The sequence below is a fragment of the Pongo abelii genome, chromosome 18, assembly GCF_028885655.2.
Source record: "Pongo abelii isolate AG06213 chromosome 18, NHGRI_mPonAbe1-v2.0_pri, whole genome shotgun sequence".
NCBI classification, from domain to species: domain Eukaryota; kingdom Metazoa; phylum Chordata; class Mammalia; order Primates; family Hominidae; genus Pongo; species Pongo abelii.
The window spans coordinates 35,589,979-35,662,067 of NC_072003.2; the positions used below are offsets into that span (position 1 = coordinate 35,589,979).

General features: G+C 39.7%; 1 long non-coding RNA gene and 2 pseudogenes across 1 annotated transcript; all 3 read right to left on the reverse strand.

The window, feature by feature from the left end:
- Nucleotides 1-7,562: 7,562 nt before the first annotated feature.
- LOC134760388 (uncharacterized) lies at nucleotides 7,563-11,194 on the reverse strand. The gene is made up of 3 exons (XR_010137754.1): nucleotides 11,095-11,194; nucleotides 10,533-10,687; nucleotides 7,563-7,817 (listed from the first exon to the last, which is right to left on the reverse strand). It is a non-coding gene; the product is annotated as an uncharacterized LOC134760388 (long non-coding RNA).
- Nucleotides 11,195-27,052: 15,858 nt separating this feature from the next.
- On the reverse strand, nucleotides 27,053-55,374 carry LOC100455105 (cyclin-Y-like protein 1B; annotated as a pseudogene).
- Nucleotides 55,375-69,484: 14,110 nt separating this feature from the next.
- The window catches only part of LOC100455473 (protein FRG2-like), a 3,830-nt pseudogene continuing 1,225 nt past the window's right edge, over nucleotides 69,485-72,089 (reverse strand).

Sequence of the window (72,089 nt, forward strand, 5' to 3'; positions counted from 1 at the left end):
TGGCAATGACAAATTGACATATTTTCAATCATATTAGATGATATTAAAACCATTATAACGTTTACCGTTTTGTTGCATAATAAAGGATCATAATTTTAAATAACTTCATTAAAAATTTGACAAATTAGGCATATAGATAAATGGGCAGCATGTTGACCAGTAAACACAGGATACACATTATTTTCAAAGACCAAACAAAATCATTTTATTTTTATTTATTTATTTATTTATTTTTAGTGGGGGGAGTAGCTTTATTGGCTGGGGATATACTGGGTTCCTCTCCCTGGGAGGTGGAGTCCTCCCCTGGTCACCGGCGGCAGTGATCCAGGAGGCGCCATGCAATTCAGTGCTGGGGTCAGTTGGGGACCGGGCCTTGGAAAAGGCTAACTGTGCAGGGAAGCAGTAGCTGCGGCGTCCTCACCGCCCTCTCCGCCCTGCTGCACTGGGTCTCCTGGTGCTCGGAGCCTGCGTCTCTATAGGGCAATGACCCATCAGGCTCGGAACCTTCGCAGAACCTAGTTTGATGCAGGCCAGACATCTCCGCTTCCTTCCCTTGGAATGGACTTCGCACTCCTGTTTCTTCCAGTCCTTCCTCCTGCCGCTTGTCTGCCTGAGCTTAAATTCCAGTTTCAAAATGTTCCAGCTGGGAAGAGCGTATCCACGTCGCTGTCCACACGATTCTCCTGGAAGGCCCCCTGCCCCGGGCGGGTGGATTCCTCCAGGGCCACCTGCAGGCCCCGCCTGCGCTGGGCTCCGGGAGCTCTGCCCCGCCCACGCTCCCGCGCCCACCCACAGGGCCAGCAGGATCCGCAGCTATCGCTTGCTTCCACTGTGGGTCACCCCGGCCCTGCGAAGCGCGTGTGCGCCCCTCAGCTCTCCGAGCCCTCCGGGAGCTGCCCCCTCCCCTGCCCTTCACCTGGGTGGCTATGCCGGCAGAACTTTGGGCAGACATCAAAGAACTGGGAAATGTCTCTTTCTCCAAATTCACTTTGGTGTCTCCACTCCCTCCCATCCTGCCTTCACTGTTCCCTGGGGACCGCAGTTTTAGCAAAGTTCTCGGCCCCGGGAGGGAAGACGTCCTGTTTCCCGCTCCCACCCTTCAACCCTTTTCTGGCCCATTGTCTCTCCCCACTGGGTCTCCCACACGACACCTTATCCTCCCTACTGTCCCCGGAGCCCTTCTCTTATTCTTCCGCTCAGCCTCTTCCCTGACTGTTTCTCCTTCCCCATCCTGAATCTGCCAGCTCCCACAGAGTGCTCCCCCCATCCCGGGGCCCAGGCAAAACCCACACAATCATTTTAAATAGGAACATTTGAATTCCACTGAATTCATGAAAGCAGAAACCCATCTGGTTATATTTTAAAGGATTATGAATTGATAATAGCAACTTTCAATTTAAAGTTTAACCAGGGTAAAGAATACCCACCATTTTAACAACAACAACAATGAAACCCTGTTATAGCTAACAAACTAGATCAGTAAAGTTGCAGGATACAATATTAACATGAAAATCAGTTTCAGTTTTACACAGTAACAACAAAATACCTGAAAAAGCAATAAAGAAAACAATTCCATTTACAATATTATGAAATAGAATGGAATACTTAATTCATTAAATAGAATGAGTTTAACCAAGAAAAGTAAAGATCTGCATACCGGGCCAGGCGCGGTGGCTCACGCCTGTAATCCCAGCACTTTGGGACGCCGAGGCGGGTGGATCATGAGGTCAGGAGTTCGAGACCAGCCTGACCAACATGGGGAAACCCCATCTCTACTAAAAATACAAAAATTAGCCGGTGGTGGTGGTCTCTGTCCTGTAATCCTAGCCACTCAGGAGGCTGAGGCAGGAGAATCGCTTGAACCTGGGAGGCAGAGGTTGCAGTGAGCTGAAATTGGGCCACTGCACTCCAGCCTGGGTGACAGACCTAGACATCGTCTCAAAAAAAAAAAAAAAAAAATTCTGCATACTGAACACTATAAAATGTTGATGAAAGAAATAGAAGAATACAAAATGGGAACTATATCTTGTGCTCATGGATTCTAAAAATTAATATTGTTAAAATATCTATACTGGACAAAGTCATCTACAAAGTTAAAGAAATTTCTATCAAAATTTTAATGCCTTTAAAATAAATGTAGGATAAACAATTCTAAAATTAGTATGGAGCCATGAAAGACTCCAAATAGCCAAATACTGTGAAGAACAAAAAGGCTGAAAGCCTGAAACTTCCTGATTTCAAACTATATTACAAAGCTATAGTCATTTAAATAGTGTAGAGCCTACTTAAGAACCAATGAAACAGAATAGAGGACCCAGAAATAAACTCACACATGTACAGTCAACTGATCCTACAGAATTAGGAAAAGATAGACATCAAGAAATGCTGTAGAAAAAACTAGGTATGCACACACAAAAAGTGAACCCTTTTCTTGTATCATCACAAAAATGAGTTTAAAATAAAGACAAACATAATAACTGAAATCATGAATCCTCTTAAAACAAATTAGGGAAAAAGCTCTTTGACACTGGTTGTGACAATGATGTTTTGGATTCTACACAAAGAACACAAGCAACAAAAGCAAAAATTAAAAAAATGGTACTATATCAAAGTAAGAAGTTTCTGAATGATAAAAGAAAGAATCAACAAAATATAAAGACAATATATGGGATGGGAGAAAATATTTGTAAACCTTATGTAGGATAATATGTTACTATTCAAAATATATATAATGCTAATCAATATCCAAAAAAACACCTACAGCACAACAAAACAAAAACTAATTCCCTGATTAATTGGGTAAAATATCCATTTTTCCAAAGACATACAAATGGCCAGCAGGTATATAAAAAGTTTCTCAACATCACTAATTATCAGAATAATTAAAATCAAAATCAAAATGAGAAATTACCTTATCATGGTGCTGGGATAGCTCTTATCAAGGTGTCAAAAGAACAAAGTATTAGGGTGCACAGAAAGGAGAATATTTGCACACAGTTGCTGAGCATGTCCATTGGTGCAGCCTTCATAAAACAAACAAACAAACAAAAAACAGTCTGGAGTTTCCTTAACATTTTTAAAGTAGAAGTACCATTAACCCCAATTTGGAGTATATAGCCAATGGAAATAAAATAAGTATAGCAAAGGGCATCTGCACTCCTCTGATACAAATAAATGGATAAACTGTAAGAGAGAGATAATTTCAGCTTTAATAAGGAAAGGAATGCTTTCATTTACAACAATATTGATGAACCTTGAAGACCTAAATGAGATAAGCAAAATACAGAAAGACAAATATTGCATGATCTCATTTGTATGTAGAATTTTTCTTTCTTACAAAAAAGAAAGAAACAGAGAGAAGAAGGTAGTTAGGATGGGCTAGGAAATGGGGAAAGGCAGAATGATAACCATTGAAGGGTGCAAGCCTTCAGTTATATAATGAAAAACTGCTGGGGACCTAATGTGCAGAATGGTGACTATAGTTAATAATAACTCTACATTAGTTAAAATTTGTTACTAAAGTAGACCTCAGGTGCTTTCACCACACACACACTGAAATGTATAAAGTAACTATGTGAGGTGTTAGATATGTTAACCAGCTTCATTGAGATAATTTAAAGATGTATACACATCTCAAAGCACTCTATTGTACATCCTAAATAGATACACTTTTCAATGTGTAAATCATAGCTCAACAAATGTGGAAAAAAATTAAGAGTAATCCGCAGGTCACATCTAGCCACAGGTAAACTTTATTTAAAACTCTCTTGGCCACTGTTTCTGGCTCAACCCCGGAATGACCAGAGCACTTCTGGCCCCTTGACTTTGATGCTCTTCCCGCTGTTCCTGTACCCATGGATGGCCAGGCACGGTGGCTCACGCCTGTAATCCCAGCACTTTGGGAGGCCAAGGTGGGCAGATCACCTGAGGTCAGGAGTTGAAGACTAGCCAGGCAAACATGGCGAAACCCTGTCTCTACTAAAATTACAAAAATTAGCCAGGCCTGGTGGCATGCGCCTGTAATCCCAGCTACCCAAGAGGCTGAGACAGGAGAATTGCTTGAACCCAGGAAGCAGAGATTACAGTGAGCCGATATCGAACCACTGCATTCCAGCCTGGGTGACAGAGCGAGATTCTGTCTCAAAAAAATAAAAAATAAAAAAAAAATAAAAGCCAAAGGTTTAAAACACTTAATCAAAATAGGATCACAGATCACCATGAAGTAATAGTCATTCACTTAGCCAAAGTGATAATTTAAAAAAAAAATTTAAAACAAAGTCCTTTTTTTTTTATAGAAAAGATTAAGTTTTCTAGTCAAAAGACCTGAGTAAGAAAGCATGAGCCATATTATATGTCCTCTCTACTTTCTCATTATTTAAATTTATTCAAAAGGTGAGCAAAAATATTATACTGTGTTTATTCATACTACATAAAATTTTTGTTGAAGAGAAAATCAAATTTTACTTTTTTATTAATGTATTATCAATATTAAAGCTAATTTTAATAAAATCTTATAAAAAATCTATCTGTCATTTTTGACCACACTAGTTTTCCATAATTATTTTAAAATCTCTTTTAATTACATTTTATAATTGTATTTTAGTTTTATCTACGTTCATTTTGTTCTTTCAATCTGAAACAACCTTTAAGTAATTTCAAACTGGACAAAAATATTATAAAAACACATTTTATGCCTTTATAACTTTATTCATCAAAAATATATCTTGCTTTTATCTTTTTTTTTCTTTTTTTTCAGACGAAGTCTCGCTCTGTTGCCCAGGCTGGAGTGAACTGGCACAATCCCTGCTCTCTGCGACCTCCACCTCCAGGGTTCAAGCAATTCTCATGCTTCAGCCTCCCTCCTGAGTAGCTGGGATTACAGGAGCCCGACACTACACCCGGCTAATTTTTGTATTTTTAGTAGAGACAGGGTTTCACCATGTTGGCCAGGCTGGTCTTGAAGTCCTGACCTCAAGAGATCTGCCTGCCTCAGCCTCCCAAAGTGCTGGGATGACAGGGGTGAGCCACCGCACACGGCATTTTTTTTTTTTTTTATCTACTCTTTATGCAGACTTATTCTTCTTACATTTAGTGGTTTTAATTATATTTAGGAATTACATTAACTATTAATTATCCAAATTTTTAGTGAAATGTCTAGGAAGTAATTTTGAACTTTTATGTGTCAGTATTTGCAGATAAAAAAATTTATATTATTTAAAAACATTTTTTCCCTTTTTCTTTTTCTTTTTTTTTTTTAAAAATGGAATTTTGCTCTTATTGCCTAGGCTGGAGTGCAATGGCGCCATCTCAGCTCACCGCAACCTCCGCCTCCTGGGTTCAAGCGATTCTCCTGCCTCAGCCTCCCGATTAGCTGTGATTACATGCATGTGCCACCATGCCCGGCTACTAAAATTCTATATTTTAGATGAATCTGGATGAATTCAACTTAAAAAACAATTCTACATATAAATGAAGTCATGCAGTATTTGCCTTTCTGTGTTTGGCTTATTTCACTTAGAATAATGTCCTCCAGATTAATCCCTGTTGTCATAAATGGCAAGATTTTCTCCATTTCTACAGCTGAATATTATTCTACTATGTAGAGAATATGTGTGTAGATACATACGTACATACATATATATATACACCTATATATATACACACACACACATATACACAACACAATGTCTTTATTCATTTATTGATGGACACTAAGGTTGTTTTTGTATCTCAGCCAAGATGAATAATGCTGCACTAAACATGGGAGTGCAGGTATCTCTTTGAGATACTGATTTCCTTTCCTCTGAATACGTAACCAGATGTGGGACTGCAGGGTCACATAGTAGTTCTAGTTTCAGCTTTTTGAGGAACCTCCATATCTTTTTCCATAACAGCTATACTAATTTATATTCTCACCAATAATACACAGGGTTCCCGTTTCTCTACATCCTTGCCAACACTTGATTTTCTGTCTTTTTGACAACAGTTATTCTGACAGATGTGAGGTAATATCTCATAGTGGTTTTGATTTGCATTTTCCTGATAAATGATGTTGAACATCTGTTCATATACCAGTTGGCCACCTGTATGCCTTCTTTGGAAAAATGTCTATTCAGATCCTTTGCTCATTTTTAAATCAAGTTATTCATTTTCTTGTTATTGAGTTGCATTCCACATATGTTTTGGATATTGACCACTTTTCAGATGTATAGTTTGCAGATATTCTCCCCCATTCCATTGGCTGTCTCTTCACTCTGCTGATTGTTTCCTTTGTTGTTCAGAAGCTTCTTAGTTTAATAGAGTCCCACTTGATTATTTTTGCTTTGGTTGCCTAGGTTTTTGGTTTCATATCCAAAAAATTACTGACCAATGACAAGGAGGTTTTTCCCTATGTTTTCTTCTAGCAGCTTTATGGTTTCAGGTCTTTAATCCATTTTGAGTTCATTATTATATATGGTATAAGATGAGAGTCCAAGTCCATTCTTTTGCATGTGGATATCCAACTTTCCCAATACTATTTATTGAAGAGACCATCCTTTTCCCCATTGTGTATTCTTGGTATCCTTATCAAATATTAGTTTATTGCACGTTTGGGTTTATTTCTAGACTCTCTATTCTGTTCCATTGGTCTATGTGTCTGTTTTTATGCCAGTACCGTATTTCCATACTGTTTTAATTACTATGGCTTTGTAACGTAGGCTGGCTGCTAGTTTTATTGTTATATTCACAAATTCCTATCCATAAATGCGGGTAAAGAGTGAAAGATAAGCTGGCCTAATAAAAATTGGCCAAAAGCTTCTGTTTCATGCTGGTAGGTCTACTGAATGCATCTTTTTTTCTTTATTATGAGAAAATTAAGTCCCTACTGAGGCTGGGTGCAATGGCTCACATCTACAATCCTAGCACTTTAGGAGGCTGAGGCAGGAGGATCACTTGAGGCCACAAGTTCGATTCCAGCTGGTCAACACGGCAAGACCCTGTCTCTAATAAAAATACAAAAATTAGCTGGGTGTGGTGGTGCACACCTGTAATCCCAACTACTTAGGAGGCTGACACACAAGAATCGCTTGAACCCAGGAGGTGGAGGTTGCAGTGAGCCAAGACTGAGCCACTGCACTCCAGCCTGGGCGAGAGAATGAGACCCTATCTCAAAACAAACAAACAAACAAAATTAAGTTACTGAAGTTGTTCCTTGACATAAACCTGACTGTCCAACTTTCAGGTACATGAGCTTGAGGTATTTTCTTCAAAACTACACCATGAAGACTCAAGCCATGATTCTGGCTTGAGGAAGAAAAAAGCTCATAAAAAGTTGCCCACAACTCATGATATTTTTCAATTACATGCCTTTAGAGAGAAATGACTGCAATGCTAGGCCCTCTCCTTAGGTTTTAAAGCTAACCTGAATTAGAACTTAGGAAAGAGTTTCCGCATACATTCACACTGCTTTAATCTTGCATTTTTAAGTGCTTTTTATGTGATCCCTCAGTTAGTATGTGATCCACCAACGTCACCATTAGGAACACTTAGCACAGGATAAGTAACAAATAGAGAGTTGCTGAAAATGGGATTTTATTATACCACTGTCTGTTTTCGTATGTTTGAAATGTTTTATAATATAAAACAAACACACACACACTCTCAGAGTGAGGAAAAAGGAAAAAAAGTACCTAAATACTTAAAAGTAAACTCACCACTTTAGAATTCTCTTTGTATTGAAAAGCCAGCTGGTAAGCTGCAAATACCGAAGGCGGCAGTGTGAATCGAATCCACAGATTTCCACCAGCTCCAAAATGTTTTCATGCTGTGTTCAAAATCTGACCCAAAAGCAGTAAAGAAAAAAAAAATTTCCAAACTATGATTAATCATTTGTGAAATAAATGTGGGCTTTAATCATCATTGCTAACATTTTGTGAATATATACAATGTACCATATTTTCGGGTAGGCAATTTACGTATTTCTTATCTCCTCAAGTTGTCACAACAACCCAGAAACAGATAGAATCCCATTTCACAAACGGGGAAGCCTGAGTTTCAGAGATATTGTATAACCTTCCTAAGGTAGCGAGTTAGAAGCAAATATATATTTAAATATATTTTCATACACACATGTGCAAAGTATGTTGCATTGATAAAGAATGTAGGCTCTGGCCAGGTGTGGTGACTCACATCTGTAATCCCAGCACTTTGGGAGGCCGAAGGTGGACAGATCAGTTGAGGTCAGCAGTTTCAGACCAGCCTGGCCAACATAGGGAAACCCTGTCTCTACTAAAAATACAAAAATTAGCTGTGCGTGGTGGTGCACACCTCTAATCTCAGCTACTCAGGAGCCTGAGGCAGGAGAATTTCTTGAACCCAGGAGATGGAGGCTGCAGTAAGCTGGGATCATGCCACTGCACTCCAGCCTGGGTGACAGAGCAAGATTCCATCTGAAAAAAAAAGAAAAAAAGAAAAAGGAAAAGAAAAGAAAGGAAAGGAAAAGAAAAGAAAGAAAAAGAAAAGAAAAGAAGGCTGTGAAGATAGACTCACAGACTCACATTTAAAAGTAGATGCTAATACTTACTACATGTGTGGCCTTGGGCAAATTATTTACCTTCTCTTAGCCAGAAGTTTCTGTAAACTCCTTGGGTTGTTGAGAAGATCAAGTGACACATGTGAAGTCTCACCACTACTTAGCACAAGGCATACAACTATATGCATATTACTAGTACATCATACCTCCTCATTCAAAAAAATATTAAGACCGTTTAAATCAAAGAAAATGCTAATAAACTTTAAAAGAGCCACTTGTGAAATATTCCATGAATTCTGTGTTTTTCTTGGATGTTTTTCTAAAATGGCACAATGTATAGCAAATTCAGAAAACTTACAAGAAAAACACAGAGTTCATAAAAAATTTTTAATACGTGTGACACAATGACATCCAGGTTTTGTGAAATTCTCTCAGGTTTTGTGAAATTCTCTGATGTGGTAGATGAATAAGAGAATGCATTTCCCCTAGGGGCAGTCAGAGCTAATGACCCTATCAGTAAACATCTCTATACATGGGAATAACCAATCAGCTGCATGCAGAAGGCTTACTTTCTTTTCTTTCTTTCTTTCTTTTTTTTTTTTTTTTTTTGAGACAGAGTTTCACTCTTGTTGCCCAGGCTGGAGTGCAATGGTGTGATATCCACTCACTGCAACCTCCACCTCCCAGGTTCAAGTGATTCTCCTGCCTCAGTCTCCTGAGAAGCTGGGATTAAAGGCGCCCACTACCATGCCTGGCTAATTTTTTGCATTTTTAGTAGAGATGGGGTTTCACCATGTTGGCCACGCTGGTCTCAAACTCCTGATCTCCGGTGATCCACCCACCTTGGCCTCCCAAAGTGCTGGGATTATAGGCGTGAGCCACCACACCTGCCCAAAATGCATACTTTGTAACTACTACATTTGGTATGCAATAGAAAATGAAAACACACAGACACACACAATCTCACACAGAAACATAAGGGAATCATTTAAAATAATCAGACAGTCACTCTGTACAGATCACATAGCTCACAGAGTACAATACCACAGTCCTGGAATGTTTGTCACTAAGCCAAGACAAAGACCATCACACTACCAACAGAAGTCAGCCTCTTATTTCATACTGATTATGAAGAAGCACAGGAATGTCAACTACAATGAAGAAGGTCAACAGAAGGAGATGAGACAGGACATTCTCAAGCAAATGTCTTTTTCATCATAGCAGCCTAACAGCTTAATGCATCCAAGAATAGTTAAACTACTTTGCCCAAACAATAATTAAGCAGCCAACCGTGCTAACCCTTCACTAAAATAAATTATCTAGTGTCAGTCACTGATACCCCTACTCAGGCAACACGTTTTATCCATTTCACAAAGATTCCTGTGGACTAATAATAAAGAGAGAACCTCATGTGATTGTTCTTTATCAGAAAAAAAAAGTTAAGAAAAAGGCAAAATGAATTTTTTAAATCTTTCATCAAAAAACAAAAACTTGCATTTTCAATGTGACAAATGTAACTTATACTTGCAAATTTGGAAAAGTAAAATTAAACATAAGAATTGTATTTCGTGTAAAGTTTATTATAAGCAATACACAGTTCAGAAAAAAAATGAACATGGAATAATTATGGGCACTCAAGTAAAAGAAGATCGACTTTTTTGTAATTTCAGATAGCCTTCAAAAGAAATCAGAGCAACTGAATTGTTACTGACATGCTTCAGAAGTTTACAAACAATTATGTGTTTACATATAAAGTAAGAGCCCATGGATGTCATGAATCTTTTTTTTTTTTTTTTTTTTTTTTTTTTTGAGATGGAGTCTCGCTCTGTTGCCCAGGCTGGAGTGCAGTGGCACAATCTCGGCTCACTGCAACCTCCACCTCCCGGGTTCAAGTGAATCTTTAATTCAGTTGCCCTTCAAAACCATCTAAGATCAGAAGGTGAATTAAACCATTTTAAGCACTTCAACATGTGATTTCACTAGGAGCTGATACAGGGTTATAGTAAGAGTAAACTCATACCAAGTACTGCTGGTCAGGGTCCTCAGAGCGCAGCAGATGAATGAAGGGCCCACATGGCTCTGCTCATCAGCAAAGTCTCCTGGATCAGGGTCTTCTACAGGTTGATCTGGCTTATCTTGAATCAACGTGGATACCAAATTCATTATGGAATCCACCTGTATCATGTGAGGCACAAGAAACCCAATGACGTGAAACCATTGGCATATAAAGCCACTGTCAAAAGCGTTTCCAGTTATAAAATTACAATACAGTATCAACAAGATATTCCTTTTTTTTTGGTTAGAAAGTCGATACACATGTACGTCATACACACACAAACAGAAAAAAGTCTGGAAAGATATGCAAAAAATGTTAATTAACAGTGGTTATTATCTATCTGGTGGAATTATAAATGTTTTATAATTCTTTATACATCTCCAATTTTCTAATTTATATAATGAATGAGTTACTTGTAAATTTTCTTTAGTATTGAATTACCCTCCCCTCCCATCTCAGGTATCTAAGTCCAAAGTCTAAAATTGTGACACTGTTTCCCTAAAATAGCATGTAGGTATTCTCTTACCTGGTCTTGAGAGACAATTTCTGTGTTATAATTCAGAACATTACTAAGCACATAACAACTCATGCACTTTCTGGACTCATAGTCAAAGTACTCAAAGAGTAGGTGAAAATGTTTTAATTTCAAGACTGTTAAAATATTTTTGTAAGTGTCAACTGATATTTTCAAAAGTCTGGTCAGTTCCTTTGAAACTGCACTACTGGTAGCAATACTACAAAAAGAAAAACAGAAGTCTTAATGAAGAAAATTAACTTTCCATATACACAAATAGCACTTATTTCATAAGAATTTGAAATTTTTCATTACATATTAGAGTAAATGGGTCAAGTGAATCATACCACCAGAAGACTAAAACGACCTCCTTTCTTTCTTTCTTTCTTTTTTTTTTTTTTTTTGAGACAGAATCTCGCTCTGTCGCCCAGGCTGAGTGCAATGGCGCATCTCCGCTCACTGCAAGCTACGTCTTCCGGGTTCACGCCATTCTCCTGCCTCAGCCTCCCACGTAGCTGGGACTACAGGCGCCCGCCACCACGTCCAGCTAATTTTTTGTATTTTTTTAGTAGACACGGGGTTTCACCGTGTTACCCAGGATGTTCTCGATCTCCTGACCTCATGATCCACCCTCCTCGGCCTCTTAAAGTGCTGGGATTACAGGCATGAGCCACCGTGCCTGGCCAACAACCTCCTTTCAAGAGAATAAAAATGCTTATCTAAACACAAACATATATTCATCTATTATTTTTCTGTTGATCCAAAACTAGACACAGTTTCCAACTCATGAACAGATGGTATAGCTGGAGTTAAGATGACTGTCTAGAATTTGATGACATTTCTTAAGGGAAGTATTTTAAGCGGTAGTTTGGTTCCGAGGGGGCAGCCGACAAGTATTGTATATTCACGATGAAAACAAGTAGGGAAAAGATCCATGCAAAATCAGTAATTCGACACAATAGAAAAATATATAAACTGTTCTTTCTGCGTCAGATGTTGGTGATTAAGGAAAAGCAGGCTGACTGACTTTTAGGTAGTCATTAGTAAAAGCATTCTGTAGATATTGAGGCATATTGGGACATTTATTACAACCTCTTTAGAGATTGTTATTTCTAATTATTTTATCTATTTTTACTTTAAAATTCACTTGGGTGGCAATACATAGAAACGTCATTTAGTTTTTTAATTTAAATTTTTTAATTTTTAATTTTATTTTTTATTAGAGATGGGGTCTTGCTATGTTGCCCAGGCTGTTCTCAAACTGCTGGGCTCAAGTGATTCTCCCAACTCAGCCTCCTGAATAGCTGGGATTACAGGTGCAAGCCACCACACCTGGCACATCATTTAATTTTCTCTCACACTTATTCTATATCTGGACTTGTTTTCGGTTCACACACACACGAAACCAAAAATGAACAAAAGAAAAAGGGTAATGCAAAGGGGGGAAAAAAGAAGAAATTTTCTTGATGCGCGTAAACCACTGGAAGGGAGATAGAAAGGAGGAAGATTACATGAGGTAAAATTCTGAAGAATATGGGCGGGGGAGGCGGGCCTGGCTTAACCCAAATCCGGAGCAATGGGGAATGGGGCAGGAAGGGAACTGCTGGGGAAGGTGACAGGATCAGAACTGCCCACAGTGGCCACTAGAGGACGCCATAGGTCTGGGACAGAACAGCTGAGGCGGCTTCAAGTTGGAAACAGTACTGTTGATACGTTCTTTGAAGGTATCCAAATCAAAGCTCAAAATAGAAACGATATTTAAACCAATTTAATTCTGCACCTTAAATATACATACGCCTCTCATTTGTCACCATGTACTCATTCGCAGGAAAACACCTCTTATGGAAATAAATACTGTCTGACAAAGTTTCCTTACCAGTTTAAGAACAAGCAACTCATACAAACAAACTCATTTCATACTCAATACAGCAAGCTTGTCCAACCTGCAGCCCAGGATGGCTTTGAATGCGGCCCAACACAAATCTGTAAACTTTCTTAAAAGATTATAAGTTTTTTGCGATTTTTTAAAGCTCACCAGCTATTGTTAGTGTTAGTGCATTTTATGTGTGGCCCAAGAAAATGCTTCTTCCAATGTGGCCCGGGGAAGCCAAAAGATTGGATGCCCCTGATACACAGAAAGGGATCTAAATTGGAGAGACTGGTCCCTGAAGACTGCCTGTGGTCCATAGGTACCACAATTTCATTAATATACACAACCAAGTAATTGGTCACCACTTTCTGCCCCTAGTAGTGCTAACCATGACAATCTTAATGCATGATTAAAACAAGACAAATGCCAGCAGTTCAAAAAACAATTGAGAAAGAAAAGCAAATCTAGGACAAAAATGTCTTTATGAGGATTTTTACAAAAATGTAACTTACTGCTCAAGGTTGAGCTTATTGAATATCTCTGCTGTTGTTTCTAGAAGTTTATCAACATAGTCCACATGATCAGGGTAACATTTCATGGCGAGATTAATGAGAGAGACTTGTAAAGATACAACAACAACAGACATACACCCAAAAAAAAGCTGCTCTAATGAAAGGACTAAGCAACTTAGAAAGAAAGACAGAAAACTTTTAGATAATAAGAACTCTATTCCAGGTAAACACCACAGAATAAAACAGCAGCCCAAATCTCACCCATGCCAGCAAAGGTCAAGAGAAAAACCTAAACTTTCGCTCCCTCAGATTAACACCAACTCTTTATTAGCAAAGAAAATACACTTTTTTACATCAAAAAACAGTAGCACTTGGTATACAAATAAAAGATGAAAATATCTGAATCTTGCCATATTAGGCCAGTAAGAAAATTGCAATGTTTAACAAAAACTCGGTTTTCAATGGCCCATTAGTAACAGAATAATTAAACAACCATAAAAATTAAGCCTATATACATATTGGAAATACATTTCAATTTACACATAACATTAAACAAACTTGGATGAAAAAAATTACTTATTGGCTAAAAAACTCTGCTACCTATTAAAATTATGTATTATTGCTTAAAGAGTACCTGCAGAATTCTCACTTTCATAATTCTTTGCAGAAGAAGTGGAAATCCATAGTCCAGAGACCCTTTTTAAAAATGAGCCAGTGATAACCACAATCTATTTATAACTCATATAAGATTTCACTCATTTTATAAATTTTCCCGAGCATTATAATTAGGCGGCATCATGCTTTCCATATTACTTACATCTACAGAATTTTTCCAGCAAAAGTTTTCATAGGACTTTTAAAGTAGTTCTTAAAATTTAGAACTGCATGTATTTTCCAAACTACCAGGATTTCAATCCAGTGTGTATTTTTATATTTATGAGGTCAGTCCATGGTGTATGCCTTGTGTCCTTGAATTAATATGTGAGAAATGAAGAGAGTCCTGTATTTGGCACATTCACAAAGTTATTCTCCAGAACAGGTAATTTTATGCCACCAAATACAAATGGAAAAAACTAAAGGCCTTACCACATTTTGTACATTTATAAAGCTTTCCTTCAGTGTGAGTACTTTCAAATTTTCAAAAAGAATGAAAAATGCCAGGAGGCTTTATTACATTTCTTACAGTCTTAGGGTTTTCCCCTAGTTTGGTTCATTTCTTGTCATAGAAGAAAACTGGGAAAATCAAATACTTTGCCACATTACTCACATTTATAGAGTTTCTCTCCAGTAAGTGATCTTTCATGTTTTTGACAGAAACTGTAATGACTAAAACCTTTATCACATTTTTTTACATTCATAAGACTTTTGTCCAGTTTGAGTTTTTTAATGTCTTTGAAGAAAATAAGAACATCTGAAGCCTTTACTGCAATCCTTACATACTTATGTTTTCTGTGCAGTATGAATTTATTTACGTTTATGAAGAGAACTGGAAATAGTGAATGCTTTCTCACATTTCTTACATGCATAGAGTTTCTCACCAGCATGAGTTATTTCATGATAAAGAAAGTTACTAGAATAACTGCAGGCTTTCCCACCTTCTTTACATTTATAGGATTTCTCTCCGGTATGAGTTATTTCATGGTCACGAAGGTGGCAGAACTGACTGAAGGCTTTACCACACTCCTTACATTCACAGGGTTTCTCGCCAGTGTGAGTTCTTTCATGTATGTGACAGGACGTGGAAAAACTGGAGGTTTCATTACATTGTTTACATTTCTAGGGTTTTTCTCCAGTGTGCCTTCCTTGATGTATTTGAAATGAACTGGGGAAATCAGAGACATTTCCACAAACTGTAAAACTATATTGTTCATTTCCAGTGTGCATTCCTATGTCTCTTCAAACTCTTGTGAGAGAAATGAAGGTTTTCGACACTGTTTACATTCATATGGTTTTTCTCCATATTCCTGACACTCATATGTTCCAGAGTGAGACATGATGTGCCTATGAAGTGGGGAATGGCATTTGAAGAATTTTCCACACACTGCATTCACATGTTTTTACTCCAATGACAACTGTCTTGCTCAGATGAAGATTTCGAATCTGGTTAAAGGTTTCTCCACATTGCCTTCCTGCCTTACTTTCATTCAGTGTCTCTACCATATAACTTCTGCAAAAAATGACAAGCTCATCATTAACAGTTGGTTTACTATAATTTTATTAACAGGTTTTGAACTTACCTTGGTTGCTATGGCTATTACGAAAAGTAGAGGTTTTGTACCTTGACAAAAGTAGAGGTTTTGTGTTTAAAAGTGAATGGATTGATTACCCATCCACATAGCTCCTTCTCCCGTAGCAATGATCAAAACATATTTGCAGTTTCTTAGTACTTGTTATAGGTTGGAAATTTGTCTCCTCCAAATCTCATGTTGAAATTTGATCTCCAGTGTTGGAGGTAAAACCTGGTGGGAGGTGCTTGGCTCGTGGTGGTAGATCCCTAATTAATGGTGCCCTTGCAGTAATGAATGACTTCTCACTCTATTCATTGCTGTTAAATGTGATTGCTAAAATGTCTGACATCTTCTTTTCCTCTCTCTTGCTTCTTCTCTCACCATGTGACGTGTCAGCTCTCCTTTCCTTTCCACCATGATTGGAAATTTCCTGAGGCTCTCACCAGAAGCAGATGCTAGTGCCACGATTTTTGTACAGCCTGCAGAACTATAAGTCAAATAAACCTCTTTTTGTTAGAAATTACCGAGCCTCAGGTATTCCTTTATAGCAATGCAAATGAAATAACAAAGCACTGTTTCCAAGTAAACTATTTTGCAAACAGTGAATATCTACATTACATTAGAGTATATAGGTTTGGTTAAAAACTTTCTAAATATAAATAAATTTGAAGTCATGCTCATTTAATTTGTTTGCTTGTTTTAGAAATATTATGACATGCTAAGACTGCCCCAAAGAATATTACCTCCTCTTAAGTGGAAATTATCTTAGATTTCTCCAAGATTTTCTGTACTAGTCTTCAATGCTCTGATTTTCCTATTTGTTTCCTAAAATGTAGACCCCAAAAACGGTACAAATTATTAGACATTATTTTTAAAAATTAGATTATAAGTGCTATGATGTAGATTTAGTTTTTACTCAACAAAATGTATGTTGAAATTTGATCAACAATATGGCAATGTTGGGAGGTGTTTGGGTTATGGGCACAGATCCCTCATTAATAGATTAATAGCCACCATTGGGAGTACATAATTTACTGCTCCTGCAAGACTGTATTAGTTACCAGAGAGTTGGTTATAAAAAAAAACAAGTTTGGCTCCCTAGACTCATTCTCACTCTCTCACTATGTGATTTCTTTGCATGTGCCCACTTCCCATCTCCTTTCTCTCATGACCTGAAGTAGCATCAGGCCCTTACCAGCTGAATCTACCCAATCTTGGACTTTCCAACCATGAGCTAATACAACATTCTACTCTTTGTAAGTTACCGAGTGCCATGTATTTTGTTATAGAAACAGAAAACAGAATTAAACACAAGTTTCATCTTACACTGTGGCCATGCCAGATTATTCACCAAAATATTACCTTTCCGCATTCTAAATCATGGAACAACATTGAAAACCATGAAACACTTATCCTCTAATTGACAAAGTAAAGAAATCTTGTTATTTTTACCTATGGAAGTCAGGTTCCTGAAGATTTCCTGCATCACACCTCTACAGAGCACCTTCTGGGAAGAAGGACGCAAATTCTACTTCTCCTAAGTGAAGTTGACAGCCACATCCTCAGATGCAACTTAGTCCTAAAACATCCCACGTTTATGTAGACAATTGGTGAGAATGATTGCACTGAAAATCTATAGTCAGTTCACAAGACATTCACCTGATTCTGTGCTGCCCAAACATTTATTCCAGGATTTAGTAGACAGAACTGTTATTCTCTGTCCACAAATACTTCCTCCCACACAGCAGTCCTGATGCTAAAATTGAACTATCCAGCAGGCAAAGGCAGAGTAGCCTTTTGGTTGTTGGGCCCAGGGAGTAAGATGTGCTACTAGGTCACTTCTACTTTCTCCTTGTTCAGTGTATTGCTAGTACCTGTCATAACAATGTCCTACTACATGATGTGCATATAAAAGTTAATTTTAGCCATCCTAAGACAAATTATCCTTAGAAAGGCCTGCTCATAATGTTTCACCTTTGCTGGTATCAAAGAACTTAGATTTGGGGAGGGATCCCAACAACCTATGTGATAGGAGTAGCTCAGTGTGGCTAAAAAGTTTATCTAAATAATATGGCATTGCTGAACTCCTGTATTGCTTCTGAAAGTCTATTATTTTAATTCATTATCACAGCACTGCCTAGGGGATCATCCTCCAAAAAATACCCTGAGCCCTGAGTATTCATTAATGAACTTCCCTCGTAGACAATATTTCACAAGTATATTGTCACAACTTGTTCATTGGGAAAGTGTGTCCCTCCCCTGTGGTTACATGAAGAGAAAACATTTGATAGCTTGTAAAATGTATACTCCAGAACAAATTTAATTGAGAAATAAATAAGACTAAAAATATTTAAGAATTACAACAGAAAAAGTTTAGAAATTCTATTAGCAACTGTCAAAGCAGAATGAGTAAGTGGAAACGTAGCACATGTTCTTAAAAATAACCCATATCCCCTGGATGTCACCTCTTACAAATGAAGTCCTAAAATTCAGAAATCCCCAAAACGGGCTTTTTAGTAGTTAACAAAAACTACTTTTCAAAATGTATAAAAATAATAAATGTCTAATACAATTTCAAAGTCTTCTGAACAAAAATGTAATAGCTTGCCAAATATCCATAAAGTATTCTCAAATATAATATGTAAAACAGTGTAGTATTAGCAGAGATGTAAACAAATAGGCCATGAGAAAGAAAAAAAAAATCTTTAATGAGCTGGAGTTTATATGAAAAGTTGACTAATGACAGAGGAAACACTATAAAATAGTGTAGAAAATCTCAAGCACTTTAAAATGTGAATCAAATTTAATTGGTATTTAATCGGTAAAATGCATTCATTCCTCTCTATTCTATGGATAATAATCAATTGATTGTATATTCAAATGTGCAAAATACAACTGGCAAACTTGCAGAAGACAAAGAATAGGCAGTTTTTGATGTAAGGAAAAGAGACAACAAGAAACCAACGAGTTCAAATATATTAAAATTAGAGAATTAAAAGACAAAAAACTGACACACAAATCTGCAATACATACAATATTAAAAAAATTAATGTGCACAGTAAAAATAAATGAATAAATAATTTACCATATATGAAAGAGGATTCATCTCCTTGGCAATAGAATACTCAAATAAAATATAATATAGATAATATTTAACATTTATTACAAAGGGAAAGATTAGTCAGCTAGAGAATTCTAAGTGTTGATGACCACACCTAACAAATAATTATGCATGAATAAAGGAAGAGCCTGTGGATACCCTCTATTGCTATTTATTGTGATTTGGAATTTACCACAATCTGCAGTCTAGTAATTTTTCTATACTGTCCAGAAAATTGATTGTGCATTTACATTAGGAGACTGAAGAAAATGATAGGAGTAATATTTCTTTCCAAGAGCAAACAGTTGACTTGAAAAAGCCCACTGAAGTGGACAAGTGGATAGCACATAGCCTTAGACACTAGTGTGTGTAAAACAAATTGAGGCAAGGAAACCACTGATAAACATTTTCATTTTAATCCATTAATATTCATAGCATAAATAATACATGTTTAAGGTGGTGAATTTGATGGTTGCCCTGATTTGATCATTACACAATGTATGCATGTGTGGAAATTTTACATTGTACACCATAAATATGTAAATTACTATTTGTCAATCAAAAATAAAATAAAACTGAAAAAAGACACCAAAATAATAAAAATAATAGAATTATATACTGGGACAAAAATAAATAAATTAAACCTGATTGAATGTTGGAACCTCCAGCTACCACTTTTTCTTCCCTCACCCTCTACATTTCACATACTTTGACTATCCTTAGGAAGTACAGTTGCCTTTCCTTGGAATCATTAGTAAAGATTAAGGAGACGCTTGCCTTGGCTGCTTAAGCATGTATGTTATAACACCCAGAGAATAATGAAAACACTGTTCAAATTTATGGTGTGAAGGAAAATAAATAAACTGAATTATTTTTAATTAACTCAGTGTTGAAGCCCTATTTCTTCTGTCTCCCATATGTGAGGTAAAAATTATGAGGAATTTATTAGTATTAAAAGTATCATTTAAGGAGGAAGAAAATAGAGATCTCTGTGCACTTGAATGATAACTCACACATATTTCAGGCTTAGAATGTAAGGAGATGGAGGTGGAATAATGTCTTTATTTTAGGCAGGAGCCTCTGAGAATAAATGCAATGGGTTAATAAGGCAAGAGAGCCTCTGGATGCTACTTTCTTTTCCCTTGCCTCAGAATGGGCTGTGACTCATCACTCAGGGCTTCTTCCGTCACATGCCCTCTCTCTTTGCAATTGATGTCACAAAGTTCTGCTGACACTCTCTGTGACAGAGCTGTTTGGAACTCACCTTGTGTCCCCATCCTGAGCTGCTAGCTCCCATCTCTCCACTCGGTGAGCAGCTCCTATGGCCGATCCCCAAGTGCAGGGTACTCTGGGCTACTCTCTTCCCTGACAGCCCCAGACAGAGGAGACAGAGATCTTGGGGTGAGACTCGAGCTTCTTCCAGAGTGAGTCTGTCCCACAAGGGCTACACCCCAGCCTAGAAGACATGCCCAAAATGCCTGTCACCAAATGTTCAAAGACCCTGTGAGGTACATCTTCTAGACTGAAGTGAAGCCGTTTTAGCCCAGTCTTTCTTCTTGAAGGTATTTACCATAGTTTATGACACATAATAGTGTTCAATAAGTAGCATGTTTTCTCTTTTCCTGCCAGGGAGTCACAAAAAAAGAGCTACAGGGAGAAAGTGTAAAAGAGAGAGGAAAAAGTGTATTACTGAAGTGAGGGTCAGGAATGTTTGTGCATGAGGCTGATTTGAGCGAAGATCTGAAAAGGAGATTATGGATTGTTCTGGATTAGTTACACCATTTCACCATGATAGCATCTTCTATAATCTCTATCAAAAATGACTGCTTTGCTTGAAAGTCTTTCCCCCAGAAGGTACTGGTGTGTTACCTTTCTCAGCTTAAAAAAACTAAGCCATACAATAAATTAAATATTGTATGTATTGTTTATGAGCTTAAAAAAATTAGGCCAGGGATGATGGCCCATACTTGTAATCATTTTGAGAGGTGAAGGCAGGTGGATCTCTTGGCCTCAGGAATTCAAGACCAGCCTGGGCAAGATAGCAATACCCCATCTCTAAAAAAAAAAACAAAACAAAACAAAAATTAGTGAGGTGCGGTGCCATGGCTCTGTAGTCCCAACTACTTAGGAGGCTGAAGTGGGAAGATCGCTTGAGCCAGGGAGATTGAGGCTGCAGTGAGCTGAGATCCAACCACTGCACTCCAACCTGGGTGACAGAGTAAGACCCTGTCTCAAAAAAAAAAATACATTTCTGGGGTTTTGTTTTGTGTCTTTGTGTTGTTTAAGTAACTGGTATTTTCAAGCTAAAAATTAAAAGTATTATGGAAAAACTAATAATGTATTCATAGGGAAAGAATAAGGTCATATAATTTATTTGTTATAAGATGTAAATGTTATGTTCTAGAAACTTTTTCTCTGATTTGTAAAATTTTCCCTCTCAAGAAAGTTTTTCTTTATGTCTTATAATTGAAAGACACCCTGAATTACTTAAAGCGTGATAGTTCTGTTGTTGAAGTGAGGATAATGATGCATACAACCTGACTTTTGTGGCATCGTCTTACCCTACTTTTCATAACAGAGATACCAAGGGTTGGCCTTAAGAAACTGGGGTTATTTTTGCATTGTGATTTCAGAGATGCTGAAAATACTGATTTTCTGATACCCAAAATTACACGAAAAATTTAAGAGACTTGGGCTTTTTTGAGTCTTGAAAAGTTTTCACCCTGAGTTTCTATTAAAATCTAAGATGAAAAGCAGCTTCCATCCAGAATCCTACCAGGGGTTGCTGCCAGCCAACTGAATGACTTGGATTACAAGTGTGAGCCACCATGCTCACCCATCCAATATCAATTTTTACTGCAATGTTATAGTCTGGTACTAGCATAAGTATAGATTCATGTAGGCCAACAGAATAGAATAGAAGGGTCACTAATAAACACATCAACTTATGGTAAATGGATTGTGTCAAAGATGCCAAGAAATTGTAATAGGAAAAGTCTTTTCAAAAAATTTTGCTGGGAAAATTAAATATACACTTTGCCAAAGGAAAAAGTGGACCCCTAACTCAAACTGGAGACCCCCAAAAATACTCAAAAAGGGTAATATATCAAAATGTAAGAGGTTAAACACAAAATTATTTGGAGAAATCTTATAGTTAATATTTGTATTCTTGGGTTACATAAATATGTCTAAGATATTACACCAAAGGCACAATTTTATTAAAAAAGTAAATTATACTTTATTGAATTGGAAACTTTTGCTTTTAGAACATCAAAAGGAATATGAAAAATATGCTGCTTAATGGGAGAAAATATTTTAAATTGTACACATTATTTGGGTCTATTAGGGTTTATGAAGAACACTGTATATATATATATATAAAATCTTGTTTATATATGGAATCTTAAAAACCAAACTCAGAGAAGCTAGTATCTAGAATATATAAAAAAACTCTTAAAACAACTATTGACCAATTAAAAATGGACAAAAGATTTGAATAGACATTTTCCATAGAAGATACACAATTTGCCAATTTGCTCAATTTCATTAGTTGTTAAGAAAATACAAGTCAAATCACAATTAATGCTAGTTGACACCCACTAGAATGGCTGTACCAAAGATACAATGACAAATGTTAGAAAAGAAGTGGCGAATATGGAACTCACGTATGCTGCAAATAGGAATGTAAAATATTGCGCCACATTGAAAACAAAACAATACGAAATAAAAATGCGGCTATCCCTCAAAATGTTGCACATAAAATCACCATAGGACACAGAAATTCTAACCCAAAGTTAGTATGCAAAGGAAATTCCTATAATCATACAAAGACTCTTATATGAATGCTCATAACATGTGGTCATGTCCATGCAATAGAATGCTTCTTGCCATCCAAGAGGAATTATGTAATGATGCAAGCTACAACAGAAATGAAACCCAAAAACATTAGGCTAAATGAAAGAAACCAGTCCCAAAACACCACATAATTCATGATCCTGGCTATTAGAAACTCTGATAATAGGCTCATCTATAGAGACATAAAATTGATTGTTGTCTAGATCTGACATGGCAAAGGTGAATGCAAATAGGATACATTTTCCTCTTTAGGGATACAAATATTCCAAACTTAGGTGGGAATTAAGCTCGCATGGCTCTATAAATATACTAAATAGCCTGGTGTTGTACTTAAAATATGTGATTATATAAAGTATACCTCAGTAAAGCGTTTTAAAAAATTAACATGTCAACATACACTAAGGTTGTTTAAGATTTTCAGAAACCCAAGTCACAGATTGTAAAAATGAAATCTATTCCTTGTCCATTTCAAAGCATAATAAAGAAAAGGGAGGCGGTAAGCTAACACGCAAAGATTTGGTTACTGATGCAGGGGTATTAATGGGCAGGAACCATGTGATTCGTTTAACCAGGTCAGAAAAGCAAAGGAAATGATTGTAATTTATTGAAGACCACTCTGACTCAGACTGACTCAGATTGTTAGGAATGTGAAAGCTGTACTCGTAGGGTTGGGCATATTTCTTATCAAACACAGATCAAAAGAGATATCTCACAGAACGGTTATCAACGACTCTCCTATCTGCAGTTGCCTAGAGTTTTACAGTTGTCTACCGCCACTCCTAAAACTGCACTGTAGTCACTCATTCTGAACCCAGTCTAACACTCAAATCTAATACGAAACTCCACATTTCATGACTACCACATTCAATCATTTGCCTTTTTTTTTTTTTTTTTTTTTTTTTCATTTTTTGGCCAGCCCTCCGCATTCCCTCTGTTTGTAGCCCTACCTGTCGCCGCTCGCTCTGGAGCAAAATTGTTCACCTCGGGAGCTCGGGCTGCGGGTCCGAGTTCTGCACCGGATGCCCGTGTTGGCTGGCTCAGGAGCTGTGGGGCGGGCTTGGAGCTCACAGGGCGCAGATGTCCCCTGACAGTCCCGGGAGCCTGCGGCCGCCCCCAGCACCAGGCCGCGCTCCCCTCAGTAGGCACCCCAGGGGCTTGGATCTGCGCTGGAAACTGCCCCTGGCAGAGAAGGAGCAGTAGGAGCGCAAACCTTACCCTCCGCTCCGCACCGTCGGCCAAGTGAACCCAATTCCAATTCCGTAATAAAAGGATGCAGAGGTGCGCGACTAGCTCCGTCCTTTCCTGCTGCCGGCCCTTAAGGGGTGGCCCCGCTGTCCCCAAGGCTGGAGGAGGTTCCCCACCCAGGAGCACCGCGACTCCCCCCGAACTGAGTTTGCCAAGCGCCACGTGTGGCAGGCGGGAGCCCCGGCCTCCTGGCCGCCTCCACCGGGCGGTGCGGAGGGCGAAGCCCTTCCTCCGGGACCCAGAAAGGTCTGACGCTGGGCAAATACCCCGCCCCGGGTTGGTGCGACCCCAGGGGCCCCATGGATCTATCTCACAGACGCCCTACAGAAGGTCCCTGCAAGACCTAACTTGCTGAGGCACCTTCCTTCCACACTTTACCCCTCGGGGGAGCCATCATTTCCCTGTGAGTCCCCCTAGATTATTCCTGCACACCCCGCATTGACCTCTGGCCTTGGAGCACCCTGGAGTTTTCCCCGCCCGGAACTGTGGGGCGGGGACTCCACAATTATTCCCCTCCAAAGACCCCTCTCAAACCTGTCTCCTGGCATCAGCGACGCTGACACACCGCGGCAAATGCCCAGGCTGCCCTCTTCCCCGTCCCGACCACCTCGGAGTCTCCACAATGACTTCCCCAGGTCGAGGGCTGTACTGAGACCCCGCACAGCGACCCCGAAACACAGGGCGACCCTCCAGCACTCCCTCAGACATCCCGCCCACCCTACAGGGGAGACCAGGCCCCACCCTCCACTCAGGCGATGGCTTCCCCCAACCACCCCTAAAAGGATGCTTTCCCGGAGACCACGCACAGGGTACCTCTGTCACACAGGAGCGACCCTATGAATCCCTCCCCAGACATCCTCGCGCCCTCTCCAGAGGGAGATTGCACAAGCAGAGAACTCCCCTGGAGAGGATCCTCAGACACCATCCTCAAAGCCACCACCCACAACCAGAAAGACCCAAGGGAGAATCGTGGCCTCAAAACCCATGTCCACACATGCACCCCTCCAGGCCGGCATCTCCAGGGCCCCCACTCATGGCCACCTCACCCCATGGTGACCTCAAAACGCTCTCCCTACGCTGCAGGGAAAGAAAGGGAGAGTCCAGCCAAACTTCCTGCAGGAGAATCCATTTTCCTTTTATTAATTATGCAGCGGAGCTAAAGTGCAGGGCACGAAGGATTTTACACAAAATTGTAAGTTCTTATGTAGAGGTTTTCATGGAAATTTAAACATTTAACAATGATAGGGATAATAGATAATAAACCCCTCCTGAGTACATTATCACTAGGTTTCAGCAATTCTTATTTTGCCATTTATTTTCAACTATCAATCCAAATATCCTAGTAGTATTTTAAATCAAATATAAGATACAATATCATTAATTTTGGAAAAATTTAAGTAACTATATCTAACAAGTGAAGATAAAAAAGAAAATATCATTATCACAACTAATACAATTTTTAATATATAAAATAGATAAAGTTGTGTATTCACCAAAGAGTAGACTCTACAACCACTGAAGTTTCGCATGAAATGTTTTAACATGTTTAGTCTAATATTTTATCTTCAGACACAAAATATCAATACATGAAAATATTCAATTACATATAAAGGGCCATAGATTATGGTTGGAGGAGGAAATCACAAATCAACAGTGGGATATTCCAAACCACTGCACTGTGAAAATAAAAGCAAGAAAGAAAATAGGGATTCCTATTGTTCCCGATAAAAGGAAAGGAAAGGTAACTCCTAGAAAGCCACTCCCTCACTTTGCCATATTCAAATGTCTAGAACAAGGCACAGGTCTGGCCATACCCAAGGAAAGATTCAGGGTGTAACAAAAGACAGCAGAGATCATAAGGGCATCTTAGGATTCTGCCCCTCACATCCACCCTTGCACAAAACTTGATCTAACGTCTCACATTGGTGGGGATCTGGTCTTGTAAGAAAAAAGAAAGTCTCAGAAAGTGTTTCCCTTGTAGACTCTGAGGCAGTTGATCCTCAGCGCCTTCTATTTTGGAAGCCAGAAAATTCTTTCATGATTGAGAAGGGGGGCAGTCCTGTGCACCATAGAAGTCCCATTGTTGACTGCATGTCAGTGGGTGCCGCCAGTTATTACAACCAGAGCTGTTTAGACAGACTTCCTCAGGATGCAGAAGCCGCTCCTGTGAGAACCGCTGCTCCTCTCCATATGTGAACAGACTGACAGGTGCAGGCAGCACCAGCAATCTCTTGAACCACTGAGGTGCACTGGAAAATGTGAGTTGTGGTGTATCCCTGTGTTAGAATTATTGAGAGGCTTTTGTTTTGCTGACAAGTGCTGAGACCATACAATGCACCAGGGCAAGATTAGCTGGGAACATGATCTTCTGATAATGTTTTGAACCCAGATGTTCCACCTTTGTTGTTTTCCCGGAACTGGGTAAATTTAGTTTTCACTTCCGTAGCTCCCCTAACAATCCCAAGGCCAGGTCTTTTACTGCTTCCCTAGGTGGTGTGACCATTATTGGCCTGGGGGAAGATGAGCTGATTTAATCTCTTCCTTTATAACCATGATGTAGGGGCCTCATTTCACATGCACAGATTCCCTCCAAAGACTAGATGAGCAGGCCTGAGCCACCCTGGTGCTTGGAGTAATGACAGCCTTGCCCCAATGCCACTCTCTCCCAGTCATTGTTGAGTTTTGGGCCATCATGTATTCAGTGCCTCAGTGGACAGAGAACCAAACCCAGGTGCTCTCACAAATCTGGAGCCAATTCTAAAGTTTGTTGAGCTCTAGCTCAGCTCAGACTACTGTCACCTGCTAGGGACTGTGGGAGACTGTGGACACTATTGGCACCTGCTTCAGACTGTGGGTGACTGTGGACTCTGAGCTGGGATGTGCTGTGTCCATGTGACACTCCTTCTCCCCAAGAGTTGTTCAAGGTGGTGCCCTAGGAATGTCATCTGGACCCAGTGAAAGAGGAAGGGTAGGAAGCACCTGGCACCCACTGTTCATACCACCATCACCCAGTTCCACAATGTGGCTAACTGGAAGATGCTTCCTCTCAATGAAAATCCTAAACACTAACAACAACAACAACAACAGCAACAAATAACAAAACAAATAACAAAACAAAGAAAAAAAAGAAAATCCTAATTTTGTTGCTTCTTTCAGCAGAAGTGATATTTTCTAGTCTTTACAGTTGAGAAGCTCAGGGTCTTTTAAGGCCAATTTCTCTCTTTAAGATAAGATGGCATTAGAGCACCGAATACCAATGAAGTTCATGCTGACAGCCCTTTTCATTGCAGCGGCATCTCGATGCAAGTCTTTGTATTCACATGGCCGTGACCTAGCCTAGGAAAGTAAATCAAAGAGAAAAGAGGTATAATTTAAAAAAGGGCTCCAACTTATTATTATTTTTTTGAGACTGAGTCTCGCTCTGTCGCCAGGCTGGAGGCAGTGGTGCGATCTCCACTCACTGCAAGCTCCGCCTCCCGGGTTCACGCCATTCTCCTGCCTCAGTCTCCCGAGTAGTTGGGACTACAGGCGCCTGCCACTGCACCCGGCTAATTTTTTGTATTTTCAGTAGAGATGGGGTTTCACCGTGTTAGCCAGGATGGTCTCGATCTCCTGACCTTGTGAACCACCCACCTTGGCCTCCCAAAGTGCTGGAATTACAGGCATTAGCTACCACACCCGGCTGGGCTCCAGCATTTTTTAAAAGGCACCGCTGATGAGAAGCCACACATACAGATTCCTTTAGATGGTTCCTTTGCAGCTGCTTTGGCTGAGGTTTACAGGGTCAGGTTCTGAGGATGCTACTCCCTGCCCATTCACTAAGGTGATCTCTTTTAAGGGCTATGAATAGATTGCCAGAGCCAAGAGGAACTTACTTTATTAAGTTATTTTAAAATTGGGCTCATCGCTTAATGATACCATTACATAAAAAATGAAATAGGACTCTCAAATATTTCAAGAGTATTGTGACAAGATCCTAACAACAATATCATCTGCTACCTGTACACCTGTTCCTTCAACATAATAAACATGCACTGGTGCCAAAAAATCAATTTACTCAGAGATTCAAATTCTACCCAATCTTTATTAGTTACCATATACTCAAAGCAAATTGTAATGAGACAGGTGTGTGCTGGGCTATTTTGGAACATCCAAGAAGTCTAATGACTGAAACACCATAAGGTGCTACTTTACTTGCACATTGTGGTAGAAAAATGTATTATTCCAAAGTACCACCAAGATACCAGAGAAAGTGCCAATTTTATATGTGTCTAGTTCAGTTGTAATTTTCCTGTATACTCACCAAGGGTCATAAGCCATAAACCTTACGTTGCCCCGTGAAAGTTACCACTTTCATTAAAAACCCATGACCTTCCTACAGACAGTACTTGAAACACTGGCACCTTGTACAGTCTAAGTACAGGTCTCTCAGCCACTACTGCTTTGTCTAATAAACTCACGGGACTGCACTGTATTATATACAGTAGACAATGATGTAAATTTCCAAACTGTGTAAGTAAAAGACAGTCAAGAGTGGTAAAGTGCATTGTGTATACAGATATAATTAGGAATACAATTGCATTTATTCACGTATTGTTGTCTGAATGGATAGAGGTTAAAAACAAAACCCTTTAAAATCACATTAAATTTAATTAAAAATATTCTGAATTATGGTCATAGCAGAAAGAATATCAATAATTTTTTAAGAATATGGATCATTGGCTGGTGCGGTGGCTCACGCCTGTAAATCCAGCACTTTGGGAGGCCAAGGTGGGCGGATCACCTGAGGTCAGGAGTTGGAGACCAGCCTGACCAACATGGCGAAACCCCGTCTCTACTAAAAATACAAAATTAGCTGGGCATGGTGGCGCATGCCTGTAAACCCAGCTACTTGGGAGGTTGAGGAAGAAGAATTGCTTGAACCCGGGAGGTGGAGGTTGCAGTGGGCCAAGATCGTGCCATTGCACTCCAGCCTGGGCAACAAGAGTGAAACTCCGTCTCAGAAAAAAAAAATGTATATGGAGGATCATTGGCTGGGCGTGGTGGCTCACACCTGTAATCCCGGTACTTTGGGAGGCCGAGGAGGGTGGATCTCCTGAGGTCAGGAGTTCAAGACCAGCCTGACCAACAAGAGCGAAACTCTGTCTCAAAAAACAAAAAATTAATTAATTAATTAATAAAGAATATTGATCCTTCTATAAACCATAACAGATAAGAAATATGATACCAAAGAAATAAGCTCTTTGGTCTGTTAATTTTAAGGCTTTCATTTTCCTAATCACTACTTAATATGATTTTGTAACAGATGTTGGCTTTTGTGGCCAATGGAAAATTCCACTAAGTGACTTCACATCCTTACCTCCATTTTCTGTGCTTTATCTTTGTGAAGAAAACCAAATAGAAAATACAGGTCACGGTCATTTGCCAAGGCACGCAGATCGAAGTAATATTTTGCATAGACACTGGCAGATACATGAATATTAAACTCAAGTAGCTCCAAGAAACACTTCTCCATCTTGCTCCTAGGGGAGGAGAAACACAATAAAAGCAACATAGAACAATTCTAGTCAAGTGGGTTAACTTAAAAAATACCATTCTGAGCTACTAGGATGCTCTAAATTCTGTTTTGAAACAAATAAAGGCTGCCTGGTCGGGTTCCTACACTAATGTCCAAACAAGACACAGCTGCTTGGGGTCTCTTCTGCATCCCAGCACCCCAAGTTTGGGATGAGGGAAAGGTGGAAGCCTCTTCTGCACTCCTGCTGCAGACTCGGGGCTCATTCTTGAGAGTTCCCTTAGGGCAGCTGCACAGCTCGAACTCCATGCTCACTCACGAGCCCCACAATAGCAATCACATGACAGGAATGATGGGTGCCATTTATTAGCTCTGAAGGACCTCCAGGCATTTTTACCAGGACAATAACAGGAAAGGGCTTACTGAAGTAGAGAAGCACCAACAGGAGGACTGGGCACATCACCATGGCAACAAATGGACCCATGGAGAGCCACCCTATTATCTCAGAGGAGGAAAAACTCTAAGGCTACAAGAAGGAATCATCCCAAATAAATACATAACCAAGCTGCATTCCATGGCAAAAAGAATCTCCTTCCCTCTGCTCCAGCCCACAAGGCTATGTCAAGGGGGTATAAAGCAAGTTTCTGCTCACCTTAGTATTATGAAGAGTTGAAACTGCCACTATGACAGGGCAAGGATATTCTTTAAAGTTTGAAAGGCAGAAAAATCAAGGAGAGACATTTTGGCTAGACTAAACCCATTTTATGATGTGCTTTCTAGTAGGGCCCTGGCCTTATACACGCAGTCTTGCTCCTGAGTTGGGAATGCAACCCTGAAGTGCTCAGCATCTGTCACCCCTGGCCAGAATGGGATTTGGGGGAGTTGAATACAGTGGGAGAGGAAAGGGCTGGGAGCTGTCCTCTGCCACATGGTCATCCAGCCGCCCTCACCAAGGCTAAATTAATAGGTACACAGTTAGAGTAAATCTGGCTGTTTTCAGAGTAACCCCTGTAACGAGTTAATTGCTTAAAAATGAGCAGTATTCCATTTGTCAATTTTGGCTTTTGTTGCCATTGCTTTTGGTGTTTTAGACATGAAGTCCTTGCCCATGCCTATGTCCTGAATGGTAATGCCTAGGTTTTCTTCTAGGGTTTTCATGGTTTTAGGTCTAACATTTAAGTCTTTAATCCATCTTGAATTGATTTTTGTATAAGGTGCAAGGAAGGGATCCAGTTTCAGCTTTCTACATATGGCTAGCCAGTTTTCCCAGCACCATTTATTAAATAGGGAATCCTTTCCCCATTTCTTGTTTTTCTCAGGTTTCTCAAAGATCAGATAGTTGTAGATATGTGGCATTATTTCTGACGGCTCTGTTCTGTTCCATTGATCTATATCTCTGTTTTGGTACCAGTACCATGCTGTTTTGGTTACTGTAGCCTTGTAGTATAGTTTGAAGTCAGGTAGTATGATGCCTCCAGCTTTGTTCTTTTGGCTTAGGATTGACTTGGCGATGCGGGCTCTTTTTTGGTTCCATATGAACTTTAAAGTAGTTTTTTCCAATTCTGTGAAGAAAGTCATTGGTAACTTGATGGGGATGGCATTGAATCTGTAAATTACCTTGGGAAGGATGGCCATTTTCATGATATTGATTCTTCCTACCCATGAGCATGGAATGTTCTTCCATTTGTTTGTATCCTATTTTATTTCCTTGAGCAGTGGTTTGTAGTTCTCCTTGAAGAGGTCCTTCACATCCCTTGTAAGTTGGATTCCTAGGTATTTTATTCTCTTTGAAGCAATTGTGAATGGGAGTTCACTCATGATTTGGCTCTCTGTTTGTCTGTTATTGATGTATAAGAATGCTTGTGATTTTTGTACATTGATTTTGTATCCTGAGACTTTGCTGAAGTTGCTTATCAGCTTAAGGAGATTTTGGGCTGAGACAATGGGGTTTTCTAGATATACTATCATATCATCTGCAAACAGGGACAATTTGGCTTCCTCTTTTCCTAATTGAATACCCTTGATTTCCTTCTCTTGCCTAATTGCCCTGGCCAGAACTTCCAACACTATGTTGAATAGAAGTGGTGAGAGAGGGCATCCCTGTCTTGTGCCAGTTTTCAAAGGGAATGCTTCCAGTTTTTGCCCATTCAGTAAATGGGATCTAATTAAACTAAAGAGCTTCTGCACAGCAAAGGAAACTACCATCAGAGTGAACAGGCAACCTACAAAATGGGAGAAAATTTTCGCAACCTACTCATCTGACAAAGGGCTAATATCCAGAATCTACAATGAACTCCAACAAATTTACAAGAAAAAAACAAACAACCCCATAAAAAAGTGGGTGAAGGACATGAACAGACACTTCTCAAAAGAAGACATTTATGCAGCTGAAAAACACATGAAAAAATGCTCACCATCACTGGCCATCAGAGAAATGCAAATCAAAACCACAGTGAGATACCATCTCACACCAGTTAGAATGGCAATCATTAAAAAGTCAGGAAACAACAGGTGCTGGAGAGGATGTGGAGAAATAGGAACACTTTTACACTGTTGGTGGAACTGTAAACTAGTTCAACCATTGTGGAAGTCAGTGTGGCGATTCCTCAGGGATCTAGATCTAGAAATTCCATTTGACCCAGCCATCCCATTACTGGGTATATACCCAAAGGACTATAAATCATGCTGCTATAAAGACACATGCACACGTATGTTTATTGCAGCATTATTCACAATAGCAAAGACTTGGAACCAACCCAAATGTTCAACAATGATAGACTGGATTAAGAAAATGTGGCACATATACACCATGGAATACTATGCAGCCATAAAAAATGATGAGTTCACGTCCTTTGTAGGGACATGGATGAAATTGGAAATCATCATTCTCAGTAGACTATCGCAAGAACAAAAAACCAAACACCGCATATTCTCACTCATAGGTGGGAATTGAACAATGAGAACACATGGACACAGGAAGGGGAACATCACACTTCGGGGACTGTTGTGGGTTGGGGGCAGGGGGGAGGGATAGCACTGGGAGATATACCCAATGCTAGATGACGAGTTGGTGGGTGCAGCGCACCAGCATGGCACATGTATACATATGTAACTTACCTGCACGTTGCGCACATGTACCATAGAGCCTAAATAATAATAATAATAATAATAATAATAATAATAATAATAAAAAGAAAAAAAAAAGAATCTAAGCCAGGTTGATGTCAGTGAATGTGATTTACATGGAAATAAGAAAATTCTGAATAAACGAAACTCGCCATACCAGGTGTGAAAAATAAAAAAAAATAAAAATAAAAAAAAAAAAAAGAGCAGTATCTGAACAATACATTTGGTTTCTTGGTTTGAAAGTTTTTAATATTTTATTGAAAGTTTTTAATATTTTACCCACTGGCTAAGTCAACAAATGCTTGATGTTCTCCTGTAAGGGGGACAGTTAGACCACGAGCCAAGATGTGGTGATCTAATTTGCTGAACTTAAAACCCAGCTGAACCTACTTCCAAAATTAATTTTCTCTTCACATGTCGATAAGTCTATAGAAATTTAAATATATATATATTTGAATTATATATATGTATAACTTGAATTATTGAATTAACTTCTAACCTCCAAGCTGTCCTTGCTGATTCCTAGGCAGAAGCCAAACTAACTTTGGGATGAACTTAGGTTATAGTTTAACTTTGAAACAAAGACGGTAGCAGCCCTTTCCCAAAACAAACCTGCTTCCTGCCTGGGGACTGGACTGCCTTTCCAGGACTAACAAATTAGCCACAAGATTAGAAATTATGGTTTAGGGGTCATGCGGCTGAAGGCTGCAAGAGTCTGAACCTCCCCATATTGCTCCTGGGAATAATATCACCATTGTAAAACCTAAGATCAGTGCTTGAGATACTTTGCAGGCCCTGTACTGGGATCAGGTGGCACCACTCCAATCAACAAACTTGGCTCATCTGGTTTTGTGGCCCCCACCCAGGGGCCAACTCAGTGCAGGAGGACAGCTTCAACGCTCTCTGATTCTATCTCTGATGCGACCAATCAGCACTCCCCACTTTCTGACCCCCTACCCACCGAATTATTCTTTAAAAAACCATCCCAGAGTTTTTGGAGAGGCTAATTTGAGTAATAGTAAAAGTGGTCTCCCGTACAGCTGCCTCTGCATGAACTAAACTCTTTCTCTATTGCAATTCCCCTGTCTTAATAAATCAGCTCTGGCTAGGCAGCAGGCAAGGAGAACTCAGGCAGTCACAAACCGTGCTTCCTTCAAGGGACCAGTTTTCAAATGGATGACTATGAGCAAGGCCACTTTAGGGTTTGCAACATCCGAAGTACTTCCGTTAGTTTCAAATTCATTTGCGGTCACACTCTTTGCTAAAATCGCTACCAGAAATACCACCATGATCACTTGGTTTACACTATTAGCAAAGTGGTGGCAAAAATAGATTTTTGTTTTTGTTTTTGAGACAGGGTCTGGCTCCATCACCCAGGGCTGGTGTGCAGTGATGTGATCACAGTTCACTACACCCTCAACTTCCCAGGCTCAGGCAATTCTCCCACCTCAGACTCCCAGGTAGCTGGGATTACTACAGCTGCCTGCCGCCATGCCTGGATAATTTTTTAAAAAAAATTTGTACAGACGGGGTTCACTGTGTTACTCAGCAGGTCTTCAACTCCTGAGCTCAAGCGATCCACTCACCTCAGCCTCCTGAAGTGCTGGGATAACAGGCATGAGCCACTGAGCTCAGCCACAAGGGGTCATTTTTAAATGTAGATATACACTGAGGTATATCTACAATATACACTGTATCTTCAATTGCAGACATACACTGAGGTGATTCAGAATGACAGTATTATCCGGAGTCATGGACAAAGGTCACAAAACTAACTTGTGCCACTGCCTGGAATGATCTTGATGGGCTGCTGCTGCTCAATGTGAACAAGAGCTGCTCCCTTGTCTTGCACAGATGCAGCCTGCACAGCTGTCCTCACTGTCCAGCGGGCACCCAGGAAGGCTCTGCTGGAAACACCTCCCTGCTCACCCTGCCTGCCAGCTCCAGGGCCCGTCCCTTCACAGCAGTCATGAGGCCGGATTGGAAGGGAGTCCTGGTGAAGCTGTGTCGTGTTGGTGCATCTGGGAGGAACCCCATGCCTCTGCAAGGCTCCTCGCACTGTCATGGGCAACTCCAGACACCTGAGTGCTGCCGCGGATGTACCCATGGAGCCTTGTGAGTGTGGTGGGCACGGGGAGATGCCCCAGAAATGCTTTTCACACCACAGGAGGTGAACGTTGGAGCTTCTAACTCATCAGGCTGATTTCCAAACACATGCAACACTCTCAGTGGGGAGGGGCCAGGGCACAGAAATCTATGGCTATTTAACTTCATATCTCAAGGTTCCTATAAAAAAAGATCTTCAGATAAAAGGGGGAGGAAAGGACCAGCAAAAGCAACTACACAATGGGGGCCTTAGGTTGAAGCTAAAACTTCTCCATAGTCCAGAGTCCTTAAGACCTTAACAGTGGCCAATTATTTCAAAGGCCAGATGTTTGCCCCTTAAAAAGGGACTGAAACTGGCAGATAGCTTCTAAAAACCTATAAAGATATCTACTGTACTGTGTCATTCTCATAGTACACTTGTAAGAGGTTTGCCAAAAAACAATCAGAAAAATACTTTTCAGTTTATCCAGGAGGTTATTACAACAATAACACATCGAGACCTACCACGAATGCCGGAAAATATAAACTGTTACACTAAAGCTAGATAGAGAGAAGTCTGTTGTCTTACGCCTATTTCCTTTATCTGCACAAGCAAACCTATAAAGATATTTTTTACAATGTTAACTTGGAGAGCAAATGAGGTATGGAAATTGGTTACACTGTTCGCCAAAACCTTACAAACTCACATGTTCTCAACTGCAATGTCCTCGGGATTCCGGCTGTCATCCACACTCCACAGACCACGATTTCTCCCAACCTTGGAGGCAAGAAGCATGGCTCCAAGGACAATCTTTTTCCAATTAGTAGGACAAAGATCGATGTTAGCATTAGTTAAAAGTCGTTTGATGTACACCTGCAAAATAGAGCGCTGCTCTTTGATTTCGGTTCAGATTAAGTGTGGTGATACGAACATTTAAGAATGAAAGATTTCTTCTGGTTTTGACCAGAAAATGCATGCCTTTTATTCCTATGTTCTGCAGAGACTTTGCTCAGACAAAGCAAGAGGCCAAATCACAGTCATAGTGAGAAACCTCTGCAGCCTACTCTGCCCATAGACATTTCCAGCCCAATTTCAGTCACAGGGATGACTGGACATCCCTGTGGGCATGAAGAGAGGCACCATTAACACCTTCACACTTATGAAAGGCAGCACAAACTCAAGCCCAGTGCAGATTAATGTTGTTCAGGAAACACTCCAGTGCCGTCCGTGTGCGGCATCACACCTGGCTGGCAGGTAGGAATTTTACAGGTGGGCCATGCTTGAAAATGTAATGCCCAAGTGATACTGAGAACACTGCGGTCTTCTCCTTTTCACAATAACTAACCCACTCTTGGGACACCAGCTGAGGAACTGCGGGTCAAGAGCACTTCCCAATGCCTGCTGTGCAGACAGCATGACAAGTGCAGGTGTCTGTGGCTCAGAAATAATCTCCATATTCAGTGCCTTGATAAGGAACGCATATGTGTGAAAGGAGGGTCCTGCTCACAGCCCCTATTTTCCATGTCTCCACAATCACTTCATGAAAACTCATTTCTTGTCCTACAGTATCTGCATTCAGTCAATTCTGTTGGTTTTTAGGTAGAGACAGCTGTCGGCCTCTGTATGCCTGGGGTTCCTCTCAACCTGCCAAGCAGTTTGTGAGACAATCTCAGAAAGTATTTTCTATCTTTCCAGTCTCTATCCTATAAAGAACTGGGTGAGGGACCAGCTGAGTGAAGGTTACAGAGGTGAGCTGTGAGGCATTGCTACCCCAGATGGTGCTCTGCAGAACAGTATGCCTCTATGCTACTTGACGTCTTTGTATCAAGACCAAAGGAGAACAGTTCATTTTAAGAGAGTTCATTTATTGTCTGAAGGTTATAGATTGGCGGCTCAGATCTGGCAATGTTCTCCAAACTCAACTGTGTTTTCAAAATCAAATGGCTCTTGAACATGATATGTTCTTTTTTTTTTTTTTTTTTTTTTTTTTTTTTTTTTCTCAGCAACATACTTTATTATCAGGAACAGCTGTTACAGAAAGCTGAAACTTAACAGGAATGCAATTCCTCCCTTTTCCCTGCACTTGCTTCATGTTTGTCGAACATGATATGTTCTTATGAGAGATTCTGCTCTCTTTCCCCCTAACACTGCACAATCGGGTATCCTAGGAATGACCCTCCCTCCCAGGGTTCAACTCCACAGGACTCATTAGAGAGCACTTAAACAGCATTGGTGAGGCCTCACCTTCCTGTCACCTTTACTGGTAAGCTGGACCTGCTGACACTCACTGATACCACTTGCCCTCCTGGGTCAGTGAGAAAGTTCCTTTTTTAACACCAACTCTTCTATCAGCACAGTGGATCCCATCCCACATTTGTAGAATACTGTTCCCCAAGTCACCTCTTCTTGAAGACTTTCTCCCTCTCTGCCAGAGATTTCCCCCAATACAAATGTGTTTCCTATTCCCATCCTGCGCCCCATAGCTCCCCAGGGGCATCCTCTCATTTGCTTACAGCATCAGGCCCTGTTGCCAGCTCCTCACCTCCCATCTCTCATTAACCCACCTCACCCACCCCCATCACTTGCCTGAGACTCCTCTTGCCGAGGGCCTTGGAGTCTTGACACCTACAAACCAGAGCCCTTCACCCTAAGGCTCCACTCCCCAAGCTGGCCCTAATCTTGTCCAGGGAATTGCCATTGGCCTAGCCCCTGGGGACTAATACTTACATGTGAGTTACCCTGTTCCAATCTGTGTGCAATCCCTCTAGGCCTACCTTCACTGGTAGCCTGCCTGCTTCAGATTCTGAGCCACCATGGGTCACGGCTCACCTATATCACCCTAGTTGCTTCTTGGTCCTCTTCTCTGCCCCAGTCTTCCTCCCAACTGTGGTCTACTCTCCCCAAAGCCGTCGCCATAACCTCTTCAATTAAGAACACTGCACTCCCCTGCTCAAGATCTACCATGAGTGCCCCCATCAAACTGGTTGAACTCCTTCCCATGGCCTGCAAGCCAAAGGGCTCTGTGAGCTGTGGCACTGCCTGTGCGGTCTCATCTCTTCTGTTCTTTCCTTCATTCCTCTCACCATGCGGGGCCCTGCTGTTTATTCCTTGAACACACATGAAACGTGTTCCTGTCTCAGTCTTCGCACTCATCCCAATGCCTGTCATGCCAGCACTCCTTATCGTCCTCGCTTTATAGTCAGGTCACTGTTCAAATGTGACCTCTCTAGAGAGGCTCTTCCTGATCATCCTATCTGAAATAGTGAGCCCCTCCCGTCACTCTGTCTTTATCCTGCTTTATCATTTTGCTATTTTCCATAACCTAAAAAAAATGCTTTCCTCATTACAACATAAGCTCATAAAGACAAGGACTGTGTTCAACCTGTCCTCTTCTCTACCCCAGCACTTAGAAGAGTGGGACAGGGTCGGCATCCAGGGGGTGTTTATGGAACGGACAACTTCTTGCAACATTTAGCACTGTGACCACAGCCTTTCCTATCTTGATCCGTTTGTTCTTCTTTTATTATCCTCTCGTGCTCTTCCTCCTCCCACTCTAGCCACTTTACTGGGGGCTTGTCCCTTACATGCTGGTTGTCCTTACACAGCTATCTTCTGTCCTCCTTTTCTTTTCCTTTTTAGAGATGGGGACTTGCTATGCTGCCCAGGCTGGACAGAAACTCCTGATCTCAAGTGATTCTCCTGCCCCGGCGTAGATGGGACTATAGGTGTGTCCCACCATGCCTGGCTTCTCCACTTTCATTCTAAACACTTTCTCTGCATTTGAGCAGCTACTTTCTTTTCTTTGAGACAGAGTTTCACTCTCGTTTCCCAGGCTGAACAGCAGGGGCACGATCTCGGCTTACTGCAACCTCCGTCTCCCGGGTTCAAGCGATTCTCCTGCCTCAGCCTCCTGAATAGCTGGGATTACAGGTGCCCACCACCACACCCAGCTAATTTTTTGTATTTTTTAGTAGACAGAGTTTCACCATGTTGGTCAGGCTGCTCTCGAACTCCTGACCTCAGGTGATCCGCCTGCCTCAGCCTCCCAGAGTGCTGGGATTACAGGTGTGAGCCACTGTGCCCAGCCTTGAGCAGGTGCTCTTACTCTTTATTCCTTATTTCCAGTTCAGATTCATGCTTCAGTCCCAATGATCCAAATGTTGACTGCACACAGCCAGTCTGCTATCTTACAGTAACATCAAATTTAGCCTGTCTACAGTGAACACCCCCTTCTTCCAATCCAGCTTTCCCTCCAGCATCAGCTCTCTCTCTCTCTCCAGCTGGAAGTTCCACTCCTGCTTCCTGCCAGCAGGTGCTGAGCATTCCAAATGGCCTGCAGCTCGATGAAGAGGCCTGCGTCTCATCCAGTGCCCATGGAGGGGTTTCTATGCAGGTGCCCAGCAAAAGCCTTCTCTTCTAAGCTCTAGCCAGATGCTAAAGGAGAGGGTACTTACTGCTCTAAGTATCTTTTCTCTCCTGGCTGCATGGTTGACATTCCTCTACAGGTTAGTGTAGGGAGGGGTAAACCAATCCCAGCCATCTGAAGAGGACTTCATATTCAGAATGAGTCTCACCACAGGAATTCTGTGAGAATGATGTAGAGGTAAGGATACAGCTGCGGCTTAGCAGGCTATCTAGCGAAGCCTGTGTCCAAGTCTTACTGGTACCACATTCCTGGGCAATTTATGGAGCAGGCACAAGAGGTCAGCAGGAACAACAAAGCATTCAGAGCAGCAGCTCCCAGTCCACAGCATGCATCAGAAGTGCCCAGGGAATATGGCCTGGGACTCAGCTTAGATCTACATTGGAATCTGTTGAAGGAGAAACCAGAAATCTCTCCTGCTGCCTTTAATAGCATTTATTCTCTTATAAGAAAAGCAATGGCATGATTTTAAACCATAATGATGATTAAACTCAAATATGTGTATTTACTTTGCTTGCACAGATTTCTCTTAAAAGATCTGATGATAATTCCAGGAATCTACTTTTAGTTAGAAACACGGCCATACCCTGTGTAGGAGACCAGTTGTTAAAGATGCTTTATAGATAAGAAATGTCTTACCAAAGCTATGATTGCACATGGAGCTGTTAGTTTTATGACTAGAAAAAGAGTACAGAAATATCTGAAAATACAGTTGCGTTCGGGATCATGCTAGAAGGATTTCCCTGGAGCCTTTCCTTGCTGAAAGAAGAAAAAAGGCAACATAAATATCCACTCAAGAAAACTTTTTAAGAACTCTTAAGATGGCAGTGTTCACATTTGTGCCCACGCGTCCCTTACAAAAATTTTGATGGGATAAATGTCTTTTAATTTTAAAAATATAAACAGCAGGATCTTAAAATATTTTTGGTTTTCTGCAAACATAGGCCCTATGGTAGCCCTGTGGCTATCATATGTGAAGAAGGAAGTTTTTAAATTTTTATAGCATTTAAACTGATTTAAATTTAAATTGTTTTCTAGTTCTATTCACAGAGATTGTGCATATTTGTCAGGACTATTTACAAATATTTATATTGCTTGGTGCTATAGAAAATTATTTTTTTAAATGACACATTTTGTTATTTGGATGGTATATTTACTCCCCTTAGTGCACTAATTAAACAAAGCTGCAAGTCAGCTCTTACTCCAGCATGCCCACTTGACAACACTCCTTATATAAGATGATTAGACACAACAGAGGGAAGACTTAAAGGTGGGTGATTTTGACTTCAGCATGAACTAAATACAACTCTATGAGATAAAAATGGAACCTCAAACAAAGTGACACTTACTGGAAGTGGATGTATTGGTTCGTCAAAAATAGCCAGAGATCTATTTGCATATCTATAAAATAAGAATGTGCATTTATGAAATTAATTCAGGAATTATTAACATCTTAGTAAAGTAACTGCTGGGAGTAGGGCATGGAGGGTGGAGGGAGACACACCTTGTTTGCTTTGGGAAAATTTGTTCACCAAAACAGTTTTTGCAAATTTTTCTCCTGGATCCTGGCCTTCAGAGGGTTTCTTGACCTCTTTTTCTTCAGCACATAATGTCCTGAACTGTGAAGTCTTTTCTACATTGATGAGCCAGACTTCCCTTTAAATATTGACCCCCACTAACAGGCAATGGTAATAAACTATATCTATTTTCACTCCTCTAACCTCATGCTGGAACACAAGAACATTTTATGAAGCAATAGTGGTTGCCAATAAAGTTTTTAGAACTTTTAATAAATGTGAATGAGATTCAGATTTCCCAAATCTTCCTGTAGTATACATCTATCATATTTGTTTAAGTGGTTTGAGTTACAAACTTAGTTGCCTTTTTATTTTAAAAGAGGCCAGTCTTTAATGGACTTTAAAAAACTAACACATTGTGTGCTCATTCAGGAAACCAGTGGTTCTCCAAATGTGGTTTGTGGACCCCTGAGATTCCCTAGAAGCCCATAATGTCAGAACTTTTTTTTTGAGACAGGGTTTTTTCTTTCAGCCAGGATGGAGCACAGTGGTACAAACATGGCTCACTGCAGGCTTGACTCCCTGGGCTCAAGCGATCCTCCTGCCTCAGCCTCCCAAGTAGCTGGGATGAAATGTGCACACCACCATGCTCAGCTAATTTTTAATTCTTTTTTGGTATGGATGGGGTCTTGCCACATTACTCGGACTAGTCTCAAACTCCTGGTCGCATGTAATTCTCCCACCTTGGCCTCCCAAAGTGCTGGGGTTACAGGTGTCAACCACCACCTATGGCCCTAAATGTTCTTATAAGATACTAATTCAACCCGAGAAGCTGATTGAAAATAAAACATAAGAATAATTTATTGCTTTCTAAAAGTAGTAAGACATTGCTTGCTTTCTTACTGTTCAACACTTGTAATGATTGCATAAAAGCAAAAGTGGGTAAAACTGCTGTTTTCTCAGTGTGAATAAGGGCCGTGGTACCAAATTATATTAGAATTCATTCCACTCTTCACTGCCCCTTGCAGTTTTTGTTAAAGTAGCCTGCTTCACTTAAGAATGTCCTTGATGAAACAGTAAAAATTAATGTTGTTATTAAATCCTGAACTCTCTTTTTAGTATTCTAAGTAGGAAGTTCACATAAAGCACGTCTGCATGCTGAAGTATGGTCATGTTAAAGAAAAGCACTTGTGATTTAATTGTGAGCTGAACAAGCCAATTTTTCACAGAACACCATTTCTATCTGAAAGTATGACTGACTATCATTCTCAAAAAGAAGTCAAGTGACTCTGTCATTTCAAGGAGAATAACAAGTATTTGTTGTGTATAATAAAGCTAACACTTTCAAGCTAAAAATCAGGACTTGGAAAACACATACCTACTACTGTGAGCTTGACAGCATGTAAATATTTGAAGACATTTTTATAATCATTGTGATACTAATGAAAGTGAGTTTTTGACACTATAGATGAACATGAATTAATATTTTCCAAATAGCCAATGCATAATATTATAAAAGCCGGTAAGCGGAAAGATCCATTTATTGTACAAGAAAGATCAGTGAGTATTAGTGAGTATTAGTGGAATGAATTCATCGATATGTACAATCCCATTATAACTATTTTAATAAATCAGCACTTGTGAAGTTTTGGTGTGGCTAAAGAATACCCACAATTACCTGAAAGCTTTAAAAATACACATTTTTCCTACTATATATTTGTATGAGCCTAGTTCATCTTTTTCTTTCTTCTTTACAATAAATTGCAAACAAGGCATAAACAAATACATTTTGAGACCCTCAATAATTTAAGAGATAAAAGAGTCTTACAAAAACCCACAAATGATTCACTTTAATACTGTAAAATAAACACTCTACAGCTTATATCTACTGTTATGACCTAATAGTGTGTGTCATATTATACAAAGTGATGAGCTGGAGTAACAAGGCAGGTTTTCAAAGAGCTCACCTGTGCTTTATGTTGTAACATATTGCCAAAGTCACACTGTGGAGGGAAAAATATATTTGTAAGAACTGATTTTATCATTTGTTTGGCCTGAAGATATGTTTTTAAAAGGGGGAGAAGGGAACCCTCTCAGTGGCCGTGAAATCATCTTGTTTGAAACAGTACTGTATGAGCACTTTTCTTTTGTTTTAGCTCTCTGGCTTTATAGCGAAAATAGGAGAACCAAAATGCTAAGCAATATGCTGTTAGAAGATGTTTCTGCTGATGGTTATTATATATAAATAATTACATATTTTCCCTGTCATTTGCTCTTCCATCCATAGAACCTTTCATCCTGTGCAAGTCACTTACATCTATGTGTACATATGCTTCTATTTAGGCCATACAGTAATGTTTTGCTTTTTAAGTGGCTAAGCCCTGCATTTCAGCTGATTTAGTTCACCATCACCTACTCACCCATTTGTCATTATTTCCATAAAAGCACATAATGAATGTGCTTTACACCAAATAAAGTAATTTAAAATCACCTATGCATAATTATTAGCAGAAAATTTATTGGTAAGCATAATGCACACAAAAATTAATGACACTTTTAGCTCTCCTGATATAAGCAGCACTAAATACACAGTGTAACTCTGCATCATACAATGTTCATGACAGGTATCTCCACATTCGTTTAAACAAAATATTAGTGAACAAATACAACTCTTCAGATGTATGTTACTGTGGTCCTAAGTCATCCTCAGATGGTGTGTGTCAGCAAACGGGCTTCTCTTGGATAAGTTCTGTGCTTCCATTTGCCCTCAGCCTTTAAAATGAGGCTCATAATAATTTGAGAAGGCAAATTTGAGTTGTAAAAAGTAGGCCTTAGAACATTACGAGTATCTAAGATGGATATTTCTATAGTGCCTCAAACAGTTTCATCTCCAAATTGATTTCAAAATCACAGAATTTGAAGTTACATGCTGAAAAGACCACTGAACCTTACATGACACTCCATGAACCACCCATTTTACAAATAAGAGAACCAAGGCTTCAAACTGATTTGCCCAAGGTCCCCACATAGTGCTTTTGTGAACTGCAGGTGTTCAAGAAACACTATGGTAAGGTTTAAATTTAAGCATATGCACATGTATATAGAAATGACTTGCACAGATGAAAGGCTCTATGGGTAGAAAGAAGAGCAAATGACTGGGAAAACGTGTAATTTATACATGAGAACCATCACTCCTCCATGCAAAGGAAGCAGTGATCCCCATGTTTGCTGCACACTGGATCACCCGAGGAGCTTTAAAAACAGCCTTACTGCCAGCTGGAGACATTCTGATTTAATTTGCATTGGGTATGATTTGGGCATCAGGGTTGTTGGCAAAGTTCCCCAGGTGATTCCAATGTGCAGCAGTTTGGGAATGACTGAGTTAGGGTTAATGTCAGAATCATCTGGGATACTTTTATCCATATAATGATGCCTCACATACTTAAACATTTTACTAAAAGGCTTGTGAGTGCCCAGAGATGGAAGGAATGTGGAGCTGGGAAGATGCATGTGTTTGCAGACATATATTTTGAAGAAACATGTATATGTGATTCTAATATGGCTCACTCATCCCTTTGAGAACAGTGGACTACTAACCATGAAAAACATTTTTCAAAATCTTTCCAAAAAGCCAATTTGCTCTATTAATTTGCTCAGTAAACCTTCATTTCATCAAAAGTAAATATACCAAATGATCCCTTCTAAAATTTGAGAGCAAATTAAAACTAACTGTACTTCAAAAACAGACTTCTAGGCCAGGCTGGTAGCTGGTGCCTGTAATCATAGCACTTTGGGAGGCTGAGTTGGGTGGATTGCTTGAGCCCAGGAGTTTGAAATCAGCCTGGCCAACACAGGAAAACCCCATCTCTAAAAAAGAAAAAAAATCCTATTTTAAAAAAAACTTATAAGAATTAGACTATGCTGGAAGAAAAAGAAGAACCTCTACTTGTTTAAGCAAGGTGAAGCTTAAAAACTACTTTTGAATTGCATACTGAAACATCAGAATCTTTTGAAATCAGAAGAAACTAGGGACTCTAGCCAAAACACAGTGGCTTTTTACTTAGGGCTGAATACAAACGTTAGGTGATGACTCCATAGAGGCCAAACCTCAGGATTTTAGACATAGGTGGAGTCCAGTTCCTGCTGAAACAGAATTTGATCTCGATAATTGTTATACATGAGAGAGGAAAGTGACATTATTATGAGCATAAATTTACCATTTTTAATTAAAGTGGAAATTACTGACAAATTAGCTTAAAAAGCTAGTACATTAGAAACAAAATTAACCTTGTAAGCGAGTCATGTTTATAGACTGGAAAGTTAAGTTAGGGATAAGGACATTAGGCTAAGATAGTAGTTCTCAAACTGTTTTCCCAAAAATCAACACTCATAATCTAAGGAGATGTTAATAATATTCCCTGGACACCTCCAATGGAACTGGGCTTTGTTGTGACTTTTTAAATAAACTTGAACCCATCATTCAAGGGTGTTTTGAAAAGGCATGTCTGATTGTGGCCTATGAAGTGCTCATGCATGATGGGAAAATGTAAATGCAGATACACTATGGTACCACTGGAGGACAAGCCGTTCCTTCTTCCAAGAGTAGTTTCCAAAGTAGTACCCATCGTCTTAGCTGTGTAGCCCATAAAGAACTAATAATTTTTCCCAGAAACAGCCAATAAAAGGCGCTTCTCCTTCCCATTAGGTTCAACATTCTCATAACATGAATGCATCGAATAAATAGCTATGCTTTTTCTGGGATTGCTTATTTGCTGTCTGGCTTTTCCTTCTACCACACAGCATTGAAGGTTAAAAGAGAAACAGAAAATTCACATTTAGGTCCCAGAAATCCATATATCATTGACATCAATTTCTTAAACTGCTTGCTGAAAAGGGCAACCAAATGGCTGAAATGACAGAGGATGGCCGGGATGCTTTTAGCATATGGGGGTCTGTCACTCGGCCCTTGGCAGCCTCGTTGTACTCACCTTTCTAGTGTGTGTCTAAGATCAGGCTGGCTGACTGTGCTGTTACCTAGCAATATGGTGGAACATGAGCAGTATTTTCTGTCAAGATGCCATGGAGGTATCTGAAGGAGAAGGAAGATAGAGAAAAATGTTTACAGCAGGCTGAACCTACAAAAGTGTGGGCTTTTTTCCTTAGTCAAAATGTCAAACAATAAAGCATTAAGGTATTTCTTACGCCCCATGACCTGCCTGAGTGTGGTACCGTGAGCAGCTCTATGGGAAACTCATTGGAGGCGCTTAACTTCCACAGATGATGTTTGAGGAATGGGTTATAAAACGCCGCCCTTGCTATGATACCAATCATCAAAACTGGCAAGCCTCTATTATGAACTCCCTTTATAAATAATGGGAAAAGTTTAAAATAACATTCCATGTTTTTTTATTATGCAGTAAAAGGCAGCTGAGATTTTCTATTTCTGTTATTCATTAACTACAACAAAATGTCATACATTAAATAATATTGGCACAAGAGCATTTTTATTGCAGTAAATAAAGACCTAATACTACATTCACTAAGTTACTAATCCTAAGTGTACTCATTCAAGAGACAGTGTGATGGAACCAGCGTTTTAGAGTCAGAGACCCTGTGTGCCAGGGCGGCTCAGTGACCAAACAAGTGAGGGGCTATAGGTCTCTCTGGGCCTATTTCCTTGGGGGAAGATAGAAAAAGTACTGCTTTAAGACTCTCTCACATCTAGAAATCAGATGATGAAAACAACTACGGGAATTTAACTTTCACTTCATGTTTACGTAAGACTGCTATTACATGACTCAAATGAGAACTTCCGAGAATACTTTACATTCATTTCAAAAGTTGATTGATTTTATTCTGTAAGTTATTTGACACACATCATGGCACTGTCCTGCCTCATTCATGCTGCTCTCTGCCCAGAATACCTATTACTTTCCCCCTTGTCCCAGCAAGCTTCACCTCCTCTGCCTTCTGGGATCCCTCTGCCAGCAGCCACATCACAAAACACTTCCAGTTTTGTGTACTCGTCAGTCTAATTCACTGAGTGTTACATGATAGTAATTGCCTGCAGAGGATCCCCCTGGTGAGAAAGTAAGCCTCTCCAGGGGAGGGAGGGCCCTTCCTCTCCTAACCGCAGCTGCTGAGCACAGAATGTGGGAGAAATTCAGGAGTTCAATAAATGCTTGACAAGTTATTTAAATCAGTTACAATTTGGAAGGTAAGTCTTCCTGCAGTTACACATCGGTGAAAATTTATCTGCAGTGCTATCAGAGAGGTGACAGTGAACCTTTTGAGCCCTCTAGAAAATAAACTATCTCTAAAACACTCTAAACGTATCTGTTCACTTGTCAAGAGTGCGATAGCCACTATGGAAACTGCCTCATTTATGTTAAGAAAATGCATTTCCTGGCTGGGTGCGGTGGCTCACTCCTGTAATCCCAGCACTTTGGGAGGCTGAGGCGGGTGGATCATGAGGTCCGGAGTTCAAGACCAGCCTGGCCAAGATGGTGAAACCCCGTCTCTACTAAAAATACAAAAATTAGCCGTGTGTGGTGGCAGGCATGCCTGTAATCCCAGCTACACAGGAGGCTGAGGCAGAGAATTGCTAGAACCCGGGAGGCGGAGGTTGCAGTGAGCTGAGCTCATGACACTGCATTCCAGCCTGCGTGACAGAGCAAGACTCCATCTAAAAAGAAAAAAAATGCTCTTTCTTAAAAATAATGGCAGTAACCAAATCCTAGTCACCAAATAGTTGAAGAGATCAATAGCATTATTTAAAACCACAAAATACCAATTATTGTAGCTTTAAAAAAATAACTCAGATGAGCCTTCCTTCCTCCTATTGGGATATGCTTGTCTACATCATGTTATCACACTCTTCCATCAGGGTCTCCCACAAGTACATGAAAGACAGGGTAGGGAGAAGATCTAGTGGTTGTTTATGAAAGTACACAGTATTTAAAAATTGCCTGTAGCCAATAATCAGAAATATCCATACAGTCTAACACCATTTTGCTTGTTTCAGATGCTTTTTACTATAAATTCACTTACTACTTAACAAAAATCCCAGATGTTTTTGAACAATATTACTATTTGAAGGACAAAATTCTCCTTCAAGGTAGAAATGTTTTAACTCTAGCTAAACTCTTATGTCTCTTAAGCTATTCTATTAATATATATACTTTACATTAACAGTGTATGTGTGTCAATGTAGATACTATTATTGCCTCAAAAAACAAATATAGCATGAAAAATGAAAATGGACTCATTGAGATACTTTCATTCAAAGTCAAAGAAGGTATCCCTTAAGGTCACTAGTATTAGGGGTAATACTACGCCATAACAAAAGTTGTTTCTGAGGAAAAATCCATATATGAGAATAAAAAGAAGAGAAAAAAAATGCACCAAAACATAGACTAGTTGGTACAGCTTTAGGTGATATCTGTCCCCATTTTGTTCTATTTAAAATTTCGTATAAGGAACACATATGTGTTTGTGGTTTTTTTTTTTTTTGGAAGTCTTTCTCTGTTTCCCACCCTGGAGTGCAGTGGCCTGACTCAGCTCACTGCAACCTCCGCCTCCCAAGTTCAACCAATTCTCCTGCCTCGGCCTCCTGTGTAGCTGGAAATACAAGCGAGTGCCACCATGCTGGGCTAATTTTAGCCAGGCTGGTCTCGAACTCCTGGCCTCAAGTGATCTGCATGCCTCAGCCTCTCAAAGTGCTGGGATACAGGTGTGAGCTACCATGCTCAACTCTCAAGATCACTTTTTTCTCCCCACTTTTTTTACAAGACATGTTTTAGATATTTTTAAAATAATGACTTTTAGCTAACTTAAAAATTTCTAACACTTTGTACCCTAACAAAAACAGCTCCATCTATGTTGCACAGCAATGGGACCACATGGCATGTGGAGTTTGAATAGAATTCTTACACAAGGTCTGAGTGGAAAAGTGTAATATGCTTATTGGAGGTATAAATAGAAATTGTCTGAATTAATATCATAATTATGTTGAATTTAAACTTAGATTTACACTTACATAAGGGTTCTAAATTTGGATTAAATATGATGGATTGACCAGAAATTTATTTTCTCTTCCTTCTGAAATCTCATTAGCATTAGTCATAAAATAAACATTATACACAGGACCAGGAGACAGGATTGACGGCACATGATTCTGAGTCAATGCTGCAAGCTGAAAAGCAGATAGAGGAGTGGCAACTGACATGGAAGCACAGCTTTGGAGCTGACAGGGAGTGACTGGAACAGAAACAAGCAATCTTGTTTGTTTTGAAGAACCCAATCCAGGCTCTGAAATCAGAAGCACATGGTACCTGGGAAGGTAGGGTGAAACATACAACAGAAGCCAGCAAGGTCAACTGTAAAGCTGTGCTTAGAGCCCCAAGTCCACCTCCCCTCCCATCTTATAAGGAATCTGTATGCACATTCTCTGGATATATTATACCTGAGGGTTTCTGGGCTCAGAGCTACTAGGGCTGAAACCTAGGAAATGGGATTAAATTGCACACACAAATGGAAACTCCACCTTCCTTCTCAACCCTGCTTCTAGAAAGCCAGCAGCCATGCTTGCACTGCCCAGGCAGAAAATTAGGAGACCTTTCTCAGAAGAAAACTGAACCATTGTAAAGAAAATACCCTCATACTCTCATATAATACACTGATGTCCCCCAAAAGAAAAGCTGGCTTGACCTCAAAATCCCCACAATGAGACCCCTTAGTGAACAAAGGTCCTGCTTCCAAATAGAAAAAGCCTAAGACCACCACCCATCTGAGAGAAGCCTTCAATGAGAGATCAAAACAACAGGAAAAAGGAAGTCTTGGGACCAGTAAAAATTCTGGAGCAAAACTTTTTTTAAAAAAAATCTTAAAATACCCTTAAGGAGATAAAAAAAATTCAATAGAAGGGTTAGCACAGAAAGTCAAAGAATCTCTAAGAAGCAGAACAAAAGACAAACTGGAAAATAGGAGGGGAAGAAATTAAAGATCAATGCAGAAATACTGGTCTAAGAGGCCCAACATCTGAATCATAAGGATACTAAAATAATAATAATAAAACAGAGAAAATAAGAAAATTCTCTAAAAGAGATAGTCTGCAGGCTTAATGGCCGCAATAAAATAAAAGGTCCCCACAAAGCTGTATTGTACAATTTCAGAATCCCAGGAACAGAGAAGATCCTAAAAAGCTCAAGAAATGTAAAAATTGGTTACATATGATGCATCACACAAAGGCAATAGTTTCAAGAACAGTATAATGAAAACACAATAGAGAAATGTCTTCAGAGCCATGAAATTTAGTTTTCACTCTAGAATTTTATACTCTATAACAAAGGAGGGGTTTTGAGAGAGGCTAGATCTCTATACATGTGTGTCCATGAGCCTTTCCTCGGAAACCGCTCCAGCACCACTGGGGAATAACACAAGGCAGAGGGCAATGCACAGTCTAGGACTCACTGATCCAACATGAGTGGGCGCAGAAGAGTTCAGAGAGGGCTCCCAGGTAAACAGGCCCAGGACAGCCGAGGGAAACATAGTCTATCCTGGAGGAGGATAACCAAAGGCCAAGGAAAGTTGCTCCAATAAAAAACACGCAACATATGTTTTAGCAGATCAAACATTATTTTTGATAGGCATGTGACAAATGTTACAACACTTGGGGAAGAATAGCTGTCAAAAAAGAGGCAAAGGAACATAGTCAGAAAATTAATTCCATACACAAAATAATGAAGGATATGAAAACAAAGAGGCCAGCTGGGGGGTAATGGTCGCATTTGGCTTTATGAGCTATCATGGGCTAGGAAAAGGGGAGTTATCTGGGAGAAGTACAGAAGTGTTCAGATTTCAGAAATACTTAAGAGAAAAAATGAAGGATGTACAAGGAGGAGGCACAGTCAGAACACTATATGACTCAGCAGTGAATAATATGTGCATAGTCATAATCATGTAAATATCAATGAGTGATTTAATTAAAAATGTGTTACAGGTGGAAGAAACAGAGAGAGAAATAAGGTCACAGTGGAGTGAGGAAGCTACGCTTTCACCTGCTATGACAGGAAGTCCGCAGAAAGTGTTGAAGAAAGTGGACCTAGCTATTTTTAATTTTATTTGAATACAAAAGATTAAATATTTAAGGCAGATATTTATATCACAACCAAATTGTGTAACTTAAATGTCAGACACCCTTAAAAATGGGCACAGTAAGCTAAAGACTTTCCTGCATAAATCTGATACTTAGGAAAATAGAAGAGATTTAAAAATTCCATCAAAAAAGGATCATGCTAACAGCACTGGCTCCCTGTTAAATATTTAAAGAATCATGAAAGATTTTTAATTCAAACAATTAATGTCTTAACTTTTCAAAAGCTTACTTACATAATATAGGTGAGAGCTCCTCCTCTTTTCTTGCACTAAGAATGAAAAAATAACTAATCGATTCCGGTATAAATACCATAGAATAAAAGTAGTTGCTGATCATCTGATTATCACTATATAAAATGAGATAAAATTCCATTCTTAAAAATTCTTACCAACAGAATTTATAATTTAAATAATCTGGCATGATGAATCTCGTAAAGTAAAATCTAAAAATATAGTTTTACTTTTTGACCTAACAGATATTTTATTACACAAAAATGAAAGAATACCCATGTAAACAAGGAAAGGCAAAACGAATTAGGCAAGTGTGTGCCCTGAAAATCTCATGTTGAAATGCAGTGCCCAGTGTTGGAGTTGGGGAAGTGTTTGGATCACAGGGGCAGATCCCTCATGAATGGCTTAGCGCCATCCCCTTGGTGATGAGTGAGTTCCTGCTCTGAGTTCATGCATAATCTTCTTGGCTTTTTGTTATTGTTGTTGTTGTTGTTCTGAGATGGGGTCTCACTCTGATGCCCAGGCTGGAGTACAGTGCCGTGATTATGGCTGACTGCAACCTTAACCTCCTAGGCTCAAGTGATCCTCCCACCTAAGCCTGCAGAGTAGCTATGGCTGCAAGCACGCACCACCACACCTGGCTAATTTTAAAATTTTTTGTAGAGACAGGGTCTCACTATGTTGGCCACAGCTGGTCTCAGACTCTGGCCTCAAGTGACCTGCCTGCCTCAGCCTCCCAAAGTGCTGGAGTTACAGACATGAGCCACCACACCTGGCCTGATCTGCTTGTTTAAAAGCAGGTGGCACCTCTCACTCTCTCTTGCTCCTTCTCTCACCATGTGAGAGATGCTTTCACCTTCCACCATGATTATTAGGTTCTTGAAGCCCTTGCCAGAAGCAGATGCAGCACCATACTTCCTGTACAGGCTGTAGAACTGTGAGTCAATAAAGCCTCTTTTCTTTATAAATTATCCAGTCTCAGGTACTCCTTCATATAAATGCCAAAATACAGGACAAATGAGAAAGTTAGCTAATAAAAAATTTACCTATTGTATGTCTGAACGCCTAGGCAGTAGTGTTTTCTGATTCTACATTTACACATAGCTTACTTTCATTACCAGGATCTAATAGCTGACAGCTCTAAGAACCAGTTTCTGGCCAGGAGCCAATCTCCAGATGCACTAGAATCCCTGCAAGCATCCCAAATTACTTATCAGTCATCTACTAATATGTTACCAAAAAAATTAATGGGTCTTTACACAACTGAAAAGTAGCCTCTCTTGAACTCAAATGTTAAAATGAGTGTCCAACCTAATTGAACATGGTATCCTCAGCACACAAAATCATTTTTTTCTAATACAGGTCCAAAGAATAAAAGCTACAAGGGGGACTTGGGCCACACTTTGTTCTCCACAATGCCTCCTCCTTTGAAGTTGAACTGGTCTCACTGACACACATTTCTCACTGCTGAAGAGACAGGGGCATGGGGTAGGTTTTCTTCTACTTCCATGCACTCTGTGTGTGAGAAGCCCATGGCTCTGGAAGAAACTGAGAAATACAACAATCCTAACCAGAAGTTACCAGCTCAAGACAGGCAAAGTCCACACAAACTATGAAAACGCAGGGGAGAAACCCATTTTTTACTGTGCTGCATTACTTCAGATGTTATTATAGAACCCCCACTTCTTGTATTCTTGCTGGTGAAAGTAACTGAAAAACATGGTGTATGGCTTTTTTTGAAAATAAAGTAAGATTTAGCAGAATGTTACAAAAAATAAGCAGGAGTACAGAAAACTCCTACAGTTCTAATTCTCATCCTAAAACAAGCAGGATGTGGAAACTTTACACTAGTTTCACACACTAAGGCTAACCTGGAAAACAGCACAGGCCATGTTTTCATTTCCATTACATTCGAATGAATAAGTTCTGAGTAGCATGAACATGGATGTGATAGGCTCATGTGGTTAGAGCACTGTGTAAAAAGGAGGCCAAAATCACAGATCCAATCTAGAACAACGGATTCTTTTGATTTGTTCAAGTGAAATCTAAGCTGTAGCCTAAATCCTATCACTCATCATTAAAATGTACTCTTTGGAGCAAGCAAAAAATGGCAAAGATGTATGAAGAAAAAGGCATAAATCCATGACTACTACATTAAATCATGTGGCCAATTAATTGCATTGATAAAAATGTCACCAATTGTGTAAACACAAAGTCTGCATGTTTCCATGAACAGTGACAACTAAAGGAAATTATGTCACACATCAAAATAAGACAAGTAAATATATGAAAAGTTGAAACATTTTTAATTAATATCTGAGTTCCTCAAATATGTTCTGTAATACACAAAACAGAAAGTTTGTAGTTTTTTGCTTGGAGGAAGAAACAATATTGTCTTACCACTCATTTGATATTTTCTCAGGAAGAGTGTGCTTTCCCTTGGAAGGTCAGAAGCAAAATCTGTAGAGGAAGAAGAAAGAAAAATGTAATAGTTTAGGTGAGTAGAAAAGATTCTTTTTAAAGCTACACATCCATTTTAATCACTTTTAACAGTCTTGAGAAAAGTTTTTAGCAATAAATGTAAAGAAAACAAAGGCCACAATGTCCCAATTCTACTGGAGAATGCAAAAACCACAGAAGTTCTCCACGTATGTGGAATAAAACCAGGCTGTTTCTGGGACTTCTTTTTAAAACTTGCACCTAAACTGATGCAACTTGTAGATGAATCATACACATGCCTTCCTCCCTCTACTTATCAAATATACCCACCCTCCTCTATGCTGCTATTAGAAGCTCATTTCAGGGAAAGTCTCAAGCAGCAAGTGATGCTGTGGTCAATTAGTGTCAGACACTGGCTCCATATATCAAATGTGTAAAAACAAAGAGCTGTTTTAGGCAAAAAACAATTTTGTAAAGAGACAAGGTCTCACTCTGTTGTCTGAGCTGGAGTGGTGCAATGGTGCCATGGAGCCAGCACAGCTCACTGAAGCCTCAAACTCCTGGGCTCAAGTGATCCTCTTGCAGCTGACACTGTAGGTGCAAGCCCCCATAGCTGGCTAAGTTTTAACCATTTTTTTTTTTTTTTGTAGAGACAAGGTGATATATAAGACATACATGAAAATGTGTTATAAATCCTAAGGAATGATATAAAGAGTCTATTTTGGGCTCTCATCCAACACTACCCATCTACTACCTAGTGTGTAAAACCACTCAGGGCCTTACCTTAAACCACCAAACAAGGAAAAACTTTCACAAGTACTTGCATGCTTTATGTATAAAGGTACAACTCATTCACATACTATCTTTGTTCATTCTTTCACAATTTTTGAATATTCCAAGAGTACAGTTCTTTCCAGTTACAAAGGCACATTCATCATGAAGCTTAATTATTCTAACGTTTAAATAAATTAAGAGGCCAATCAAAGTTTAAACAGAAGAGCTGTGAGACACTTCCTCTATAGGAATGAAATCTGTAGTGTACATTTTCTATTTTGAAAACTTAGTTTTTGGCCAGCCTCCGGAGATGAGAAAGGGGCCAGAACTGGGCACTGGGGTAGGGAGGAGGAGAGAAACCACCAGATGCTGCAAGGAAAAAGAATTGGGGGTCGGGGGGAGGGTGGGCAGGCACGAAGCAAGGCCAGTCCTCCTGCCTGGTCCGGTCCCTGGGCTGGGGGCAGCAGGGAGGAGCCCAGGGCTGTGGATGCCTCTAGCGGGGACCTTGGGTCAGTGACGGCCAGAGGCGTGCCTGAGGGCACAGTATCAGCCGCCTCCTTACCTTTGGGCATCCCCTGGTCGCTGATATGCTGCAGGTCATGGCCCTTTTGGGCTCCGAAATCCGACGGAGCAGGCTCTACAGCAGTGGGGTGTGGCGCTACTGCCACCTCCACCTCCGTGATGTTGTAGCTGCAAGGCGGTTCTGCCCACCGCACCCTGTGCTGTCTTTGCTTGGGGCTGGCATTAGGGAGCAGCATGTTCCATCTGTGGCGGCTCCGCTCTTCTCTGCCTTGGCCTGCACCTTTGCTTGATGCTGCCTCATAGATGTCAGTGCTGCAGGACAGCTCTCCAGACCTCCTGCGCTGGCCCCGCTTGGGGCTGGCGTTGGTGCACAAGCAACAGCTCAGCGTGTTCCCCATGGGGTAGCTCGGCTCCTGTCCAGCAGCTTGGGCCTTCCCTTGCTTCCAAGTCTGCAGAGCTCAGCACTTCCACCTCTTCCCAGCAAAGGTACACTGGCAGGGCCAGTCCCTGGCAATGGGGCTGCACCCCACTAGCAGCCTGCACCTCGCCTCAGACGCCTTCCCTGAGCTGACTTGTCTGCATGGGTCCCTTGGGAACCTGCTTGGTTTATTTAGAATGGGTCTAGATGCAACAAGCTGTAATTGCGAGGAAGACTGCACAGAGGGAGCTCCTCCTCCTTCCACTGCTTCCCACCAACTGAAGGAGGTTGCCCTGCCAACCGCCAGAGCTCCCTCCTGGTTCTCAGGAACCAATCAGGCCCAGAGTCCCTTCCACGCACTCCCGCCTCCATTGTGATGTGGGAGCCTAGGCAAGTGGCTCACTAGGCCCCGCCCTGCTGGCAGCCCTGCCCCCACCTTTCATTCATTGCTGGCTGCTGGGAGCTTTCGGATTTCTCCACTGTGAGGAAGATCTTATGGTTTCAGCAAAGGAAGAGGCTTATGTAAAAGAAAACCAGGCCAGGCGCGGTGGTTCACATCTGTAATCCTAACACTTTGGGAGGCCGAGGCAGGGGGTCACGAGGTCAGGAGATTGAGACCATCCTGGCTAACATGGTGAAACCCCGTCCCTACTAAAAATACGAAAAAAAACACAAAATAGCTGGGTGTGGTAGTATGCACATGTAGTTCCAGCTACTCAGGATCTGAGGCAGGAGAATCACCTGAACCCAGAATGCGGAGGTTGCAGTGAGCCGAGATTGCTCCACTGCACTCCAGCCTGGGTGACAGAGCAAGACTATGTCTCAAAAAAAAGAGAATAGAAAAGAAGAGAAGAGAGGGGAGGGGAGGGGAAAGGAGGAGAGGAGAGGAAAGAAAACCACCACATAATAAGATTTTAAATGTGATCCTAATTGCTTTTATTTATTTATTTTTTTAGATGGAGTGTCACTCTTGTTTCCCGGGGTGGAGTGCAATAGCACAATCTCAGCTCACCATAACCTCCACCTCCTGGATTCAAGTGATTCTTCTGCCTCAGCCTCCCAAAGTGCTGGGATTACAGGTGTGAGCCACCATGCCCAGCCTGCGATTTTTTTTTTTAAGAGACAGGGCCTCACTTTGTCACCCGGGCTGGAGTACAGTGGTGCAATCATAGTTCACTGCAGCCTTTAACTCCTGGTTTCAAGCAATCTTCCTACTTCTACGTTCTGAGTAGCTGGAACCACAGATGTGTGCCACCATGCCTTCCTAATTTCTAAAATTTTTTAGAGATGAGGTCTTGCTATGTTGCTCTAGCTGGTCTCAAACTCCTAGCCCCAAGCGATCTTCCCACCTCAGCCTCCCAAAGTGCTGGGATTACAGGCAGGAGCCACCACAGCCAGCCTAAAATAAATTTTTAAGAAGCAGCTTACAACTTCCATTAACGCATGGAAAGTAAACATTGGAAATATGGCTGCCCAGAAATCCGCAAATGTGATAATGGCTAAAGGCTACTCTGTGTAGCAAATTTGAGGCTAAGAAATTTTGTGGGATTGCAACCACTGTAATAATGCATGAGAGGATCATTTGCCTCATAAGATATGTTTAAAATCAAGAGGTTCATAATCAATAGCTTAAAAACAAGTCAAACTCAGATTTCTTGTACCCCATGTAATTCTGGAGAATAAATGGTTCTGGAGCAGGCTAGCAAATTTGAGGCTAAGAAATTTTGTGGGATTTCAGCCACTGTGATAATGCATTAAAGGATCATTTGCCTCATAAAAGATGTTTAAAAATCAAGAGGTTCATAAAAAATAGCTTAAAAATAAACTCATATTTCTTGTACCCCATGCAGTTCTGCAGAATAAATGGTTCTGGAGCTGGGGCAATGGGTGGGGTAAAGTAATAAACAACTCTTTTTTATGCTTATTTTGGAAGTCCCACCATCTACAGCATTTAACACAGGATCAGACAAAAAGTTCCCAGCACATATTTAGATTCACTGGTTGATGGCCATCATCAAAATGGCTGCTCTTGTCCACAATCTTGTTCAGCCAGATTCCAAATCTTAATCTGAACAAGAAAATTCCTACTGGAATCTGAGTATCCATGAACATATTTACTGGTGACTGGTACAAATAATAAATCTTATAACATTCAAAGCAATTTAAAATGTAAATATTTTTAATCTTTGTCAGTTGGAAAGGCAGAAAACTTTAAAATTATACTCCCCAAAGCAGCATTTTCCATAACAGTGAAAAGATGGGAACAACCCAAATATCTATCAATGGATAAATAGAGGAATAAATAAATTGTTGTATGTACATAAGTGGAATAGTACTAGGCCATAAAAAGAAAGTACTCATGCCTGGCTATGGAATCCAGTGATTTTCCATAACAGTGAAAAGATGGGAACAACCCAAATATCTATCAATGGATAAATAGAGGAATAAATAAATTGTTGTATGTACATAAGTGGAATAGTACTAGGCCATAAAAAGAAAGTACTCATGCCTGGCTATGGAATCAATGTAGATTGCTACAACTTGGAAGAACCTCCAATATATCATGCTAACTGAAAGAAGTCAGGCACAGAGGGGCACATATTGCATAATTCCTGTTATATGCTATATCAAGAATAGGCAAATCCATGCAGATAGAAAGCAGATTAGGCCCCTATTCACTTATTGGTCTCCTCTGTTCCAAAAGACTCCCAGAGGCTCCTCTGGGGCTTCCATCATCCTGTGACCTGTAGGTACTAGGAGATCTGTTGGGAGACCATTCAGATACTGCAGAAGCTGGGAAATTGACTAGTGGCCTTTGAGGATGTGGCTGTAACTTCACCCTGGAGGAGTGGGCTTTGCTGGATCCTTCCCAAAAGGGTCTCTATAGGGAATGTGATGTGGGAAACTTTTAGAAACATAGCTTCTATAGGAAACAAATGAGAAAACCAGACCACTAAGGATCAGTGCAAAAATTCTTGGAGAAATCAAAGAAGTCATATGGTAGCAAGACTGTGTGAAAGTAAAGAAGGTAGTCAGCATGGAGAAATGTTCAGCCACATTCCAAATTTTAATGTGAACAAGAAAATTCCTACTGGAGTAAAGCTGTTGTGAGAATCAGGAGATTGGAGAGATCAATAGGTAGAATAGGAGGACTTTTTTGAGTGCACTCAGACCTAGGGGATTAATATCAAGGGATTGGGCCTAGAACAAAGACAGGACTTGAATTTTATACACACTTCTAAAAGGGGGTTGGCTAGTTTGAAGCAAGCTTACAGTGGCGTGAAGTGTAGTGGAGCAAAAGCGAGTGTACAGAAGCAGAACAAAGGCAGTTAATCAAGCTGTGACAGGTTCATAACTCAGAATTACATGTGACTCTTGCTATGCGGCCTAGATGGCTGTTATCTAGGTTTGCTCAAGTCCCTTGCACGAGCTTATCTCATAACCTTTGCTATAGTGCCTAGATGGCTGCAATCCAGGCCTGCTCAGGCATGTCTTATGACCTTCACTGTGCTGCTTAGATGAAAAACAGAATACTTGGAGTTAGTAGTTACAGAAAACAGGAATCTATAAACTCATAAATTTTCTCATACTATAGGGGAAAGGAAAATAAAAACAATTTGTTTTTCTTCTCCTTATATTGAGGGAGTGCTGGGAGACTCTCCAGAGCACATTTCTTGGAGCCCTGGCTTCTTAGATAATGTTATTGAGACTTTGCCTGGGTCTGGAGTTTGCCTGTTACTGCTTTTAGGATGAGTCAACCTAATACAGAAGCTTGTTTTTTTTTTTTAAGCTTGTTTTTCTCTTTTTATTTCTCTTTTTATTTTTATATTTCTCTTTTATTTTTCTTTCTTATTTTTTTGTCTTTTTATTTTCTTATTTTGTTTTCTTCTTTTTAATTTCCTGCCTCAAAGCCATGTAAAAGCAGTGTGTGTAGAAACACCTTCACCTGCCATTCTTCCCTTTGGAGGCATATCATACCTAATTCTGGACAAAAATCAGAGTGTGACGAATGCAGAGAGAAGACATACACATGTAAACAATGTGGAAAAGCCTTCTTTTCTCACCAGTGTCCAAGGACACATGGTAACACACACTGGAAGCTGATATTATAAATGTACAGTATGTGGGAAAGCCTTTGATTTTCCCAATTCATTGCAAATCCGTGAGAGAACTCACACTGAGAGAAACCCTATACATGAAATCAATGTGGAAAGCCTTCAGTTTTTCCAGGTCCTGTCAAATACATGAAAGAATTCACAGTAGCAAAAGACTGTGAATATAGGGAATGTATGAAAAGATCCATTTTTTCCTCTGTCTCTTAAAATACATGAAAAGATTCACACTGGAGAAAAATTCTATAAATGTAAGAAATGTGGTAAAGCTTTCAGATATTTCAGTTCCCTTTATAACTGTGAACTATAGCAAAACCCTATCAATATAAGGAATGTGTTAAGGCTTTGCTCATTCCAGACACCTTCATAATCATAATTAAACTCACACTAGGGAGAAACTCTATGAATGTAATTAATGAGATAAAACCTTCAGATACTTCAGCTCCCTCCATTACCATAAAATAATTCATACTGGTGTGAAGCCATACAAATATAAGAAATGTGGTAAGGGCTTCACCCATTCCAGTCACCTGCATAACCATGAAACAACTCATACTGGAGAGAAACTCTATGAATGTAGGAATATAGGAAAGATTTGTTTTTCCATGTTCTCTTAGAAGACATTAAAGTATTCACACTGGCTAGACACCCTATGTGTGTAAGAAATGTGGTAAAGTATTCACTCTTACTTGTTCCCTTTAACTACATGGAAGAACTCATACTGGTGGGGTGTGGTGACTCACACCTGTAATCCCAGGACTTTGGGAGGCCAAGGTAAGTGGATCATCTAAGGTTAGGAGTTTGAGAGCAGCCTGGCCAACATGGCAAAAGCCTGTCTCTACTAAAAAAATACAAGAATTAGCCAGGCATGGTAGCATGCACCTGTAGTCCCAGCTACTCAGGAAGCTGAGGCAGGAGAATTGCTTGAAACTGGGAGGCGGCAGTTGCAGTGAGCCAAGATCACGCCATTGCATTCCAGCCTGGGAAACAGAGAGAGACTCCATCTCAGAAAAAAAAGAAAAAAGAAAAAAAGAAAAGAAAGAAAAGAGAACTCATACTGTCAAGAAACCTTATAAAAGTAAGAAATATAATCAAGCTCTTATCCTTAGATGTTTAGTTCCAGGAACCAACTCTCATACAGCCTTTCTCAGTTGAGTTTCTATCACTTATAACTGAAGGAATTCTGGCAATGTACTGTAACACAACTATCAGAAGAATAAGGTGGATTTGTATGTACAGATATATTTTTCTGCAATGTATTAAGGGAAAATAGCAACAGCAATTTTCAGAGTGTTGTTACATTATGCCTGTTTTGTTGTTTTTAAAAAATGTATATTTTTCTATTAAATAGTGAGGAAAAAGAGGAGAATGTTCACTTCAACACATATAAGACTTTAAAACATATACATATATATTTAATCACAGAATAAAACAAAATGTTATAAAATTAAATGCTATGCATAAATTTTGCATCAAAGCCCAATTATCAAAATTTATTTCAACTTAATTTCCATAGAAGCCTGTGGAATGTACTTCCCAGAAAGGAATAAGAGTAAAAACAGCAAACTGAATTACAAAGAAACATGAATGACACGGTTCTTATGAGCTCATCAGTGTTTTATTGAACTTTATTCAATCTCCCTCTGAAAAGCAAAATCCAGAAAATGGTTATTTCACCATCCTTCTATAACTCCACAAAAGTGAAGTATATACACTTGAGATCAAATGATCTCTGGGCAGTTTTTAAAAATATATTCATGTTAGTATCTATGGTGCAATAATACAACAAGAAACTGAGGAAGAGAAATACATCTAAAGAAGCTGAAATAAAATACTCAGATCAAGGTATAGAATTTTGCTACCTGCCGTAAATTCAAGGTCACACTAAGTGTGGACCATAAGGACAGGACACACAATTAGTCAACACAGAAGTCTCTCCTTTTTCCACATCAGTGTTTTAATCTCAAATATCAAATCCATACCCCTCCAGGGCACTCCCTAAATTCCCTATGCTATACCACTGGAGATATTTAACTCTCCATAATTGAGGCAAAATGTACTGCATATAACTTAAATAAGAACAAAGTAGGCCTACTCATTATAACGAATTATGTGAGTAAAAATTAATATAAGCTTAGATTTAAACTAAAATAGAAATGAAATCTGAAAAACTCTACGTTATAAAAAGGAGCAAGGAAGGTATTAATGTTACTAACTTATCTACAAAACCTAAACCAAGATAAAGTAGAAATTCAATTGAAAAACCAATGTGATTTGGGAGGCTGAGGTGGGTGGACCCACTTGAGGTCAGTAACACGCCTGTAATCCCAGCACTTTGGGAGGCCGAGGTGGGTGGATCACTTGAGGTCAGGAGTTTGAGACCAACCTGGCCAAAATGGTGAAACCCCGTCTCTACTAAAAATACAAAAATTAGCCAGGCATGGTGGCAGGCACCTGTAATCCCAGCTACTTGGGAGGCTGAGGCATGGAATCACTTTTGAACCCAGGAGACTCAGGTTGCAATGAGCCGAGATCATGCCACTGCACTCCAGCGTGGGTGACAAAGCAAAGCTCCATCTCAAAAACAAACTAAAATAAAATAAAATTAAAATAAATACAAAAATAATTAGCTGAGCATGGTGGAATGAACCTGTAACCCCAGCTACTCAGGAGGCTGAGGCAGGAAAATTGCTTGAACTCAGGAGGCGGAGGTTGCAGTGAGCTGAGGTAGCACTACTGCACTCCAGCCTGGGTGACAGAGCAAGACTCCATCTCAAAAAGAAAAAAGTGATTTTTTTTAAGTTGAATAAGTGGTATTTATCTTAAGGCATCACATCTAGAGGCAAAAATTTTAAAAAAGAATAGAAGGTTTTAATATCAACATTTGGCTGAAACTGATGCAGAAATGAACATTACTTTTTAAACCTCTTTGCGATAAGGTTTTTAAAAAGTAAAAATACCTTTCAATGATCAAATAATAAATTTAACACAAATCCTACATTTAGTAGCATCCAAAAAATAAGAATTATTTTTCACTCAAATTTAAGAAACAAATATAACCACACTTCATGGGAAAAAATGTAGTACTCTTTCTAAAGCATAAAAACAGATACCAAAATACCATGTGTTCTTCAATGGATCACATATGCGACACCGACACTATGGGCCATCGTGGGTTTGAAAAGATATAACAGGATTCAATTTTGTTATTTCATCAGTATAATCTTAACAATTAGGCATATTAATGTCACACACAGTTTTTAAAATACGAATATTTTTAAAAGCTGTGTTTACAATATGATACCAAGAACACACAGCAGATACAGATTGTACAGTTAATCATTTTGACTGTGTCAGTATTATAATCAGAATACTGTAACGGTAAGAGAAAAATACTTTCTTTTGAGACAGGGTCTCACTCTGTCGCCCAGGCTGGAATGTGGTGGCGCAATCACACCTCACTGCAGCCTCAATCTCCTGGGCTAAAGGATCCTCCAGCCTCAGCCTCCTGAGTAGCTGGAACTACATGCATGCACCACCACACCCAGCTATTTTTTTTTTAATTTATTTTTAGTAGAGACAGGGTCTCACTATGTTGCCCAAGCTAGTCTCAAACTCCTGGGCTAAAGTGATCCTCCTGCCTCAGCATCCCAAAGTGCTGCGATTACAAGTGTGAGCCACTGCTTGGCCTGAAAAATACCTTGTTTTTAATCATTCACATTCAGCAATAGTGAAAATACTCTATTTACAACATTGGCTCTGAATAACACATTTCATTTCTGCTTCAAACCTCCTGTGCTGTCTATCGCTGTTTTGATGACTGCATAGCTCAACAGAAAAATGCATCTCATTGACAGTCTCAATAATAAGTCTAATTAGGCAGATACATTCCCAATCACAAAAGCTTTTATTTTAAGACAAGTATTATGCAAATACAGCATAGAAGTCAGACTCACTGTAATTGGGATGAAAAGGCAACTCTAAGAAGAACGCTATACATATGACACCTATTGCATTTTTATGCACTAGTCTTGCATTCCCTTCCTTTCTTCCTCGTCTTTGAAGTGCTAAAGGTAATTACACTAAAAAGTTACTACCAGGCTTAATATGAGAGAACCATGTGTATAAGAAAGCAAGACTTTCAGATAAGCAATCTCCAAATATTTTCTATTTTATATGTGTTTATGATCTTTCTTATAAAGGGGAGTGTTTTATGTGCAACATCTGCAAATGGAAATAAATCTACCTTTCACTCAAGCCCAAATAATCAAATATAAAATACAGATATTACAGCAAACTACAATGGCAACAGTGATTCTTATGGCAGCATGTGCAAAATCCAGTATTTTGCTATCTACTTACATCCCTGTGGTCAGAAAAGAAATGTGCCAAAACTACCTTTCCCACTCCACTTGAACTGGTTCCCCACAATCCCAACAAACATCTCCTGTGACATTAAGTTGTCATCAGCTTGCATGACTCCAGTTCACTCAACCTTTTCTTCTTCATCTGGCTTTTTTGTGTGGAGGCAGCAATTAGTTCATTTACAATTTTCCCTCGACTTGCTCAGAAGGGTCAATTCTTACATAAAGCTCCATTTTACCAGTTGCACACTGAATCAGCTCTTCTAGATCCACACTTTCAGCCACATCTGGCTCTCCACCTGTCTGAATTTTAAGTGCTTTATTTTCTGGAGAAACAAACAAATAATAACAAAGTTAAACATACAAGCTAACCCAACTAAAACATATATTTCTACACAGTCTGTTAGAGCTTTCAAGTTTTTTTTGGCAAACGATTTCTGCTGTCCTCTAACTGGATTTTACAAATTGTTTGCCATAAGATTCTCAATGAGCAGCTGCCTTGCTTTCTATGCCAAGGTTCCCTGACCCTCATTCAGGATCACCAATTTTGAACTCTTCCTTTACCCTTTTCATCCCAGAATTACTTTTATTTAACAGACATTTCCTGGATAGTTACTATCTGCTAAGCACTGCGTTAGGAGGTAGGTCTTCAGTTCACTGAATATTTTTTAAATGCCTAGCCCTAACTCACTGACAAGTCAAGGAAGCTGCCACCTTATGGTGTTCACTAGGCTACTGTGGGTATCCCTCATTGCCAGCCACACAGAACCTGAAGCAGGGGTGGCTGCTCCATTTAATGGTAAGAGCTCAGGGTTTTGGGTCATTGCACATGTTCTAACTGTTTGGTCTTCCACATTGAAATTAAAGGCTATTAGACTAAGGACATCCTTTTTCAGATTCAAATCAGGCAGAATTTCAGCTGCTGATCTGTAAGGTCATTCATTTAGGAGTCCACGGTAAGGGTTGGTCCTCTGAAAATGCTAACCACAGTTAAGCCAAAAAGCAAGCCTGAATCTTTGTGTAATGTAGCGGTCATCACTGCACGCCAGATTTTTGCTTCTTGGTGAAAGTTGACCTATTTGTCTCATGGTTTAGAAGGCCCCAGACCATTCCTGGCATAATAACTGCATTGGCCTTTGGCCCACTTCCTGAAGTGTTGGTCATGTCTCACCACTATTTACACTTTTAGGATAATAATCAGCTGACTCCAGCCAAAACATGTGTCCCTTGAAGCTCATTCATGTAATTGGCTTTTGAGACCAATTGCATTTAAATCACATTGTAGCTTTTATCACTAAATCTGTCAACATGGCCAAACTGTTTGATTTTACTTCCTTTTTTCCTTTAGGTTCACACATGTTGGCTACATAATTTGTTGATTGAATGTGACTGTCCCCCCAGCACCCAAAAATCTCTTCTTGACTGACTCCAAGATGAAGAGAACATCATTGAGTTCTATAGGCATCCATTTTCAAAATTTGAGACTTCTCACTGACCTTTCCTGGACAGGATGTGTCTTTCTTTTCCTAAGCTGCAACTCCAGGCAAATCTTGTTTGTACATTCTCTGAATGGCAGTCCAGCCCAAAGTGGGGCTGTGGTTTTCAACTTAGTTATGGTGAACATTTACCTAGTTCTTGTGTCCATATCATCTGCCTCTACTAGAAAAAAAAATAGTAGAAGACAGTATGGGTGACTAGAATAGAAAAAATGACTACTTAAAATTATAGGTACTGGAATAGCACACATAAATTCTGTGGATGTAGAGGAAAGACAAAAACCCAAAAGCTAAAAGTGAGCAAATTAGACCCAGGAACTACAGAAATGGAGGGAAGTTAATATCTTTTTGTCTTTCTGAATGATCCCTAGTGTGGCCCAGAGAAGAGTTGGGGAGTCCTGTTGGGCCAGAATGAGTAGTAGTATTAGTTAGACCAAATGGTAGAACAGGATGGGTGGGTTCAGTTTCTCTAAGGAATTTCATCCTTTTGTGATGTAGGCATGGAATCCCAGTGAGCATCCTGCACTCTCAGTGTCCAACTGTCTGAAGCCACAGTTGTTTCTGAAGATTGAGAACAATTGCTTTTTGCTGAGGAGACAGCACTCCTGTGACACCTCAGACAGCTGAGGTAAGGTGGATTCTATAGAGCATTAATTCCATTTTCTCCTTCTTCTGTGAGCTGGGATTCTTTCTTCAGTTTTTTACCTAGAGATGAAATTATATTGTCAATATTTGTGTAAAATAGAGATATAAGTCTGGCAAGTAGACCCTTAGATGCAACCCTCAGCAGAAATTCTGGTCTGTTTTTCTTCTCACTTTTATTCAATTTTTGTCACAGAAAGATGCCCTGACATGTGGTGTCTCAAGAGTGATTAGAACATTGTACTTCTAGAGGAGTTAGTTGATGGAACATGGCAGAGCTTAGAGTGAGGATTGAAGCTTCTGTCCAAATCTCCCAGGCTATCTATGTGTGGGAGGTGGAGTCATGAAAGACCCTAGAGCTTTGGAAGTGATCATTAAGAGAAAACAAAATCCCTGTAAATTAGAGTACTAGAGAACATATTCATTAGCCACCTTTAGAGTCAGATGCTCAGGGCTGAGCCTGTGTGGGGGGAGCTCAGACCTGGGAAAGCCTCTGATCATGTATGAATGGTGAGGCTTCTGGGCGCATGAGATTGAGTGCCCTTCCTCGGCAGAGCACCACTGAGTGAACAATTGATTTAGGATCAAGCATATGGAGATCAATTTCATTTTGAATTTCTCAAAGACAGAAACGGAAAAGATTATTTTGCACTTTGAAATTGAGTAAGGGTGTCAGAAACTTCAGTAAAAAAGTCACAGGAGGAAACCCTGAAGTCTTATTCATCCCCAGAAACCACCAAAATCCTGATCCAAACTGTAAGAATTCATCTTGTAAAAATTTGATTTTTTTCGCCATATAGATTTATCTTTCATTTGACCTTTATTTAATTACAAGTTTTAATAAATACTTTATATTTTACCTTTATGATAGAAATATCAGATTCTTAAACTCAAAGCATTAATGATGCCTACCCAAGTGTAGTTTTTATTGCCAATTAACTTTCTACTATGATGCAAATTTGTGTGTCCTTCTAAAAACTCATTTGTAAAAATTTAATCCCTGATGTGATAGTTTTAAAACATGTAGCCTTTTTGGAAGTGACTAACTCAGGAGGGCTTCATCCTCATGAATGTAATTAGTACCCTGTAATAGAGGTTGAAGGGAGCACCCTTGTCCCTTCTGCCATTGAAGACACAGCAACAAGGCATCATTTATGAGAAATGGGACTCTCATCAGACACTACATTTGCTGGTGCTTTGATCTTGAACTTTCCAGCCTCCAGAACTGTGACCAACGCATTTCTGTTATTTATACATGACCCGGTCTAATGTATTTTGTTTTAGCAACCTGAACAAATGAAGACACTTTCTTATGCACTGTGGTTTATTTTTGAATTTATAGTTCCACTGAGCTATCCATATATTCAAAAATCAACATGTCTCCCAGGGTGGGACAGCCACTCTAATTATTTTTTCAGAGTTTTCTTTGCTGTTCTTGTTTGTGTTTTCATCTATAGGAGTTCTCCAATAAAATGCCTGCTTCCACTACCAAATGGTATCTATATTGGGACAAAATTAAATTTATTAATTACTCCTAAAAAATTGATGATTGAGTAATAATGAGTTTTTCTGCTTTAGAACATGATGTGATCTTCTATTTGTTTATTCTGACTTTCCTATATTTCAAAGACTTTTTATGTTCTTTGTCATACGCTTTACAAGTTCTTGTTAGATTTATGTATAGCTAGTTCATTTTATTTTGTCCTGTTAAAAAGTAAACTGTAGCACAATACAAATTTTACAAGTTTTCTTCACAGGGAATGATGGTGAATATATGTGGTTCCAGCACTTTGAGAGGCCTAAGTGAGAGGACTACTAGACAAGCAAAAGTGAGAGGGGTTGAGGCCAGACTGGGAAACATAGTTAGACACTGGCTCTACAAAACAGAAGAAGAAATTATCTGGGTACAGCGGTGCATGCCTGTATTTCCAGCTACTCATGAGGCCAAGGCAGGAGGATGGCTTAAGCTCAGGATGTAAGGCTGCAGAGAGCTTCGATTCTGTCTATGCACTCTAGCACGGGCAACAGAGCAAGAATCTGTTCCAAAAAACATTTTTTTCTTGAGTAACAAGCAACTAATGAATTGTGGAACACCAGACTAAAAGAGGTTTACCATTTTAGTGGCAAAGTGTCAGAGGTATTGAAGAAATGTGCAAGCAAAATATTAAAATTATTTGATTCACTGCAGGTATAAAATTGTCTTATTTGGTTTACCTTATAGACGTATATTACTATAAGCTTCTTGGGTATTTCTGATAACTTAAGCTTAAATTCTGTTGTTGTTGTTTTTCTAATACAGGCATTCACAAAAAATAGCTCACATTATGTTTTGCTTCTTTGCAAATCAACAAGATGATGTCACTGGGGAGGTCTAACTGATTCTGTCTGCTCAGGAATGTTTCCAAAGCTTGGTCTCCTTTTTAATTTACTTTATAAATCATTTTGTAATTTTTATCTCCCACCCATTCTGTATCTTGTTAATTACTTTTATACATATGTAAATATATTTTATGTATGATTTCTAAGTATATCACTCATGAAAATTGACTGTGACACAGGCATACCTTATCTTATAGCACCTTATTGTGCTTCACAGATGTTGGGTTTCTTACAAATTGAAGGGTTTTGGCAACCCTACATTGAGTGACTCTATTAATACTATTTTTCCAACATCATGTGATCTTTGTGTGTGTGTATACCTGTGTCAGCATTTTTTAGCAATAAAGTACATTTTTTATTAAGGTATGTATATTGTTAATATAAACATGGGCTATTTCAGTCTTATTCTACAGTATAGTGTAAACATAACTTTTATATGTTCTGGGAAGCAAGAAAAATTGTGCAACTTACATTATTGCGGTATTTGTTTTATTGCACTGGTCTAGAGCAAAACCCATATTATTTCAAAAGTACATCTGTATATTTTTATTGAATTGGCCCCATTAACTAAAACGATAAATTGCTATTCTTTGACTAAACAAGAGCTGTGGAATGTGGAGAGGTCAGGGTGAAAATGAAGCAGAAGTGAATATAAACAGTCTTCTAACTCACACAGGTAGTAATACAAATTAATTATGGATGAAATACAAAATTATCTAAAATTGAATATTCTCAGAAACATTAATGTTTATATCATTATGTATATGGACATTAAGAACTTAATAAAAAATAAATTTAGATGATGAAGGCTTTCATAATCTCAATGTAAAATGCAAGAATAAAAAATATAAAATTTATCAATATATAAAATAAATGACAATATTTATATTATATTTAATATCCTGCAATACAGTACAATCAACTGAAATGTATAAAATAGAAGAAAGTTTAAATATGGAAAATTTAAAAGGAGGCAAATATGAGTCAGGTAAAGAATAAATAAGGATGATCAATTATATTTAAGATATATTGACTTGAATTTTATGGAAAAATATTAATGGTAAACACTTTGTGGAGTGATTTCACCATAATTTTATTAAACTGTAGAAATATATTAACATTTTCCCACAGGAAGTACAATTAAAGGTTTGTGGATATTAGTCCTCCATGGGCTCAGCGTGGGAAAGTTAGAGGCTACAACTTTTTCTGAATTAAAAGAGAAACATATAACTTTTTATTTATTTTTCTACAATTTAAAATTTGCAAAGGCATATGAATGATTACATCCTAATATTTGTCTGATTATATAGAAATGCATGACTGTCACCAGACATCCGAAAGACATCAAATGTCTAACAAGAAACATAAAATTTGTTTATAATCTTAGCCCTCTGCGAAATGCAGCGTTCACCATTTTGAGTATATTGTTCAAGCTACTTTCCTATAGCAGGTTCTTGCTCTCATTCCAAGACCTGCAATCTCTGCTGAATAGGGTCAGGGTGCACCCAGCTCAAGCCTCATCTGACCCACTGACAGGCTCAGTTATCTCCTGCCCAGGCAAGGGGTGGGCTTCTCTATCCAGGGCTGGATCCCCAGGGCCAGGCAGTGTGGCTGAAACAAGCCAGTTCTTAGCAGGGAAGACACAACCTACCTGGGTGGCTATAAAATAGAAGGTCTGCACCTGAGCACACAGAGGACCCCAGAGCCAGGCAAGCTGAGTGAGCTGCTCCCAGGTCAGTGGAGAATGGACCTGCTGCACTGATACCCAGTATAGGTCTTGATAAATGGCCTTGACACAGCTTGCAAGGTCACCAAAATTTTCTGAAATGACAGCCATTGAACTCCTAGGGTCTGAGACCTGTGCTGCTTGCTGCACCCATTGTGAGCCATGAAAGGCCCTCTGTGGTGGGCATCACAGGTCTGCTTGATTTTATTGCTGTGCAAAGTGGAGGACTTTAGTTTCTTTTTCAACATCAAGCTGTGCTCCTCTCCTGGACAGATCCCTGCAAAAGAAGCATGTGAGTGAGATACTTGTCAGCACAGTACCCACCGACCCTCATTTCCAAAACCTCCCATGCACCTTCAGGTGAACATTTGAATCTTCCCCTCCACCCTGACCATATTAGTACTTACATGAAGTGAAATTTAACAACTTCTGAGTCCCTAAATATTCTCTGAGTGCCAGGATCTCAAAAAATTTTTTCAGTCACCTTGCTGCTCAAGCCCTCTATAAAAGTCAACTACTTATTTTCACTTTGGGGGAAAAAAGGCAAAATTCTACCAGCTCTGTCTTGGCAGCTGTCCTTGGAACCGATTTTCCTTTTCTTGGAGTTTCCCTCATGTGAGCTCAACTCTGGTTCTGTTGATAAAATAAGAGTTTGAGAAAGTGTCTCCAACCAAACCCCCTAGAAGCCTTAGTTCATCCTGGACACAAAGGAGCTGAAGCAGCCATCAAACCCAGCTCTCCTCTGTTCTCCAGAATCCAGGTCTATATGGCCCTGGCTGCCAAAGAGCTCCCAGTTTCCTTGCCAGGGGAGACTGTGTTGCAGCCCTTTCTCTTTTTACCTTGAAAGAGTCAAATTTTACCTGATCTAGCAGTGCTGTTTCTAGCTTTGGGCTTAGTTTTCTCAGAATTCTTCTCTTCATTTAGATTGGGCTCTGATCCTAGTGCAACATGGAATTTAGGTGACTCACCTCTCTCAGGCACAGAGTCTCATAGTCTATCTGTGACAAATATTTGTGGATCAGTCTTTCAAGTGAAGCTCTTCTGTCAGTGTCATGAGTGAAGACATTTCTCAAAGTCTCCCCAGGGCTCTAAGCCATCTTCCATCCCCAATTTCAAAATAAAACCATACCCAGAGACACACAGCTCAGTACCCCTGATTCCAACACTCCTTCCAGCCTCCATAGGAACAGCCCAAGGCATTACCCTGTCTTTTCATGTGCTTCTGGAATGGGAGGAGGGGGTCTTGGCTTTTTCTTTGAATTGTCTCTTCTTATCTGAGCCCTTTTCTGTAAAGGAGATCTGTTGGAAAGAAGGCTGGTCAGTGGGGCATTGGATGGAGAAGCAGTGGAGAATTAGGGTATTCATTTCCCTTTCCCTTCTTTAAGCTCAAGTGAAAGGTGCTCTCTCTTACACATCCAGATTCAGACTGTGTGTTATTCTGCTGGACCTGCCTTTTACATGTCCTTGGCTGGACTTGGCATGCTCTTATTGACTGAACAGTTTCCTTTTTCTTGACACTCATTAGGGCCTCAATAAGAAAAGTTTCTTGCTGTAGTTTTACTAGGGACCTAGACACAGTTAAAGAGGGACATTTTCTGGGTCTTGTCATAGTGTAAAAAAAACCCAAACAAACAAAAAACAAAGCCAGGGGCACAGGAATCAGAAAATAGGAGAATCATTTTTCTAATTTCTGTCCCAATTCCACCTGGAAGTATTTATGATACTGTTTATTTTTCAACATGCAGAATTAAACATACCTATATTGAAATGTGTCATACATTTGGCAAAGGAAGAGAATTACACATAGTGTTAAAATCATGTACATAGATATTATAATTTTTCAAATGCTTGGAAATGTCAAATTAAAATTATGGTTGATTGTATTAAATAGATACATATATGATAACATAAAAATATGAAGAAAAAGTAAATACCAAATAAAATGGCTCAAATAATTAATTAGAGATTAGACAATTAATTAGACAATAATTAGATCAAATACAATCAACTCGAATTTATCTAATTAGAGCAGATGCTAACTTAATCAGCACCTGATTCCTGAGGTAGCAAAAAGTCTAGGTGGAGAGAGAAACTTTCCCCTTTTCTCACCCTTCCTCAGTCATCCTGGGAGCTCCACTTTCCTCTGTAGAATTTATTCAGCCTCCTTAGTAAACATGGACTTGGTCCCAAACAAGTAACCCAACTGACCACAAGAAAAACAGCCTAGATCCTGAGCATTCAGCTCCTATCTTCACACAACAGACACCACCTG